The sequence below is a fragment of the Miniopterus natalensis genome, chromosome 6 (assembly GCF_054644295.1).
Source record: "Miniopterus natalensis isolate mMinNat1 chromosome 6, mMinNat1.hap1, whole genome shotgun sequence".
In the NCBI taxonomy this organism is placed as follows: Eukaryota; Metazoa; Chordata; class Mammalia; order Chiroptera; family Miniopteridae; genus Miniopterus; species Miniopterus natalensis.
This window is the reverse complement of record NC_142086.1, coordinates 26,623,341-26,684,288: the sequence shown is the minus strand read 5'-3', so window position 1 is coordinate 26,684,288 and position 60,948 is coordinate 26,623,341. Positions and strand designations below refer to the sequence as shown.

The 60,948-nt window shown below is 41.7% G+C and overlaps 2 protein-coding genes across 2 annotated transcripts; both read right to left on the bottom strand.

The window, feature by feature from the left end:
• Nucleotides 1-1,528: 1,528 nt before the first annotated feature.
• ZBTB11 (zinc finger and BTB domain containing 11) lies at nucleotides 1,529-30,082 on the bottom strand. Its single transcript, XM_016199684.2, has 11 exons — nucleotides 29,557-30,082; nucleotides 23,926-24,161; nucleotides 23,053-23,284; nucleotides 17,180-18,021; nucleotides 16,769-16,948; nucleotides 10,266-10,511; nucleotides 8,928-9,072; nucleotides 7,765-7,882; nucleotides 4,623-4,781; nucleotides 4,317-4,492; nucleotides 1,529-3,765 (listed from the first exon to the last, which is right to left on the bottom strand). The coding sequence occupies exons 1-11, from the start codon at nucleotides 29,864-29,866 to the stop codon at nucleotides 3,248-3,250; spliced, it is 3,162 nt and encodes a 1,053-aa protein (XP_016055170.1). The 5' UTR covers nucleotides 29,867-30,082; the 3' UTR covers nucleotides 1,529-3,247.
• Nucleotides 30,083-38,093: 8,011 nt separating this feature from the next.
• RPL24 (ribosomal protein L24) lies at nucleotides 38,094-42,051 on the bottom strand. Its single transcript, XM_016199683.2, has 6 exons — nucleotides 41,960-42,051; nucleotides 41,762-41,837; nucleotides 41,082-41,192; nucleotides 38,991-39,127; nucleotides 38,629-38,692; nucleotides 38,094-38,216 (listed from the first exon to the last, which is right to left on the bottom strand). Exons 1-6 carry the CDS (start codon nucleotides 41,962-41,964, stop codon nucleotides 38,136-38,138), a joined length of 474 nt encoding a protein of 157 aa, XP_016055169.1. The 5' UTR covers nucleotides 41,965-42,051; the 3' UTR covers nucleotides 38,094-38,135.
• Between the last annotated feature and the right edge of the window lie 18,897 nt (nucleotides 42,052-60,948).

Here is a 60,948-nt window from a genome sequence, read left to right as displayed (position 1 = left end):
GAAGCCAGCATTGCCAGGGTCACTTTGGAAATCATTCTACTGAGTTTGTAAGACAGGGAATGTCCTAGGGTCCCCAAGTAAAAGGAAACTGAGTTGGAACCATAGCAGCCGTGTGGCAGATCTGTCCCAGGCAAAACTTCCCTTGAAGACAGAACGATGGGCTTGCCCTCGCACTGGTCTAAAGTTCAAAGTTACAGTTGTTGGTCTGGGAAACCAGAGTCTGAGAAATTAATATAAAAATAGTACCTACACCTGTAATACCCTCAACAACAACAGCAAAAAAAAATAGTACCAAGCTGTGGCCATGCTTGTAGTAATGGGAAACAAAACCAATTTGAAAGGACCCACCCACCCATCCTCAACCTTAAGTGGGTGGCACAGCAGTCCCAAAGATAAGACCCTGTTAGAGATAAGTTCATATTCTAAAATATATAAAACACCTAAAGAAAAATCTAATAAACAGCAGTAGTACACGTCAAACCTTTAGATAACAGACTATAAAATAAGCATGGTATATTTAAAGTGATTAAAGAAACAAAGAAGTTATCTGTACATCTCTGCTCCACAAGCCTCTACAAACTGTAACTGATAAATTTATAGGATCGGGGAGACAGAAGCTTTTTTGGTGTATGTTCCAAACAGTAGATGTGAAACTCCTATTTAGGAACCTCCAAAGAGATTACAGGTTTGAAAAGAATCATGAGCAGGAAGCACCATGCACAGATAGTTTACATCAATGCAGTTTTTTAAAAAGACACAAAATTTGGATTAGCTTTAAGTCCAGCAGTTCAGGTAATCTTGTGAAATTCTGTAAACAACCATTGGCTTTTAAAAAAAATCATCCCTGGAGGATATATTTATTGATTTGAGAGAGAGAGGAAGGGGGGAGAAACATTCATGTGATTGACCAGTTGTGCCCCGTATGTGCCCCCACTGGGAATCCAACCCACCACCTTTTGGTGTATGGAATGATGCTCCGGCCAACTGAGCCATAGGGCAGGGAGCCCCTGGCTTTTAATAAGACAAATTAAAGCCCATGTTAGAGGATTAGTTAATTCATTTCTATCAACAATACATAGTCAGTGACTAACAGCAATGACGAACTGCTTAGTAGCAAGGGTAGTAACAAGTAAATTTAACCAGGGGATATCCACAGTTTGGGGAAAGTCATCTGACAACAAAACCATGTTTCTAAAAAGAAATTGTTTTAAATTAAAAATAGAGGTCCCCCCCCCATGGTAATATAAAACTGAATTTTTGGAACCTTAATACTTGTTTCTACATATAATTTACATAATTCTACACATTTAAATTATCCAAAGTTGGTAGTTAATCACACTACTTTAAATGTTGTGGTCAGATTATGTTTAAGAGTAAGGAGTTTTAATATTATTATGTGTTCCCCAAATGGTTATTTTTTTAATGTGTTCAATTCCCCTTCCCTTTAAAATTAGGTTAACTTAATAACATATCAAATAACAGCAACTGATTTATGAATTAAAAATAGTGACCAGCTCAACTCCATAGCTTATGCTTTTAAACAAGATTTAACATATTTTATTTACATATTTATGACATACATTAATGGCCTTATACAATTAATTAAACCTATTAACAATGGTGGGGATGGAACATAAAAAACACAATTCCAAATTTTCATCAGGTTGGAATACATTTTACTAACTGAAAGATACAATAAGCAAACAGCCATTATAGAGTTACAGACTGTATGTCAATTCACTTAAAATTGAAGTCAGCCACACAGCTATTGAAACATTGGGAAATTTGCAAATGCAAATATTACATGTGCAAGTATAACGCATGCATGGCATCACATTAATTCTTTATCTATTAAGCCATTTTTAAAGTAAACTGGAATAAGTATCTTAATAATATATATACATCAAGGCACATTATTTTCTTGTGCTTTAGGAATGATTTACATGTGATTTGCCTATATCTTAATTTTATACCTTATATTAGTTATAATACTTAAATGTTTCATTTTAACAATTATAGCTCAAATGGTAGTTTCCAAGAGGAGAGAAATGTGGCATCTCCCTATGGTTATTTTGAAAATCAGAAGATTATCCGGATAGCTTAAGGAAGTGGGAATTTAAAAATCAAAAACAAAAATTAATATATAATTTAATTCTCAGATAACTTTTTAAAATAATTTACTTTAAACAATTTGGTGGACTATAATTAATTTCCTTAAGCAGTATAATATAATGAGGGCAGAACTGAAGACTTTTCAATATTCTGGAATTACTTGTACAATTATATGATACCCACAGGGCCACTCTAGATGTCAACATTGTTGTCCTATTTCTAAACTGCAGTTTTTCAACAAAATTGAACAATTAAACATGATACAAAAAAGCAAAACAAGAAAACAAACAACAAAAAAACATGATACAAAAGCTGCAAACACACTAAACCTAGTTTTAACTTGTTAATTTTTCAGCAAAAGAACGAGATTCTTTCCACCCCCACCCCCAGGTATTGCCCTATGTCATCAAGGAGAAATTTTTCATCAACAGTGCTTAATAACTGTTCTTTTCTTATGGTCTATTTACTTGCCTTGAAGAGATAGTATAGTAAGGCTTGAATAGGCATTTCATGCATTTTAATGGCATATTTAAAATCAGCTATTCATTTAAGGGTTCCCCATATAGATAAGTATACTGTGCAAACTTGATTACAACATGTAACTCATTAAGTGCTTTAAAACAAAATAAAGAATCCCTGACTTATGAGGGCTTAAAATAAATAGTAAGTCAAGAATCACAGATTTGGAGCATTTAAAAAATGTAATATACCTATGCACCCTACTAAAATGCTTTATATTAACAATTTTTTTAAATCTATAAAAAGGGCAAATGAAATCACAAAACTTCTATATTTTGAGAATAAAAGAGAAGAAAAGCTGACTGCTGCAGCCTTTAAACTCAAAGTATATGTCAAAATGCAAATGAAACTGTACAGTTTTTCATTTAGTGCAGTCCTTTACAAATATTAATTCATAAAAAGTATACCATGATAAACCATTAAACAGATGTTTCCAACTTCTTTACAGTAAATGGACTTTAGCCAAACAAACCATTCAGAAATGCTAAAACATCATCAAACAGCCTAGAGTCTTCACATACAAAGTCTAGGCGGAGAGTCACAAAGTATTGTAAACAAACGTTCTGTGAGTTCAGTATACGTGAGATGTCACTTTAAAAAATCTCCATTACTATATTCATTCTGCTTCTGAAATATGTGCCACCTCTACTTCAACAGTTTGAATAGCTTCTGCAACTTCAGATAACTTCTGTCCTTGCTGTTGTGCCAACACATAATTAACCACTTGCATAATACTTTGGTCAGAAAGTGTAGATACAGATGGATACTCTTCAGTAGCTGCAACGGCTTCAAGAGCTTCCATAGTTTCTCCTGTCACTACCACAGTCTCAAGTTCTTGAGGACCACTGCTTTCCTGTTCATGCATGTCTGCTGTTAAGATGCTAACAGCATGCTCCACTTGAGTTCCTTGGTTATGAAACTGAAGAGTATCTTTTTCCAGCATAATTTTGCAAGGCACATAATCTCTGTGGAATTTAGTCATATGTTTTCGGAGTGTTCGAGCATCTATGTAGGCTTCACTGCACACAGGACAAACATAGGGCCGTTCACCAGTATGTGTTCTGACGTGGCGTTTTAGAGATCGGGCATCAGCCCAGGCTACTCCACATGTTAAGCACTCAAATGGCTTAACTCCTATTAAAAAAAGAAGGAGGAGAGGTGTATGTGGTGAGGTGCAAGTACAAAAATATATTAAAGATGCCTGATAAATAATGCTTTTATTAAAATACAGTAGCCCATAAGCCTTTCTGTCTTGACTATGGCAATACTTTATCTAGGACCTAATGGTTTACCTTAAAATAAACCAGATTCTGCACAATAATCTCTCTAAAGATGTGCCCTCGGAGAGAAGTTACTAAGAGGCAATTCTGAGTTTCCCTGCATGGTCTCACTTAACCTTCACAGCAACCCTTATAATCCTAGGATGAGAAGAGAGGCTCCAAGGAGTCCATAAAAAGTGAGAATTGATAGAGAATATTAAGCTCACTAAATTAGGTACTCAGGTTCAGAATCACCGCTATCACTTGAAAAAACTTCTATGATATGGAGTACATCTCTTATTAAGGAAGGTGAGGTAATGAGCAAGTGGGCTGATAAGGGGAGAATCAGTACTGGATTGGCTTTTACTCTCTATGTATTTATCTATAACATATAGCTACATTATATATGATACTAGGTACAGTTACCTTCATGATTGTTCATGTGTCTCCTGTACTCTCTCAGTTGAGTGAATTTCCTTCCACATCGTTCACAAACCCGTTCCAGGTTTTGCTTTGCTCTTCCTTTTTTCCCATGGGTGGCTTTTTTTACATGCCTTCTGAACAATGCTTTTTCATAAAATTCTTTGCCACATATATTACATCTTAAATAGGGAGAAAAAAACTAAAAGCATCAGTATCCATAAGAATTAATCCAAGTACATATATATATATACACACACATATATACAAATATATATGTGTAAAGTTCAGGTTCTCCTCAAATTTACCCACCTGTAAGGCTCAGTGACAGAATGAGACTTCACATGGGAATACCAATCTTTCTTCCAACTATAGCACTTATCACAATATTGGCACTGGAATGGCTTCACACCAAGATGTTTGTTCATGTGCTGACGAAGATCTCTAGCTTCAAAGAAACTTTTTTCACATCTGTAATAATAAGATTCAATCACCCAACTGAAGCATCTTATTATTCTTTTAAAACAAGTTTCCAAGAATTCAGTATATTCTTGGGTTTCTAGAACTCCACAAGATGATCCCAATTTAAGACAAAAGAGTTCACTAGTATTCCAATCTTGTAATAAGGCTGCAAGATGTTAGGTTCTTTTGGCCCTAGACACTAGAAACATTTTAGAAAGAATCATGTGGATGTCCTAAAGGTTACTACAGAGGACATAAACTTTCTGTCTCCCCCTCAGTCTCATCTGATCTCCCTTTTTTACCATCTCCCATTCTCTGTGCATGTGTTGGGAGTAGGCCTCACCCTTGACCATATGGATGGAGTAACTGACTCATGCCTAAGTCAATCAGAGCACAGCATTCCCTTGGCCATAGTGATTGATTCAGGGGTGACCACATGACAATCATATCCAGTAGGAGTAAACCTCAGGACTTTTATAGGAAACACTAGAAAAGCAGCTCGACAATTTGGAAGTTGAGAGAATACAAGGCTAAAACCATTGCCCCTGCCCTCTCCATATGGTGCCCAGAGACATCAAATGCTAATGAATCTGAACCCAGTTTAAACCATTCAGAATCCTATACTCTACCTTTCATTCAAGCTAGTTTAGGGTTGGGTTTTCTTTCACTTACAACTAAAAATGTATTGATAATAAACAATATTTTAAAATAAGACTGATTAGGGCTACATCAGCCAATATATGAGTAAGGGACTCCTAAAGCCCATCCCTCCACAAAGGCAGTGGATAAATTGGCAAAAACTGTCAGAATCAATTTTATTGGAAGTATGGAAACAAATTAAAAGTTTACAGCAACCAGGCAAACATGTAATCAAGAAAAAAAATAGCTGAATATCAGTAATAGAACTTTGTGGCACTTAAACTTACCCTGGCCCCATCCCCTGTTCCTCAGCAGCCATGAAGACAAGACTGCATTCCTGCTATGGGTTCCTAGTGGCAGAGGTACTTAATATGTTTTGACCTGTTTCTTGACTTCCTGAAAGATCCCTTCAAAGGGTGTGCCTTTATTCTGCCTAACTCCCCTAGGGATGAGGACCAGGGGGAAAGAAGAGGAGTTTGGTGAAAACATTTAAAGGCAAATATATTAGCCACTGCCACCTGGGGCAAGGAATAATAGATTAGTACAGACAACATGTAAACTGAAAGCTTGGGAAGAAAGCATGAGGAATAAAATGCTTGGGGAATGGGGGCTTTGAAAACTCACATATTCCTGGGAATCTAGAAGCCCACACACTTACTCAGGGCTGGGCACACGCTCAGGAAAGACTTGAAAAGGCCCTGAGCTCTCACCTCTGGCTGACTGCACAAACAGGAAGACAAGGCAAGCACAGCCGTGAACTGCCTGGATGGGTGTTGAAGGCATTCTGTCATTAGGAAGTGGTGATGCTTGCACAACACTGTAAATGTACTAAAAGCCACTGAATTATACACGCTTTGGAAAATCAAAAGAGGTAGAAAGAAAAAGAGTCTGAAGAAAGGATAAAGCAGCAAAAGGCCCAGCACTTCAGAGAAACTGCCTAAAACGAAACTCTGGCTGGTACCAGGGATCACTGTTTCCTACAGTCCCCATCCCCAGGTACCATATTTGAAGAATCTCTTTGAATCTTATATATTTATTTTTCGGGGGAAGGGTCAGGTTTTAATGTCCTGGTCCTAGCATCCAGCACCAGGCCATTCCCTGTGGCCCTGCTGCTCATTCCGGCCACCTGCTTCACTGGGCACCAGTTCCACGTCCAGCTCTAGCTGGCCCATGTAGAGGCCGACAGCACAGGCCCAGAGCAGGCCAGTGGCCAGCTCGATGCACAAGCCTGTGGTCACCGCCCACCCCCCCCCCGCGAGAGCTGCATGGACCCCTGCAGCGCCGCAAGGCCCACCACGTAGAAGGTGCCACCCCGCACCATGCTCAGGCAGCCTAGTAGAGAGAAGCCACAGGCAGCTTCCCAACCCACGTCACTCTGCATGCAGTAGACGACCCTGTTGCCGGATGCCGGAAGGCCATTGAGAAACCAGTAGAGAAGGCTGTCTCATGTGCCTTCTGGAGGAGCCAAGCATCGAGTGGTCCAGCTCAGACACGGGGAGAGAGGGGCCCTGGCCAGTGGGAAGGGCCCCCAGGCCTCTGGCTCCAGGGATGTGGGGGTGGCAGCAGCGACCCCCATAAGTGCAGTCGGGCCAGGCAGGCAGCCTAAATCATTCTAAATGAGTGATTTGTATGGTCTGTGATTTATATCTAAATAAAATTTTTAAAATCATAAGTAGAAGCATCTAGGCAGCCCAGCCGGGCGTGGCTCAGCAGTTGAGCATCAACCTAGGATCCAGGCGATCAGGGTTCAATTCCCGATCAGGGTTCAATTCCCGGTCAGGGCACATGCCCGGGTTGCAGGCTGGATCCCCAGTCGGGGGCGTGCAGGAGGCAGCCGATCAATGACTCTCTCATCATTGATGTTTCTATCTCTCTCTCTCCCTCTCCCTTCCTCTCTCTGAAATCAATAAAGATATGTGTTTTTTAAAAAAATGTATCTTTAAAAAAAAAAAAAGAATAAACAAATAAGTTTAATATTATTTTCAAATATTTTCTTTTTTCCCCAGCTTTATTGAGGTATAATCAACAATTTAAATAATTGTCAACTGAGATATAACTGAAGTATAATATTGAGGTACAATTTAAATATTTAAAGATATTTAAAGTGTACATAATGATGATTTGGTATATGTATGCTACACTGTAAAAGGATTCCCTCCATTTAGTTAATTAACACATCCAGCCCCTCAGATATGTGTGCATGTGTATACGTAAGTTCTACTCTCTTAGCAAAATACAATACAGTGTTATCAACTATAGCCACCTCAAATATTTTCTTTTGAAAACAACTTTCAAACAAACCTAGTACGAACATAAGGAAATTAATTGAGTGGTTCACCTATTAAATACTTACTGAGTACAATGATAGCCTCGAACCTCAGGCTTTGGCTGGTGTTTCTTTAGGTGCTTGCTGAGTCCAGAGCCCCTGTGAAAAGACTTTCCACAAACTGAGCAATGGTACTTGGACTCTCCTATAAAAATAAAACCATGTCATAAATCCAGCAATCACATGCTCTTCAAATAGAATATCTTATGTCATATTCCAGAAGTTATTTTATCAGAGGGATACGGAAGCTCTATATAACATTTGGCACCCACCTTCTAAGAAGAACAGCAAACCACATCAAAATCCCTATTTCCTCTCAGCTTCAGAGCTGGCAAGGCTACTGCTAGCCAAAGAATGTGATACATTTCATAATCATCTGGATTATAATAGTAAGAGTTGAATACAAGTTCTAGAGTAGACATCTACCCCTTCACCTGCCATTTCCACATAACTGCTTTGAGCATTTGAAAATAAGCATGTGTAAAATAAAAATTCTAATGAAATTGTAAGCCACATATCGTGTTGACAGTTATATCTACCTGCTACTTAACTTTTTTTTTTTTTTAAATGTGTCTTTATTGATTTTAGAGAGAGGGAAGGAGAGGGAGAGAGAGGGAGACAGAAACATCAATGATAAGAGAGTCACTGATTGGCTGACTCCTGCACGTCCCCTACTGGGGGTTGAGCTCACAACCCAGGAATTGAACCACAATCTCCTGGATCATAGGTTGATGCTCAACTGCTGAGCCACACCAGCTGGGCCTAAAGCTTAATTTTTTAAAAGCATGACCATTTTCTTTAGGTGCCTCAATCTAAATTACACATGATTTAATATTCAGTACATCTTTTTCTATACTGAGGGAAACTGAATATTTTTACACAAATAAGGTAGCTCTAAAACTAGATTTAAGAACACCTTTTAAGTTTACTCATTAATAAAAAACTGCACACATATAACCATAAGTATATCAATATAATTTCTAAAATTATCACAGCATAATCAATATGATAGTAAATTAATAGTATATAACATGCACAGGGTGGGGCAAAAGTAAGTTTATGGTTGTTCATATGAAAAATGATACAATAATTAATAAATAATACAAGAATAAACTTTGTTTCCCATGCTCACAATTGTAAACCTACTTTTCCCCCACCCTGTAATTATATCAATATAAATTCCTCATTACCTGTGTGAATACTCATATGTTCTTGAAGACTCCGTTTGGTAACAAATGACTTAACACATAGTTCACATTGGAACTGCTTTTGTGATTGATGGAGACTCTGGTGCAATTTTAGACCATGCTTGTAGATGAAAGTCTTTCCACAGACCTAAGACAGCACAGGTGTTTAAACCAGTAAAACAGAAAAGGAGATAGATCTGTTTCTGAAGAATGAAGACAGAGAAACCTGTATGCCATTTTAAATAAAAAACTTAAATTATAAACAAAATAACAAAGTGAAAGTTGAAACAAATGCCAAGGATATTAGCTGGTTGATCATCTGATTTAGAAATGTTGCTATTTTTCTTATATACATGTGATTGATCACTGGCAGAGCTCAAAGCAGTACAAAAAAACCTTATGCTATTATGAGATTGGCAAACAGTATACATACTTTATATATTAAAGAAACATGGCAGCTTAATTAAGAAAATACACTAATTTCCTGCTGCACCAACTAGAACAGTGCTTCTCACGCTCTCTGTGACGAAGAACCAGTTCCTCTACCCCCATCCCCAATCCAAGAGATTTTTGTTAAACACAATAAAAATGTCACAACAATGTCAAATTGCCATGACTGTTTCTAAATGCTTATTAAATTTCTATAGTTATCTACACATTTTGTGCAGTGTTACAATAGAAGACAAGAGGCCCAATTAATACTTAGTTTTTAAATTTATGAAAATGGTGCTTAGGGCTTGGCTTCAAAATTGCAGAGAGGGGAAAGTAGGGCAGTGAGTGACAATTGACCCTATGTGGATAAACTACTGAATCTGGATGAAGGGTACATGAAGACCTATTCTATTCTCTTATATTCTATTCTCATATAACATAAGCTAAAACAAAACAAAAAAACAACAGAGAATAGCCCAAAGTTGGCTAATCATAGGATTCTTTACCTAGGAGTCATTTTGGCATCTGTACCCTCAGTCCCCAGCACTAGAGAATACATAGCTTACCCAGAATTTTTGCTAAGATTTGTTTAAACCCCGGGTTCCTTTCAAGTCCAGGCTGGTCCCGCTGAAGGTTAAGGGGTGACTGGGATGATGATTCTCACCCAGTACATCCCCTGAATCCTAGTAAGTTTCATGAACATCCTAAACAGATTCATTTCAAATTACAATAAACAGCAAATTAAAGAACACAATTGGGAATCACCCTTTACCCAGGCAACAAACTAAAGAAGTCACAGAATTCCCTGTGACATTTTATAAGAATAAGGGTGATTCCAGAGTCAACCAGGCTCATCACCACTTAAGTTTCAATCTTCTTTATATAACAAAATAAATGTTATAGCTTTACCTGGCATGCATGTGGCTTTACACCAGTGTGCTTTAACATATGTATTCGAAGAGAATATAATTTAGGTAATGTCCTTCCACATATGGAACATATAAATTCACGTTTGGTTCTGCCCTTCTCAGACGATGTTCCTGATGCCTCATTAGATGTGGAATTGGAAGACGATGAGGTGGGTGCAACTTTTCTGGTATGTCGGATAAGGTGTGCTCTCAAGGAGGCACTGTACTGAAACTGTTTTTTACACAGCTAAAAGAAAAAGTAAACAAAATTCTATCTAAATGTAATTTCATTACAAATGTTAAGTAAAACTCGACTCATATTTCAATTTCCCATTTCTGTTACAATTATATAAATCAATAAACACATATACTATGTATAAGACAATATGCTAGGTATCAGATCATAAAGATGAAAAGGATAAGATCCAGACCCCTACTCTGGAGAGGCTTATAATCTAACCACAGAAACAGGATTTATATGTAAATAAAGGTAAAACTTTAAGGAGGAGAAGGAATCTGAAAAATAAGGAAAGGCCTCATTGAGGAGGCTAGGTCTCCCTTGAAGGAATTGTAGGACACAGACGAAGACTGAAGAATGCTATCATTATAGGAGTACTCATAGTTGTTAGGTGGAGCAAGAATAGGGTTGGGAAAAGTAGAAAAATAAAACTATGATGGTCCTTGGATTTTATCCCATAGTTGTTGGGAATTCATGAAATCAAAGTTATATATGCTGACCATGTACAAAACTTACTATTTAAAAATATATATATTTATTGATTTCAGAGACAGAGGGAGAGAGAGAAACCTCAATCGCCTGTCTCCTGCACACCCCCTACTGGGGATTGAGCCTGCAACCTGGGCACGTGCCCCGACCAAGAATTAACAGGAATAATGGACAATAATACTCTCCTTTACCCCCCCAACTCCCTACATATATGCAAATCCTTTGCGTTATCCTACTTTCTTAGTACTATAGTTATATAATACTTTTGATTGATCCACTTCAGTGTTTACATTATTTGGATGATGTAAATGTTATTACATCATACACTTGGACCATAAGATACAGTATGATTCTCTTTCCTTTCTTTCTGTTTTTGTTTCACTTCCCGCTCTGTATTTACTGCTAATTCATCACCAAACCCTTCCTCAAATGTCTGAGAGGAGACTTAAAACATGTCATCTTATGGGAGGTCTCTATCAAAGCATTATGTCCTGTTCCAACCTAGGCTAGTTGTTTTCTGCACTTGGACTACATAGTCTCTGACCCCAAGTTTCCCATGTCTTGCTCCTTTTAGGGGAACACCTCTGCTAACAGGTTCCTGAAAAAGGGAGTTTGGGAGGTAAAACTTTCCAGACCTTGCATGTCTGGAAATGTCCTTATTCTACCATCACAAATAACTGATAGCTTGATTGGCTATAGATTCCAAGTTAGAAATAATTTCTTTTTTCTCCACATTCTTACATCTGATAAATTGCTTGCCTCCATTTAATCTAATTCTTTTCTGGAGATTTCTCTTGTTCTTTCATTTGGGACATGTTTCTTTGTCTCCCCATTTTGGCTGCCCCTTTGTGTTTGTTTCTAAGTATTAGGTAGATGGACTATGACTCCCAGTATTGGTAGGGGGGCCTTAAGTAGTCAGTGTCCTGTGGAAGCCAGTGGCGCAATCTCCTTGATCACCTGACCTGGGTGCTCTAATAACGTCCCTTGTGTACACTGTATGGGCCCTCCTGTTATAATTGAGTCTTCACTGCTATTGGCCCCTTCACATAATTTTAAAGACACTGTGTCTTTATCTTCTAGCTTCTGTTGTTGCTGCTGAAAAGCCTGAAGCCATTCTGACCCTTAAATCCTTTCTGTGAGACGGAGTGTCATTTTTCTGCCTTGCAATTTATAAGTTTTTCTTTCTCTTGATTCTGAAATTTTATAATAAATCTTGATATAGATTTATTTTCATCCATGGTTCTGGGCATTCAACCTGCTCTTTTAACAAGAAAACATCTATTCTTAAGCTCAAAAAATTTTCTTTATGGCATTAATGATTTCTTTTTCTCCATGTTCCCTGTTTGGAATTTTGTGGATATTAGAGATCTTAGACCAATCCTCTAAATTTCTCTCACTCCCATTTTCTAACTTGTCTTTTTGCTTTATTTTCTGATTTAGTCAATTCTATTTACCAACTTTTCTGAGATTTTTATATTTATTATATATTTTATTCCTAAAAAGCTCTTCTGTTCTCTTAATGTGCCCTTTAAAAAATATAGTATCTGGTTATTGTTTCATTGATGTAACTTTTTCATTTATTTCAGATATCATACTTTGTGATTTTTTTTTTTGGAGGGGAGGATGGGGTTTCATTTCTTTAAATTTATCTTTTATTGTTGACACTATTACCGATGTCCCCCCTCCTTTGCCTCCCACTCTGTAGTCCTCCTACTGTTGCCACCGGTGGCCTTCACCACATCATTGTCTATGTCCATGGTCTATGCATATATTCGTTGGTTAATCTCTTCCATGCTTTATTTACATCCCCATGACTATTCTGTAACTACCAATTTGTACTTCTAAATCCCTTCACCTTTCATCCTTCCCGCAACACCCCTACAATCTTACTTATTGTCATTTTATTGTTCATATCTCCCCCCCCCCTTCTTTTTAAAGAAGACCCTTTAACATTTCATGTAATACTGGTTTGGTGCTGATGAACTCCTTTAGCTTTTTTTTGTCTTGGAAGCTCTGTATATATCCCTCTTCAATTCTAAATGATAGCTTTGCTGGGTAGAGTAATCTTGGTTGTAGGTCCTTGTTTTTCATCACTTAATATTTACCAGTCCTTTCTGGCCTACAAAGTTTGTTGAGAAATCAGCTGACAGTCATATGCTCCCTTGTAGGTAACTGCTTTTCTCTTGCTGCTTTTAACATTTTCTCTTTGTCTTTAACCTTTTGCATTTTAATTATGATGTATCTTTGGGTTCATCCTGTTTGCGACTCTGTGCTTCCTGGACTTGTCTATTGCCTTCACCAGATTAGGGAAGTTTTCTGTCATTAGTTTTTCAAATAGATTTTCACTTTCTTGCTTTCTTCTCCTTCTGGCACCACCATGATGGAAATGTTGGCATGCTTGAAGTTGTCCCAGAGGCTCCTTACACTGTCTTTATATTTTTGGATTCTTTTTTCTTTTTGCTGTTCAGATTGGGTGTTTTTTGCTTATTCTCCAAATCACTGACTTGATTCTTGAAGTCATCTAGTGTTGATTCACCGTAAATTATTCTTCATTTTAATGTACCCTTCATTTCTGACTAGTTCTTTTTTATGGTTTTTATGCCCTTTTTCATGCTGCCGAAGTTCTCACTAAGCTCCTTGAGCATCCTTTAGCCACTGTTTTGAACTCTGTGGCTGCTACTTTGCTTTGCCTCCATTTCATTTAGTTCTTTTCCTGAAGATTTTTTTCTGTTGTTTCATTTGGGACCTGTTTCTTTGTCTCCTCATTTTCACTGTTTCTCTATGTTTGTTTCTATGTACTAGGTAGAGCTGCTATGTCTCACAGGCTTGGTAGAGTGGCCTTATGTAGTAGGCATCCTGTAGGGCCCAGGGGTGCAGCCCCTCCAGTCACCTGAGCTGGGTGCTCCAAGTGCACCTGTGTAGGCTGTGTGCATTGTCCCATACTAGTTGAGCCCTGATTGCTGTTGACATCACTGGGATGGAACGACCCCCAGGCTGCGAAGACTAGCTGCGAGTACAGCGAGGGAGCTGCTGTGCACAAGTTGACCCTATGGAGAAGGACTAGCTTCAGGAGGGCTTTGTTGCTCACTGATTCCGCCCCTTGAGTGTGTTGCTCGTGGAGGTGGTAAGGTTGCAAACCAGTGTGGTCTGAAGCTGTACACCAGGTACACTGGGTCTGGGGCCTTCCAGAAGGTGCAGTCAGCTACTGCCTATGCCCTGCCTGGGTCACAGCTAGAGTGATGTGCAGATGGCTACTTGTGTTGGGCCTGGGGATGCCTTGGAGACCAAGCTGTAAACCAAGCCCAGCTGCCGCTAGTGCCAGGCCTATGGCCACTTAGCAAGAGGTACAGAGTATACAGAGGTCAGATGCTCCTTGTTTGAGATTTTAGGGAAGCCTGAAGCATGAGGCAAGAGAGGCCAGTTGTATGGCGCCTGCCTGTCAGCTCTGTGGGTGTGGGGGTCTCAGAAAAGGAACAATGGACGTTGGCAGCATTTTTGTCTTGCAGAAAGCTGCCCCAACTCTTGCCCTGATGTCAGAAAATTCAGTTCCTCCCTGTATGGTTCCTTTTAAGCTGCTGCCCAGCACTGGAGTTCAGAGAAAGTGAGTCTGAGTCCATGCTAGGGCCCTTTAAGAGGAACTGCTTGGGATTGTGGCGGCCCTCTCTTCCACTTGGCCACACTGCCTGGTGATTTTTACAGCCAGTTCTCTTCCTGGCACTGGAAACCTGGGCTGGGGGGTCTGGTGTGAGGCTGGGGCTCCTTGTTTCCCAAGGGGATCTCTGCAGCCGACATATCCCTCCTGATTTTATTTAGTTTTTGTTAATCCTCACCTGAGGATATTTTTTCCATTGCTTTTCAGAGGGAATGGAAGGGAGGAAATGAGGGGGAGACAGAGGGAGGGAGAGGGAGAGAAACATCGATGTGAGAGACACACATTGACCAGTTGTCTCCCACATGTGCTCCAACTGGGGGCGAGGAGAGAAGCCACAACTTAAGTTCGTGCCCTTGACCAGGAACCGAACATATAGCCCTTAGATGCACAGGCTGACGCTCTAACCACTGAACCATGCCAGCCAGGGATATTTATTTTTTAAAAAAAATTAGTTTTATTAATTTTTTAGAGAGAGAGGAAGGGAGAAGAGAGAAACATTGATGTGAGAGCAACATCCATCTGCGGTCTGCTGCATACCCTCTGCAAGGGGTGAAGCCTGCAACCCGGGCATGTGCCCTGACTGGGACTCGAACCAAAAGCCTCTCTGTGCATGAGACAATGCCCAACCAACTGAGCCACACTGGTCAGGCCATCCCTCCCAATTTTAAACTGCCACATGTGAGTGTGAGACCAGCCTGTTCCGCATCTCCGCACCTCCTACCAGTCTCAATGTGGTTTCTTCTTTAAATCTCTTGTACTTCCATTCAGCTAGATTTCAGGCAGTTCTGAATGATGGTTGTTCTGCAGTTTAGTTGTATTTTCTGACGTGGTTGTGGAAGGATTCAAGCACTGTATTTACCTACGCTGCCATCTTGCCTGGAAGTCTGGGGGTTTTTTTGTTTTGTTTTTAAGTTTTCTTCTCTGCATAGTCTTGGATTCCTCAGCTCCCTTTTTTCTTGAGATATTTATCATGAGTCTCATTATCCCTGATGTCTAGTCATATTTCAGAATACGATGAATTAAAGGCTTGATTGGAATTTCTGTGTAAGTGGGGGGGGGGGTTGTCAACCACAGGTTTTAGTCAGCAATACCTTTAGGATTTTGTTTATGGGCTTTGAATTTCTCATCTCTGAAAAATCTTTCTGCTTTCAGGTTAAAGACCTGTTAACATGCTGGGACTTGATCAGGGAAAGACAACTTGAAAAGTCTTAATATTTAAGCTTTTACTTTTCCTTGTTTTGGATATAATACCTTCACCCTCTCTGTACACAGTATTCCCCAGAGCAATTATAATTTTATCTTTTCTTGAAAGTAGAAGATGGATCTTTGTCTGAGGGAGTGACGACTTAATTACCTCTCAAAAGGACCTTCTCACAACCAGACTCACTTCTACTTTTAAGGTAGCTAGTAATACTTATTCCTAAGCTGTTTGGTAGTTCTGCAATACAATTTTGTCTGATTCTTAGCTTTCCCCACTAAAAGCCTGGCAATGAGCCCTTTTAAATAATTTGCTGAATCAGTTATTCCATCTATTAGAGTCTAGAATTTAGTTGCTAAGTAAGGTCTCCTCTCCTGTTCTCTTTGAGCTTATTATTTTTTAATATATTTTTACTGATTTCAGAGAGAGAGGAAGGGAGAGGGAGAGAGAGGAAGGGAGAGGGAGAGAGAGAAACATCAATGATGACGGTCACTGATTAGCTGCCTCCTTCATGGCTACTGCTGGGGATTGAGCCCACAACCTGGGCATGTGCCTTGACAGAGAGCTGAACCTCAATCTCCTGGATCATAGGGTGATGCTCAACCACTGAGCCACGCTGGCCGGGCTGAGCTTATATTTATATTTTTTTCCTTTCCATGGACACTGTGTGTGCCCTGCTGGAGAGCTTACATTTTTAAAATGATAATTTTACTGTTGTCTTACTGGTATCAGGAAGAAGTAGAGGCACATCACTAAATATATTTTTTTGTCAAGGAAACACATGTACAAATCAGAAGATGGCCCTTATAGTAACATAAGGGAGACTGACACACAGAAATAACACAAATGGCAGAACAAAAATGAAGCAGTAAGATTCTACTTATCATGAAATTAGAGCCATCTTCAATTAGTTTTCCAGACACTTACCGGGCATTTGTAATCTCTAGATCTTTCATGTTTCAGTGTGTGCATTATAAGTGTGTATCTTCTCTGAAAAACCATTCCACATTCCCCACATTTATGAGATGCCTCTTCTTCAGTATTCTCTTTAGCATCCCTTTTTGGCTGTTTCATCTTTTTTCCTCTTTGAACTAATTTCTGGGCTACCTAAGTACGGGATAAAAAAGCAATCTAAATATAACCATTTTTATTTTTACATCATGAATCATAAATATTGCAAATTCACATTATCATATTAATATTGGTATTTAAAACATTAAGTTGCTTGTCTGCACTTATCCCCTTTCACCCCAAAACAGTTTCACCATAGGCTTAAGTTTATCAATAGAACACTTTAAAATTAAAGCTAAAACTACGAAGGTGAACTCTTCATCATACCTGTTGAACTGCTGACTTGGGAATGGCTTTCCGTTTCTGCAGCTTTTTCTCCATTCCTTTGTGTAGTCGAATATATCCCCCTTCATTAATAGAACGCTGTCGAAGCCTGCTTCTATAAGTATCATCATCAGGGCTGAGGTCTTTCTTTGCAACTAGATTTTCCTGATCTTTTAAAGATTGGCCAAGGTTCTGCCTATGCTCTGGAATGTCTTCATCACAGATATCCTCATTTGATGTATCATTTCCCACATCACTGTTTTCTGGCGAGCCACTGATTACATTCTCTTTGGAAAGTTTAGGACAAATATTAGAAACTGTGCTATCTTCTCCGCTGTTTAAAGTTTCTAGTTCTGTCTGGTTGTTTTTTGTTACTAAACCAACAGATTCCATTTCAGGATGAGAATCAGTTACACAGCCTATAGGTGAAGGTGACAGAGTAGCTTCAGCCTCTGAAGAAACCTGGGGCTCAGGCTGTTGTTTGGCCTCTCCATTCTGCTCAGCTTCTGGCAATTCTCCATTCACCAGTAGTACAATTTCACAATCCCCAAGTTCAGTAGATAAAGTTGTGGTAGTTCCCTCATTGTTAACCACAGGAGGCACTGTCCGTCCATTTTGCTCTGGTAAGTCCTGGGTAGATGCAACTGTTTGTACTTCACCCTTCTTATATACTGTTAGCTGCTTCTCTTCCATTAGTTTATGTACACTTTCACAGATTTCTAAAACTTCTGACATGAAAAGATGCCGAGCCAAGATGGCTACATCAGCCATGCTACAGAAATCAAAACTTAGCACAGAAGTATAGGCAAATTCCAGTAAAGGAAGGAAGCTTGCTTTACAGAAACCTATATGAAACAAGACAGACGGGGGACAAAAAGTCAAATCACCACTAAAATACCTTGTAAGAACAATTAATGTAAGATTATGACAATATAAAATAGAATATAAAGGCAAACATGACCATTTATTCTGCAATTAAACACCCTGGATTTGTTTTTGTGTTCTGATTGCTTATTAAGCCTTTACTAACTCACTTCTATAAGCTGAGTCTCTCAATACCTAAAATAGAAAATAATATCAGACTTACTACCTCAAAGAGTTGTTGTAAGGCAGTCATTTTCAAACTGTATTCCTTAGAACCCCGGGGGTTCCTCAAATTCCCCTCAAGAAACAGCTGCTGGAGAATGGAGGGTAAAAAAAGAGAGGGACGCAGGTGAGTAGGCAGGGTTCAACCAACTTGTCTCCTAACCTCACTTCATATGTATAGCTGTATATTTTAATATAAGTCAATATAAAAATTTGATTGTGAACAATGGGTTCTACTAAAAATTTAAAAACAAAGTCTAAGGCAGGAGGCCAGCAAAATTTTTCTGTAAAGAATCAGATAATTAATAGTGCAGGCCATAAGGTGTTTGTTGCAACTACTCAACTCTGTCATTGTAGCTAGAAAGAGTAGCCATAGACAATTCATACACAAATGGGTGTGGCTATGTTCCAATACAACTTTACAAAAAACCAGGGAAAGGAAGACTGGGCTATAATTTGCCTATCCCTGGTCTAAGGAATGAAATAATTACTCTACACATGAGTTATTACATTCTTATTTTATGTGAGAAAATAAGATCAGTTTTTTTTTTCCTAAGTTCTCAGACACTATACTGTACCTTACTTTTCACATATAATAATTTATCTTAGAGATCTTTTATTAAAATATAAAGAGCCAAAGCAAACTTTTAAAAACTCACATTTGCTGTATTTTTCAGTTTTGACTCAAGGTACCTAAAATGTGATCCTTTTACATAGGCAGACAGGATGGACAAGTATACAGAGAAGCCTTATATTGTGAGATACAACAGATTTGGCCTGCAAACTAGTTTGCAAATGTGTGCTTTAGCAGGATTTTAAAAAAGTAAACCTTAATAAAAAATTTTTTTTAAAAAATGTTTTTATTGATTTTTGAAGAGAGGGAGAGGGAGAGAGAGAGATGCAAACATCAGTGATGAAAGAGTCATCACTGACTGGCTGCCTACTGCACACTTCCTACTGGGGACTGAGCCTGAAACCCAGGCATGTGCCCCGACTGGGAATTGAACAGCGATCTCCTGGATCATACGTCGATGCTCAACTACTGAGCCACACCAGCAGGAACTATAAAAACTGCTTTTAAATGAGAGAAAAGGCACAAATAACTGATCTCAAAAAATAAAACAGACATATTTAAAAAGTCACTGGAGACATTTAGAAGAGAATATTATGAAAAATTTTATGCCAACAAACTTGAAAATTTTGACAAATTCTGGCAAAAAATATAACTTTTTATAAATTACTCAAGATGAAATAGAAAACCTGAATAATTCTCTAACCATTAAACTTGTCAAGTTCATAGTTAAAAGTCTTCTCAAAAAAAAGTCTTCACCCAAAGTTCACTACAGGTGCAGGCAATTTTAGCCAACATGCAAGAAACGAATAATTCTAATCTCATAGTAACTATTTCAGTGTACATAAAAATTTCAGGGAACACACATTTTATAAGAACCACTTTTGATATCAAAATGTGATAGAAACAATGTGAAAAAATAAAATCACCCATGAAGATAGATGCAAATGTTTTAAATAATATTAGCAAACTATACAAAAATTTATATAAAAGGTATATATCATGACTAAACTAAACTAAATTAAAACCTTAACATTAGAAAATCCAATATAATTTCCCACACTAACAGAATGAGAAAAATAAGTATGGTCTCAATGGATACAGAAAAGTATGTGAGCCTGGCCAGTGTGGCTTAGTGGTTGAGCACTGACGCATGAACCAAGAGGTCACTGTTTCGATTCCCAGTCAGGGCACATGCCTAGGTTTCAGGCTCAGTCCCTAGTAGGGGGCCTGCAGGAGGCAGCCGATTGATGTTTTTCTCTCATCGATATTTCTCTCTCTCCCTCTCACTTCCTCTCTCTCTAAAATCAATAAAAACATATATATATGTATTAAAAAAAAGTATGTGATAAGTCAACACCTATTTAAGAGGAAATTTCCTTAATGTTAAAGGGAGTGAAGGATTATCTATTTAAAATATATACTGTCCTGGCTGGTGTGGCTCAGTTGCTTGAGCCTCCTCTAGTGAATCTAAAGGTACCCGTTCGATTCCGATCAGGGCACATGCCCAGGTTGTGGGTTTGATCCCCAGGCAGGTGTGTATAGGAGGCAACCAATCAATGTTTCTATCTCACGTTGATGTTTCTCTCTCCCCCTCTACCTTCCCCTCTCTCTAAAATCAATAAAAATATATTAAAAACAAAACATGTACCAAATAATATACTTCATGGTTAAAAAAAGAAAACAGAAAAAAAAAGGCGCCTCCTTTAGAAATGGGAATCAAGTAAGTGAACCCTCTATCACCATTTCTATTCAACTGCTGTTTTTTGAGGTCCTGGTAAGAAAAAAAAAGTTCAAAATATAAGGACTGGAAAGGTAGAAACAAAGACATTACTATCAGCAGATAATATCTTTGTTTTATTTGAAAAATCTCAAAGAATCTACAGGTAAACATCTGGACAACTAAATAACTTATAAGTATTATTGTATAGAAAATCAATATACACCAGAAATAAATCAGAAATTATATAATTTTAAGAAGAAAAAAATTACATAATAGTATCAGAAGGTATAAAGTACCTTGGAATAATAAAGCAAAAGATGTGGAAGGCCTTTATCTCTATCAAAATACATTATTTTCTTTTGTGGAAGTTGAGGAGCTGCTTTGACAGTTTATATGGAACAGCAAATGGTTATGAATAAATGAGACCCACCTGAATAATAAAGGTGGGAAACTTTCCTTATTATTTTAAAGCTAAGATAATTATGACCAAATTCTAAGAATGCAGAAAAAGCCCTGGCCAGGTAGCTCAGTTGGTTGGAGTGCTGTCCCATTCACGAAAAGTTTCAGGTTCAATCCCTGGTGCCTACAGAAGGTAAGTGGTCAATTGATCTATTTTTCCCTTCCTTCTTCTTCCTTCCCTCCCTCCCTTTCTCTTTCTAAAAATCAACAGAGGATAAAATTTTTTTAAAAAGCGTGTAGAAACAACCAATAGATTAGAGCAAAGCCTAGAATCAGTACTAAACTCATGTGGAAATTTGTTTTCTAAGAATTTTCATGGTCTTTGTGTGGGAAGAGGATAGATTTTTCACTAAATGGCTCTGAGACAAGTGGTGATCAAAATGGGGGGGGAAATGATATCAAACACCTATCTCACACCAACAAGAATATTCCAAATAGATTAAAGATTCAACAAAAAAAACCTAGAAAAATTAAAGAAGACAATATATGAAAATATCTTTTGAGTAGGAATTTTTTAAAGTATAAACAACATAAATAAAAACACTGATGAATTCAACTACATTAAACTAGGTAATTAAAAAAACATGTACATTTTTAAAATACTGCACATATATTTTATAAACACTCTAATTTTATTTAAATCAAACAAAAATTTTTAATATCTACTTCACCTACTATTGGCTTACATCATATGCTTAATATACATAAAAATAAACATATGGAATGAAGAATAAATGCGACATATATATATATATATATATATATTTTATTGATTTCAGAGAGAGAGGAAGGGAGGAGAGAGAAAGAGACAAAAACACCAGTGACGACAGAGTTATTGATCGGCTGCCTCTTGCACACCCCCTACAGGGGATCAAGCCAGCAACCCAAGCATGTGTCCTGAGCAGGAATCAAACAGCGATCTCTTGGATCACAGGTCGATGTTCAACTGCTAAGCCACGTCGGCTGGGAGATGTGGTATTTTTTTTAATATTAGGAGGCTATATTGCAGTTATTTGGGGGCAAACATTTAACTTGCTATCAGCTACTGAGAAACTGGAAAGAAAACACCCATATGTTTTTTTCTGCTTCAGATGCATGAAAGACAGGGAAAAAATTCCAAAGCTAACATATCAAAAGACTATACCTGAGATGAGTTTTATTATTCCTTTGGCCTAGTATAAGACATATTTTCTCCTCTGAGTCACCAAACCCAGAGAAAAGCAAACACCACTAATCAACTCTATGTAATGCAACTCTACGCTCCATAGAAGTTTTTGCTCACTATTGTGTCCCCAGAGCCTAGGCTAGTTCCTCACACACAGTGGATGGCTTAATCAATATTTTTTAGTAATTAAACATATAGATACTACTAAGGAAATATATATGTATTTGTCTTCCCGAAAGAAATGAGTTTTAAAACTATAAGGTTAGCTATTTTAATTCTTCCTAAATTTTCATTTATTGACTCCTAAGCCCTTATATAACTTCTAGTAAGGCCAAAAACAAAATTCAAATTATTCATTCACAGTAACACTAAACAAAAGAAACAAACAAAAAAAAACCCACACCTGGAATTCTCATTATCCTACATTGATAGTTTGATTACTGAACCTATTGAGTTCTAATGATTAATCTTAAAAAACAAAAACCAGACCTACAAAAGTGCTCTATAATTACATGTTCCACAACGTAATATATAGACAGTCATTTTTTAAATAACATAATCACTTAGTGTAATAACACTGATGCAGTCATGGACTTATCTCAAACTGTTTTTAACAGTGTAAATCCCAGATATTCTTCTACTGCTACAATTGTCTCACATAAGAGACAGTGATAGGAAATGACAGCCTTTCCTATAAATCTACCTTGGAAACCTTGCTAACAGGAAGGACCTTTGCAGTACAGTTTAGTCTGCTGCTTTAAGTGGGATTCTCCCACTTTAGCATAAACCCTTAATTTGTAGAAACACACACATGCACCCCTCTTTCAGTATGTATTTATAAACAAAGAGCAAGAGTATTAGAAAATTCTTACCAGAAAGATCCACTACTGCCTCATGACTGGAAATAGCTCCTTTCTCAATAAAAAGATCTCGAAAATATTCACTATTAGCTGACAAAACAGATTTATGAGCTTTGTACTCTTCTCCTTCAATTAACAAAGTAACATCACAGAACTGGTTGGAGAGTCTCTGTTCATTCAGCTGTTTTAAGACAGCCTGACAATGTTTTGGAGAAGAACGTTTCACCACTCCTTTGGTGTCAACCTATTAAAATAAGTTTGAGACCAAGAGTTGTATTATATATCATCTGTATTTCTACCCTTAACAGAATTTAAGACAACACACATCCTCCCCTTTTAAAAGATACCACAAATTAATATGAATAGCTGGATTTTTTTTATTAACTATGTATTTAAATGAAAAGATATGCTGTTCTCACTCTTTTCTGCTATGTTCGTTCTACTTGACCCAATGAAAGCCTGCATCTCACTTGTTGCTGCCTCTTCTTCTAGCCTAAAATATGATGACACATGAAACTAATGCAGGCAAAAAACAAAGACCTGGCTGGTGTAATTTTACCTTGCTACATGACCCAGAGACTGCTTCCAGAAATGTATTCTATCTGTACCAATATACCATTAAAAAAGAAGAGAGGAGTGATTAACAAGGTACATTCTGAAGAGAATGAACAATAGGAATATTTATTTTTAAAGAAGAAGCAATATTAGCATACTTTTAGTGTATATAACTACATAGTGTATTACTTCAGACACAGACCTGCTTAAATCTTCAATGTCAATGCCAATACTCAAGGAGTTTTAGTAGTTTAAGAAAAAATTCACAAAGCCTACAAATATTAATACACCAGTTACACATGTTAAAGCTGAATGAAAAGTTCCACTTACAAAGACAAGTTCATGTTTAGATATTGGCTTCTTTTTTGCAGGTTTGGAGGCTGTAGCTGGAGTTGAAGTAAAGTTGCTCAGGTCATCCTCTGATTCATTACTTTCTTCTCCAGATTCAAGGTCTAGTCCCAATTCTTCCAACATTTCTGAAGTATCTGATATTGGACGGGAGCGATCTAGTTTCTCCTGGCATTTGCTACACTGTTTAATATAATCTTTGACTTGCTTTAATATACCTACAATAAAAATAAAACAAGTCAAATTTAATACTGATCTCATTCAAAAATTGAAAAGTATATTATATTGCTGATTATTTACTCTGTGTATACTTATGTATGTTCCAGTGCATATGCGTAGAAACAAACGTGTCTCATAAAGTACACAGAGTGAGTTCTTTAGAATTTAAGATACATTTTTTAAAAGATATAAGGTTATATTGCCTGGCAGGGTGTGGCTCAGCGGTTGAGCATCGACCTAGGATCCAGGCGGTGGGGGTTCGATTCCTGATCAGGGCACATGCCCAGGTGGCAGGCTCGATCCCCAGTCGGGGGCGTGCAGGAGGCAGCCAATCAACGACTCTATCATTGATGTTTCTCTCTCTCTCTCTCTCCCTCTCCTTTCCTCTCTCTGAAATCAATAAAGATATATTAAAAAAAAAAAAGATACAAGGTTATAAATGATGGTTTCTTTCTATTATGAAGTAGACTGGCTGTTTATTTCTAGTTATTCATTTCCCCTCCACTATGTAGCACTGCCCATTTTCATGTGAGTTGCCACTCATTCACGCAATAGGAACTGTATGCAACTGCCAATATGCAACTGTTTTTGACCTTCATAAACAGTAACATAATGTGTCTTAAGCTAATTATCTCTCGACCCTACTAAAATCAGGTTTGACCGTGCAATTTGCTTTGGTCAATGGATATGACATGTGCCATGTCTCATTAGAAGCTTAAGGGGCACTATTTCCCATCAGTTCTCTGAATTTTGTTTGCTGTCAACGAACATGTTCCAGATGGATGCTGTCCTTTAGCCTGAACTGCAGATGTAAAAAGACAGGTGGAGCCAATCTGCAACCTGAACAAGACTACAATCAAAACTTGTAATCATATGATAAAATAAATCTCATGATTTTGAAAGTTATCACATTTTAGGTTTTCTTTTTTTTTAATTGTTGATACTATTAAAGATCCCTCCCGAGATTTTAGGTTTATATGAAAAAATAGCACACAACTAACAAAAGTTGAATGTACAAAAGCCACTCTCAAAACCCTATTTTTAATTTTAATTTTTTTTAAATATCTTTATTGATTTCAGAGAGAGGAAGGAAGAGGGACAGAGAGAGAGAGAAACATCAATGATGAGACAGTCACTGATCTGCTGCCTCTTGCACACCCCATACTGAACCCACATCCGGGGCATGTTCCCTGACTGGGAATTGAACCAAGATCTCCTGGATCATAGGTGAATGCTCTATCACTGAGCCATGCCTGGCTGGGCTCAAAACTCTATTTCTTTTTTTAATCCTCACCTGAGGATATTTTTTCCATTGCTTTTCAGAGAGAACGGAAGGGAGAGAGAGAGAAACGTCGATGAGAGAGACACATCCATTGGTTGCCTCCTGCATGAGCCCCAGCCAGGGCGAGGGATCAAGCCTGCAACTGAGGTATGTGCCCTTGGCCAGAACGGAACCAGTCCGCAGGTCTAACCACTAAGCCAAACCGGCTAGGGCTCAAAACCCTATTTTGAATTTCAACTTCCAGCCCAGCATGTTGGGGTGGGGGTAGGGAGCAGGGTGGAACACTTTATATATATAGCATGTTTTTGGATAATGTGCTTTTGTTCAGTGTTGGTTGGTTATGATATTGATGAGATGAAGAGTTAAGTAGGAGCTTAACTCTTGTTTATACAATTAGCCTATGGTAAAATTGGTTTTGCTATACATCATTTTGCTTAAAGTCACAACCTATCTAGGACATTAAATGAGGATTTACTGTACACACACACAATCATCCTTACAAATTAGGAACAATTAATTCTCATTCTACAGATTGGGAGAATGAAGCCCTAAGAGCAAGTAACTTGTCCAAAGTCACATCTAGTAAACTGCATATCTGGGTCTCCAGGAGCCATGTAATTTTCAGTATATTATACTACTTACCCAGGAACACATTTGTCCATCCCTGTAGCAGAAACTTCTTCCCTCAAAATGCCCAAATAAAATGCAAATGAAGTCTCGTTAATTAGCTAAAATGATACAGAAGTATGTAATAAATTCCTGAAAAGTTTCAAGATATCAAAACATACCAAGTTCCTTGCTTTCAGCTTTCAGAGAGTATTCAAGCAGTATTCCTCAAATTATATTATGTTGCATACTTACTAAAAAGTACAGAGTGGAGTAATATACTCAGAAATTATATTCTCATTTTAGTTACACAAAGTGGATATTATATTAAACAGCTCTGAGTTCCACAGTAAAGAAATCTGTTTAATCCAGGAATTTGCCAAATTTGTATGTTTACAGAATACCATTTTTTAACAGAACATAACTTTGAAAATAATGGATTAAGATTAAACATAACTTTCATTAAAAAGGTAATTACATGTGCATAGATTTAGAGAGCAATAGAGGTTTTATTCTAGCACCTGAAAATATTAAAGTCAGTAACAAGTCTACACCTGTATGAGATATAGTGAGTAGGTTTTAAAAAACCACTAACAAGACTGGATGGATATATATTTTATATACTTTTACATAATTAAGAGTAAATGAAAAAGGTGTTCATTTTCTCTGTAAAAAAAATGAAAAGAAACAATAAAAAGATATTCATTCTCTGTGTAACAAAAAATAAGAGTAAATGGGTTGGGATGATGAAAAATTTCTGAAAATGAATAGTTGTGATTAAGCAACAATCTGAATGTACTTAATGTCACTGAACTGTATACTTAAAAATGGCTAAAATGGCCCAGCTGGCATGGCTCAGTGGTTGAGCATCGACCTATGAACCAGGAGATCATGGTTTGATTTCTGGTTAGGGCACATGCCAGAGTTCCCGGTTTGATCCCCAGTAGGGGGCATGCAAGAGGGAACCAGTCGATGATTCTCATAATTGATGTTTCTCTCTCTCTCCTCTCTCTGAAATCAATAAAAACAAAAAAATGGATAAAATGATAAATTTTATATATATTTTACAACAAAAAAAGTAAGTGGGTATGTGAATGGGAGAAGAAAGATGTAAGAGAAGATACACTTGGGGTCCCAAAATAATGTATACACACTTTAACAGCTGATAGCTCAATTTTGAAAATGAAATGTATTTTAATAAACACTGCCTTTATAATTATTCAAAATGTGTGTACACTTTTTTTGGGATACCCTATATAAGTATATTCCTAAGTAAAAAACATACTTAGAGAATAAGAAGTGCTGCTATGGAAATTTCCATATTCAAAATAAACAAAGACAAGAAGAGGCAGTTTTTCTAATTAACTTTGGTTGTATTTCTAAACATCTTATGATTCTACACAATTTAGTATATTCTGCATACAGCAGAGGTTTAATTAAACTATTCACTAGTTGAGTTCAAATGGTATTGGAGAAACTACACAGAAGCATTTGAACAAGGAAGAGAAATAATAAATACTGCAGGAAAAAAATGGTATTAATGTGTGATAGTTAATCAACTGTCTGAAAAATCACCCTATTATATTTTATAAGTCCTTTAACTTGGGTGTTAGTGTTTTGATGGGGTGATTTTCTTTTTTATTATTATTTTTTAATCCTCACCTGAGGATATTTTTTCCATTGCTTTTCCAAGAGAGCAGAAGGGAGAGAGAGGGAGGAGGGGAGAGAGAGGGAGGGGGGAGAGAGGGGGAGAGAGGGAGAGAGGTGTGAGAGAGGCAGATCAATTGGTTGCCTCCTACACCAACCCCGACTGGGGCCGGAATCCAGCCTGCAACCGAATTAGGTGCCAGAATCAAACCCGGGACCCTTCAGTAGGAGGGCCGATGCTCTAACCACTGACCAACTCGCTAGGGCTTGATGGGATCATTTTAAATCTAACTTTACTGGTCCAGAGTTGATAAGCTGAAAGTATCCGACTCAACTACTCAAAAGACATCAATGTGTAAACACAGTTAATTTACTATTTAAGAGTAAATTACTGCAAAGGGCTGAAATTACTCCCGCAGAAAAATCTGAATCCTCTAAATAGCTTTGTGACCATGGCTAAGTCTCCAAACCTCCCTGTGCCTGTGTGTCACCAACTGGTTTAAATGTTACTATTTATAAGCACTTTGAACAGTGTCTGACACACGGTTACTACTAGCTAAGAGTTTGCTTACTGGTCAACCTCTCTGGTACAACAAAAAAGGTCCACATAAAGCACCAAGTCACCATTAAAAGGTTCTTTATTCAGTAAGAACAAAGTAAAGTGAATGACCTTAGTGGGTAGTCCTCTAATAAAACAACTTGAGGAACAGTTTCTCAACCTCCGCAGTGTTGACACTTGGGGCCTGATGATTCTTGGGGGACGGGGGCTGTCCCGTTCTGCGCACTGCACAATGTTTAGCAGCCCTGACCTCTACTCAACTAGATGCCAATACAACCCCAGTTATGACAACCGAAACTGTCCCCGGACGTGGCCAGGTGTGCCCCGGGAGGCCCCGGGTTGAGAACCGCTACTCTAGAGATCTGTCTACAAAGTCGAACCATTTGCTCCTAAAGAACCTCCCTTCCCGTCAGTGTTGGATACAATGACCGTCCCCTGTTGAGTGATCCCTTAGGCCAAGCTCTCCTCCCCTAAACTGGTTCCCAAGGAGTCAAAAAACTTTAGAGCTATGCTTCCTGACTGCAACCATCACGGTAACGGTATTTTTTCCACGAATATATATAGTGCCTCACACTTTCCAACGCGCTCTTCACAGTATTAAAGGGAAGAACATTAACACATTCAAAACTAGGAGAATCTGCTATTCTTTACGTTGAACTCTTGTCTTAAAGACCAAGTTCAAGAGGATTCTTTTTCAGTTACTCCAAACCACTAATGCACTTAAGTACATCATTCTTTCTTTACGCCACGTACCGCAATTTGAGGAATACGGGTAAGCGGGTCCACAAAACCTCACACCCGCTGGCCAAAGCCCGAGCGGAACACACCGGAAAAAGGAGTCGGGCTTCGGGCCGGCCCTCACTCCCCCAAAGCACCGGCTCGAACAAGGATTTAAAAGGCTCGACCCGCTGCCTCCCTAACCGCCGGCGACGGCCGCCCAGACCTTCCCCTGAGGGAAGGCGGGCCCCGCATGGCCAGCGAGCCCCGCCCACACCCCGCGTCGGGCCCGCCCCCGAGGAAGCCCCCTTCGCCCCACCCCGGGTCAGGGCCCGCCCCCAGCTTCCCAGGCCTCCTTCCTGTGGGAAGTGCGGCTCCTTTCCAGTCCCTCACCCTCTCGGCTCCGCCTGGCAGCCGCTCCACCGCCGAGCGTAGGCTGGGCCGGCGGGGGGCGTCCGAAATGCCGGGTGAGGGACCCTCAAAACTTGCAGTTCTGCAAACAGGCCCAGGCCCGCCTCAGTCGTCGGGCCTTGCCTGGACAACAAGCAGCCAGCCCGCCCCCTCGCCGCGGGCGAGATCTTACCTCGCCACCAGTACGTCTTGGACAAGTCGTGCCAGGTCTGATGCTGGGTGTGGTGAGTGCCGCCCGGGCCCAGGTGCGCGGCCTCGATGAGCCCCCAGCGTCGCTCCGGCTGCAGCACCACCTCCAGCTCCGCGAAGGTCTTGCGGTGCCGCTGCCGCCGCTGGTAGTACAAGGTCCCGTCGCGCACCACGTAGCACGCGGCGGCCTTGCGGATTTTACGCTTGACATTGCCCTCTGTGCCCGGCGCGTACGGTTCGCACTCGTTCGTCAGGTAGCGCAGTATGGCCCGGTAGCTCTCCTCGCTTGACATCGCTGACCCGGGCTCCCTGAGGGCGCCTGTCAGTGGCGAGGGAGGAAGACAGCGGCACTGGCTCCGGGCGGGTGTTACAGCTGCGGCGACACTGCAGGGAGGATCGGCTGTGCCTGTGGTGAGTGCTCCTCGACCGCGCCCGCAGCGCGAAGGGAGAACTAACGAGTTGGTAACTAGGGGGAACTGCACTTCTCCAGCGCGCGGGATCCGCTTGCGACTGACAAAATGGCTGCTGCACCACCGGAAGTGACGAAAGTGAAGGGCAGTGGGTGAGGGACCTGAGCTCTGATTGGAGCACAGGGGCTTACTGGCGTGGTGAAGCCCGTCGCGTGACGTCAGGACTGCGGGAGGACATTTTGGAAGCGGGTAGGCCCTTCCTGGGAGATCGAGCTGGCTTTGACCAGACATCTTAAGTCCTGGCAGTTTCCCTTTTAATTTTACCCTTCTTTCCGATACTCTGAGCATGTGTAGGATCTGGTGAGCAATTGGCTATTCCGACCGAGATACCCCAAGGTGTAAAGGTGTCCCGCCCCGCCCCCACCTTCTGAGACACCTGAGAACATAAAAGCATCAGATTTTAAGGCTCCAAGTAAAATATTAGCCTACGGGCACAAAAGCAAAGAAAGCCCTTTCACATGAAAAAGTAGCTTCCAGTTAAGTGTTATAAAAATTAAAGTCCATTTATTGGTGAGTTATAATTTCTAAACTTCAACCACTAACTTCAAACTTGTCATGGAATAGTCAGGATTTTTCAGGAATGGCCAGATTATATAGAGACTGTTTTCTACATATGAAGAAATCATGTTGACAAGGAAATAGCTAGCATTATTTTAACCTCATTTGCATGTTTTTTTTTTTACATATGCTTAGGAGGGAAATTCTCCATTTTACACCCAACCGGTACTGAATACACAAAAGTCAAGGACACTTGACTGCGTTTTCCAACGTGCAGGGTAGGTCCGATTTCACATTTTTGAGCTGGTAGTCCACAGCCCTGCGCCTGGGCGGGATGTGCAGTGCCGACCAGAGCCACAGGCCAATACATTGCTAGGCTGCTGGGGTCGGGTACTGGCAGTGCTTCTCCGGGTCCCAGCCAGGAGTCTGCGTTGGTGGGTGAAACCCTTTGACCTTTACAGAGACTGGTTGGGGGCAGACAGGTGAATGCAGTGGGCTCCCCAAAACAGGATGCATCCAGTCTCCTTGGTACTTGGGATGGGGGCTGAGGAAGTTTCCAGGTGACCCAGAAACCTGAGGCAGCATTCTTGAAAAATTGTGGCTGTAGATAGTGAGCTCCCAGGCCCAGAGGAAAGACAGAACTACCAAGCCTGGGATTTACTTAGGGTCATTCAATTCACAGACTGAGACTAGAGCTGGGGAAGGGAGGAGGAATTAGAAGGTGGAGATACACCCTTCCCACTGTGGGTAAATGTCCAAATCCATCCTCCAAAGCCTGTGTATATGCTCCCCACCCAGAGTCCCTCCTGGGCTCCAGCCAGACATCCGCTATCAGGAGTGTTTGCTACACTACAGTGGCAATCATACCCTCCTATAAATGTATCAAATCAATACCTGTACACCTTAAACTCATACAGTCTTTTAAAAGTAGCTGGTTCTCTGAACCTAGAGAGAAGACTTGATGTCTGTCTGAATGCTCAAATTGCAGGTTCCTATTTGGAGAGTATGTTCAAATAACTTCAGGATCCATTTTATTGGCCTTTTAAAATTCAAAGCATTTTATTTGTAAACTCCTGAAATCTGAAAACAAGACAACCTAGGTTATATAGTTTCCCAAAGAGAGTGTCTGAGGCACCTGCCCACCTCCATCTAAGCTGTTTTCAATCAGGCACCCATCCGTCAAGGCTAGTCTGGGACCACCAATCAGAAGCCATAGACCCCTGTCCACCTGCCTGGTCTCTGTCATGGATCCCCTTGTCAGAAATAGCAACAGTTAACCCACATGCAGAGCCCTTGCTCTGGCACTCCTACTCTCACCCTCCATGCAGCAAAGGACACCTGCCAAACCCTGCTCCCCCACTGGAAGGACCCTACCCACATGCACATAGGGTGTCCAACCCCAAGGTTTTGTTCCTGTTCTTCAACGTTCCCAAGTCTTCAACTGCCTGTAACTGGAAGAAGTGTTTGCTACCTGGTAGAAAAGAAATACCTCATACCAGCCTTCATTCATCCCATTATCAAAGTGTCTTGGAGAATCTAAGCCCAGATCCTGCAGGGAGTGTAGAGAGAGCAGCCTCACTCCTCCCCCAACCCCTCCCCATCTCCTGGCTGCCTTGGTCCTGGCCATGTCCCTAGTTCCCAGGTGGTACCCCAACCACCAGAGAGGGAAGAACCAGTCCCATAGGCTCCTCTGGCCCTAAAACACAGAATGATCAAAGACCAGGAAACAGGAAGAACCACCTGAACTCAAAAGAGCTAACATAAAAAACCAGATATCCTGGCAGGAATTTATTTTCCAGGTCAGGGGCCAGGTCAAAGGCTGTGTTCAAGATTGTGCCTCTATCAGAGGCAGGCTCCTGAACATCAGTGGTTGGTGGCCAAGGGCTGAGACCCCGCCTGTCCTTGGAGCCATTCACAGCAAGGTCTCTTGGGTGACTCACTGTCCCAAGGTGCCGGTGGGCCCAGCCTGGGACCCACCTCAGCCTGGTATCCTGGTGGCATGTCATTTGGGCTATTTTCATCTGGGAAGTTCTCTGATTGACTGGTACCCTAGGAATGGACCTGGCTTCCCTAAACATCATGACTAATTGAGGCAGGGGACTGGAAGCAAGAACTGGAGGGGGCCCAGGCCCTGAGCACAGAGGCGTCCCTGGCTGAGCTCCAGGCTAAGGACAGGCACTGTGCCCTGGAGGTGAGGGCATTACAAGCGGCCCAGCAGTGGTGTGGATGGCAAGCAAAGTCCCTGCTCTGGAGAACTGCTAGGGTGAGGTGCAGGGGCTTCTGGAAGTTTTTGCCTTTCAGGCAACTTGCCTAAATGGGCAGGGGTGATGTCTCCATGCACTCCCACCCCAGGACAGACTAGAAGGGAGTTGGGGTGGAATGTGAGTCACCTCCTGGGGTGAAGGTGATGTGAGATTCATGATGTATAGGACTTTTAAATAAATAATGGTATTGAAATGCCAAAGAAGTGTGCCTGTGTGGGTGTGTTCGACAGCAGGGGATGGCAGTCACTGCACCCTGGCACAGAAGTTGTTGCACTCTCCAGCTGGTTGGGTCTCCACAGGGCCACGGTTTAATCTGACTCTCAAACAGTGCTGTGAGGTGGGCAGGGGTCTCCACAGCTGTGAGAAAGTGCTTAGAGCTGACACTAAGCACCACCTGCACGCCCCATAGACACTTTACAGGATGCCCTGGCTTCGCCACACTGACACTTTCCATCAGGAGGGAAAGGAGCATTTCCCCCTGATCCCTAAGAACACGCTGTGCTCTGAATCCCACTCCTACAGCCAGAGCACAGCAACCTCTTTGTGCCTCAGTTTCTTAAACTAACAATGGGAATTTAAAGTGAGAACACGTTAAGAAGAAACACACAAAAAAAGTAATAAAATGAGACCACACACTTGTTTTCCGCTCTCAGCTTGGCACATAATGCGTTTTCAGATTTTGGTGACTTTTTATAGACTCATATTGGGCACCGTAGCGGGAAGCAGTGACTACGATCTAGTGTCTTCCTTAAAAGCTCCGTTAACTTTAGTCAAGGAGCTGGGAAGAAGACCCAAAAGGCAGTTAGCAAAAGCAAGATGGGGAGCAAGGAAGAGGGGGGCTGGCCTGCAAGCCACGGGCAGGGCCTGGTGCTGAGGGACCAGAGCCTCGCCCCGCCTTTCGGATCCCACCTCTCCTTCCGGTACCTGTGGGCGGAGCCCGCCGGCCTGGAGCATCTGCCTTCTCCCCTGCACCCCCACAGGCAGGGCTGGCAGGCCCAGCGGGCGGGAGGGGACTCGGGAATCTCCGAGGGTCCCCCACTTCGCTCCTGCCCCGCCGGGACTACGCAACCGCTGGGAGGGGGCAGCAGCGGGTTTGCCCTTAGGGCGCTGGGCTGCGGGCCCGCGCCGGAGCGGCTGGCGGTGCATCTGCAGGCCGCGCACCTGCGCCCTTTACCAAGCCTGCAGCCGCCCGCCGCCGGGCTGCGCACACCGCACCTGCCTCTCGAAAGCGCACACACCTGCCCCACAGTCTTGCACCGGCCGAGCCCCACCTTCGCACTCCGCGCAGGCGGGGAAGCTCGCCCCACCGCCGGGCTGCCTGTGCCCGGGTGGAGTGGCCTGGACAAGAGGCCCTAGGAGGAGCTTCCAGAGCAGGCTCGTGAGCACAGCACCAGAAACCAGCACCGAGACGGAGAGTCCAGAGAAGACGCGGGCTTTCCAGGCCTGGGCTGGGGGTTCCTGGGAGGTGGCCAGGTGTGGCTGAAGCAGGCCCCACTTCCCAGGCTGTCTGGCCACCGTCCCCCATCGAGAGGGGGAGAAGAAGGAGAGAGAGAAACCAGTGTTTAGTTTCAAAAGTTCAGAGGGGGCTGCTGGTCCTTGAAGGAGCTAGCCAGGACCCAAGGTGAGGTGGTTCCTGGCATTTCAGGGGTGTCCTGTACTCATGCAGCAGTGGACAGCCTCTTGCATAAGGGCCACGCCTCTCTGTATAGATGTGGAGCACTGGACAAGCTCCTTCCTACAATTAGATATCCATGTTCTTCCACACAACTGCAGGTCTTCCACCAAAATTCTCCACCTAGGACACCCCACTGAGCAAAGAACTAGCCCCCAAAAGCACCAAGAGTACCATGAATGCCCCTTCACTTAGGAACCCAAACTCCAAGATCTATGCTTTGGTCTCCCCACAGGGAAAAGGGCAACCTCCAACAGAGTGCCTGGGACACCCTCCCACTTTCATCTAAGCTGTCCAAAGTCAAGCCTCCACTACACCAAGGACCAATCAGAAGTCCATAGACCCCATCCACCTGTAGACCCTAAAGCCAGGGTTTCTGTTATGGACCCCCTTGTCAAGAAACAGCAACAGCTGACCCACATTCAGAGTCCCCAACAGCCCTACCTGCCTGCTCACCCTCCATCCCAGCTTCCTGCACCTGACTGCACACTGGGCAAAAGGCAGTCCAGTCCTGCCCTCAGAAAGCCATTTATGCTGGTCCACCTTCAATATCCAATTCCTGGGTTTTCAAACTGGACACCTCACTTGACCAAGGCAAACCTCAGGCCCACAAGGAGAGCCACTTGCATCTTCGTGCCCAGGCAGACTTCCCGTTCTTGCATTCGGCCTCTGACCCTCCACAAAGCAAAGGACAGCTGCCAAACCCTGCTCACCTACCAGCAGAACTTCACCCACATGCACACTGGGTGTCCAACCCCAAGGTGTCCTTCTGTGTTCCCCAATTAACTGCCTATGGCCACCAGGTGAGGTGGCTGGAAGAGACTGCTATCTGGTAGAAGAAAAACACCTCACGCCAGTCCTCTGGCCCCATCACCTCGGTTTTCCAAGGCTCTAAGCCCAGAAGGTGCAGGGAGTGAGAACAGCCCCCCCACACAGCCTTAGTCCCAGTCATGTCCCTAGCTCCCAAGTGGTACCCCAACTGCCAAAGAGGGAAGCAGCAGGCCCAGTGTAACAGATAAAAAGCCAGAAAACAGGGCAAGGACAGCCTGCATCCAAAAAAGGGGGGGGGCCATCTTGAAACAGAGGAAATCTGAGGCCACTGGCCCAGGTGAAAATGCAACTTCCAGATCATGGGCCAGGTCAGGGACTCTGAAGGCAGAGGTTGCTGCCTGTCAGAGGCAGGTTCTGAAACATCAGTGGTTAGTAGCCAGATGCTGAGGCCTGGCCAGTGCTTGGAGACATTCACAGCATTGCCCACTGGATGTCTTCCCGTGCCCAGGTGCTGGTGGGCCCATGGCCATCAGACCTTTGGCCTGAAACCAACTTTAGCTTGATATCCTGGTGTACTGTCACTTGGGGAGACTATTCTAGGCAATTCTCTTTCCCAGAGGGAGCAAAAGATGGCATGCCTCAGAATAGAACCAGGCTGCCCTGATCTGGCACAGATGGGGCAGGTTTGGTAGCTGCAAACAAGTTCTGGAGGAGACCCAGTCCCTGGCTGAGCTCCTCCAGGCTAAGGAAGGACAGGCACTGCACCCTGGGGCAGGAGGTAGAGGCATTACAATAGGACCAGTAGCGGTGCTGGCAGGCTGCAGGCGCAGGCTGTTTGTGCTCTGGAGTTTTCATGGCAAGGTACAGGGGCTCCTGGAAGATTGTGACTTATAGACATGCCAAAACGGGCAGGGTTGACATCCCCAAGCATACCCCACCCCAGGACTGCACAGGAGGGGTAGCTGGAGTGGACAGTGGGTCATATTCTAGGGTGAAGATGGCATGAGCTTCAATGTATACCTGTTTTAAGTAATTGTTGGAATGCAAAGTGTCCTGTGATGGCCAGATGGCAGTCACTGCACCCTGCCACACAAGTCACCCTCTCCAGAGGGTGAGGGATCCACAGGAGTAGAACCCTCAGGGCACATAACCACAGGTGAAAGGTCCATCTGGCACCCACTTGAAAATGGTTACCATGACTCAGACGGCGGGACATTCTATGGCTTCAGAGCCACATGTATTATCTCTGGTAAGTTGTGATAAGTTCCAGTTTCCCTGGGTCAAAGTAAAATCACTTTGGATTTTAGTATAACTCTGAAATTGAATTACCTTAAGCCAACAGGCACTTGGAACTCGAAGGTCCCTAGGCTGGGCAAGGATCCTGAGGCAGAGATGGTTTGTTGCATAAACTGGCATGTAGGCCCATGCGCTGCTGACCATAGAACCTGAGTGGAGTGTCGAGGGGGCACTGGGCTGGGAGCCAGCTCTGGACCTGCCATTAGGCCACCTAGCTCAGCCTCTAACCACCTAAGGTCCCCAACCCCTTTCATCCTGCACAGAGGCACTGAGGTCTAGTGCAGTGTTTAGGAGCTGGACCAACTGCCCCACAAAGGCACTGATTACCCTGCCCGCAACGGTCACACCTCTTGAAAGCAAACAGCCTGTAGAAGTCCAGGCAGAGATGTTTCATATTTAATTCTCCTCAGGACAGTCCAGACTGCAGCCATAACGCTGGCTCTGCCCAGTCCTCAGGGTTGGGGGGTCAAGAACTCAGCCAATGATAAAGGCTTGTCATTTCACCCAGGCAGGCAGGCTGGCTTCTGGGTCACCCTGTCAAACAGGCTGTGCCTCCCTCAGGGGCTGCAGGCTCTGGACATCAGTAGCATGGCCCAAGGTCTGTCCCCTGGAGTCTGGCCTTCAGTGGCCTGGAGTCTGTTTCCGCATCTGTAAGGTGGACCCTGGTCCACCCCACTGGCAGGCAGCTGAGTGGATGGAGGTAAGGGCTGTAAAAGCCCCCTCCCCCCAAGCATGTTTCTCAAGAGGATGTAACTTGTTCATTGTATCCTTGAAACTTGGCACAATGTGGTACAGATAAGATGATCTACTTTCTATAGAAAACTATTTTTGTCATAATTATGGTTACTATATTCCACATCACATTATATATATATATATATATATATATATATATATATATATGTATATATATCTTGAACACAGCAGGCTACTCAGGCATTTCTGCGATTTTAACTATGGCTCTATCAAACTCCCAGCTCAACCAACTGCTTTGGGAGTTTTAAGTATATTCTACTGAAGACGTGCTCGTCACTTAAACTTCTTTTTGGAAAATAACAGATTAATACAGCTGGTAGTTTTAAGCACTTAGAACTCAACTATCGGGTAATGGTAAGAAGGAAGACTAGTGAACAAAAGGCAAACCCAATATAACATAAACGTGTCTACTTATCATGGAAAAAGATCACTTAAGAAAAAGGTCTACTTTCTACAAACACAATAGAAAAAAAGTATATGCTTTAGTAACCAACCTGAACTAACTCTATTAGTATCCTAGTACTTACGGTTACATGACCAAAAGGTTAAGACAGTGCAGTCTATGTAATGTACTTATACCTCAGCTGAGAAAGCCAGTATTTAACCATACAGATCTTATTTGCATCATTTGGCTTAACATCTCTCCAACTAAGAGACCTTTCATTAGGAGGCATTATTTCAGAGAAATGAACTTTTAAAATGCGTAGCTCTTAAATTCTTAACTGTGTAGTTCAGCTATTATTATGTAGGCACAACATGTCTCTATTTTCAGAGTAAAAAATCCACCACAATCTAGTTATAGTCAGGTCTTTATTTAAAAATCTCATCTGCCAACTTAGCGTTTTCCACCAACACGGGGAGCAGAAACCTTCACAGGCTTCACAATCTTTTGCTTAGGTGCTGCCTTTGTGGGAGCCTGTAAAAAGATATTGTGTGGTATTATTCCATGCAACTTTCTTTTTAATCACCCCTCTCTTATGTTCAATGTGGGATACTTAATTGTATCCTAACAAAAAGAGGACATTATTTTTGTTAGTCATATAGGACCAATATTAATGACCCCGTTTTTTTGTTTTTACTATAGTTATTTAAATTGGTAACATTGAGAAAAGCTGTGTAAACTCTATTATTGAAAACTTTTCTGTTAATTTAAAATTTCAAAATAAACTTTAAGAAACAAAATACCCAGGAACCAGTTATGAACATCATTTCCATTAGAGCCTTGCACTGAATTCTTTAAAAACTTGAAACTCTTTTATTCACCACAATTTGGATTAAAAGTTTTCCCATTGTTTTAAATAAGGAATCCAAGACAATCCCACAATTACCTTAGCAGCAGCCATTGCTGTCTTTTTAGATGCTTGCTTAGCCTTTTTTGCTTCCTTGGCAGCCCTGTAGGGTTAAAAATAACTTAAGACAAAGTGCTTTACTCCTTAAGGATACAGTTTTTTAACAAGGAGCTAGACTGTTTTGGAAAAGTAGAATTATCATACTCCTTCCCCATCCCCAATTATTGTTAGGATAAATCCAAAGGGGTTGTCAATATTATTAACCACCAAGTCAGTTTTACATTTTTAGAAATTGTACAGCAGCATTCACTGCATGTAGAAATTTCAACAAATCACTTAGACTGTATTATAAACTTCTGATTATTAAACTTAAATAATGCTCAAAGCTAAGGCTTCCTCACCTGATAGCTTGCTCTCTTTGAGCTTTCCTAACTTCAGGTTTCTGGTTCCTCTTCGCCATTATATCAGCAAGAGAGGCACCAGTGATGGCCCTTTGGAATTTGACTGCGCGGCGAGTTCTTTTCTTTTGAATTTCTTCCTACAAAACAAAAAGATGGGGAGGACACTTATGAACCTTGCTTCATGAATCTGGGTGAGAAATAAATTGTCTGAGGCAGGGGAAATGAAGTTTTTTAAGATTAGTATTTGTCCTAGTCTGTTTGGACTGCTGTAACAAAATACTAGACTGAGAGGCTTATAAACAACAGAAATTTATTCCTTACGGTTCTGGAGGCTGGAAGTCAGGGTACCCGCATTATTAGGTGAGGACTCTCTTCCTGCTACAGCTATATACCACGTGTTGGAAGGGGGGGAGAGGAGCTCTTTCCTGGACCTTTTTATTAAGGATAGGTTAAATCTTGGCCATTTTTTTACTACAAAAAGTGAAATTCTAAGGAAGTTAACTGGATAGTACTTTAAAAGTAATTAACAGGCCCATCCATTTACATTAGAGAATTTACTTTAATGTAAATTAAACAACTCACCTACTTTGTTTTTCAAAGTACTGTCACTGGGTGAAATAGTCAAATTAGAAAATCATATGAGAAAGCCACCATGTGTTAGGGGATGTCTGGGAATCAAGACAGAGTACAATTCAAACATTTGCTGCAGATTCTATTTTAAAGACCTATACTATAGTGCTTAGGAGGAAAAAGATCTTGCAGTGTGCCTCTAAATCCAAGAAAAATTAAAATAGACTTGAAGAACTGTTTATCAAGGCAGGGAGACATAAATATCTTTAAATTTTTTAACAGAACACATGGAAAAAACAGGGAACATCTGTGGTTAACTAACTTTTTACCGAGATGAAATTATAGAAAATTCTACTTTGCTTGTTTACATTTTAAAAATATTTTTCTTATTGTGGTAAAATACACATAACATCAAGCTGATCATCTTAAAACATTTTTTAGTGTAAAATTCAGTGGCATTAAGTACACCCACAATTATGTGCAACAACCACTATTAATCTCCAGAACTTTTTCATTATCCCAAACAAATTGCACCCATTAAATAATAGCTCCCCCCGCACTCAACCTCTATTTTTTGTCTTTATGAATTTGCCTACTTTAGGTACCTCATAAAAGTGGAATCACATAAGCTGGCAGCTTTTTAAGGCTGAATATTCCACTGTATGTATATACCACATTTTGTTATTCACAAATCCACTGATGGGACATTTGGGTTGCTTCCACCTTTTGGCTATTGTGGATAACAGTGTTATAAACATCAGTGTACAAGGTGCCTGGGTAAGTTCCTGCTTAAAATTCTCTTGGGTATATACTTAGAAATGGACTTGCTGGATGTTGCCAAACTGTTTTCCACAGTGCCTGTGCCATCTTACACCAACAATGCACAAGGTTTCCAATTTCTCCACAACCCTCACCAACATGCAATTTTCCACCTTTAAACAAATTTCTCCTTCCTCTGAACTCCCATAATACCGAGTAATGTCTTTCACCCAAGAGATGCTTACTAAATATTCACAAGCCTAAATATTCCTAGTTTCCTGCATCCTAATGCTACTGCCATGGCACTCAAACCTTTTTTCAAAAATCTCCATCAAGTAAAAGAGCACTTCAAAAAACACACCCAGTTTTGAGAAGTCAGTGGAGTCCTGAAAACTCCACTGAAACTCCACTGATACCTATGTTAGGAATAATCCTATAAATATAATAAAAACCAAGTCACCATAATAATTACTTAGTTTTCATTTACTGTAACACCTTCAAGTTTTCCAAGGTGCCCCTATAACCCAAGCATGCTTAATGTAATTTACCTGACTTTGGCAAAGGGATGCTTTCAAATTTCAACCTGGCATTTACTGTGAGAATAAGATGATTAATCGTTTTCGCTTCACTGTTTGATGACTTGCAGTTTAAGAGCACTTTCACATACTGTCCCATCAGGTGTTTTTACAGAGCAGCATCTGATGATCAGAGTTTAACAAACTTGAGAGCGAGCCCCAAGACATCAAAGCTCATTTCACTTACCGACTGTCCCTTTTTGTGCTTTCTTCTGTAGAGGACAGTCCAGTTTATCTGTCGAGGATTCCTCTTGGAAAGGAATGCCGACTCGCATTTTGCATTAAGAAACTGGAAAACCTGTCGCGACAAATTCAAAGCATGAAAGTTATCTACTCAACTATACAAAGTAGAAAAAGGCTGAGCTTGAAATCCTCAACCAACTAATTCATAGTTCTGTACTCTCATTTTACTAAACTGAGGCCCACAGAAACCAAACGGCTCGTGTTACACGGCTGGCCGGTAACTAACCGGGTGGCACCACGAGTATCTTTGCATTTGGTCCCGTCTTTTAAGAGCCAGACCAAATGCAACTCCCGCCGCAGGGGAGGGCGGGGCGTCACATTCTGGGAGGCATCTACTTCCGGTCCCTCCCGGCATTCCCAGCGGTCCTGTGTTAATAAACTAGCTAACATTTATGGCCAATTTCCCTCACACCGGGACATTCAAGTTACACAAACTCCTGATTTCCGACCTAATTCACACTAGATCAAAGCTCAAAAACGGTTCACTTAGAGGCTTCTGATCCCGACAGCCACCGCACACAGGGTCCCTGACAGGGACCAAGAAGGATGCGGTAAACGAACCCGAATTAGACCCGTCATTCCTCTTAGGAACACACATCGCGTTTAGCCGACGCGGCCTCTCACCTTCCCGTCGGTCCTGGCGTAGCGCCTCCCGTGTCCGGGATAGATCTTGTAGCCACTGAAACTGCACAGCTCGACCCTGTAACGAAAGCGAAAGCCCATTAGAGAGGCTGTCTAGGGCAAGGCCAAGCCATGTGCGGGACGCCGGAGAGGCCATCTGCCCGCGATGGAAAAGGATTGGGATTCAAAGCTCTTGCTTACTTCATGGCTGCAGCTGCCGGAAAGGATGAAAGATGGTGAAGAGGAGCAGAGGATCATGGGAAGAGACCTTCTAACCTCGGGAGTGCAATCTCCTCCCCATTTCCCTTCGGTAACCCGGGCGCTCCGCGATGACGTCACTCTCGCCCGCGACAGATTTGCGTTTTCGGAGCAGCCGCCCTCCTTCTGAGGAATTCTGCCGGAGGCGCGGAAGCTCTGGGGTTTGCGGGGTAGCGACGGCCACACGGGCGGGCTGGCGGTGGGTCTCGGAGTCATTTTCTTCCACAGTCAAGTGTCCTAGAGCCGTCATCTTGCTTCAGGAACGTGAACCCTCCCTCTTTTATTTTAGTGACCCACAAACGAATACCCCGCAGGTAAACCTTTTTTGCTCTCCGCGTTGGCCCGTTTCCGCAGTCAACCACATTACATTTTAATAGTTTTGCAATATGCAAAAAAGTAATGGCATCCGTACTGCCCCCCAGCCGCGCGAGTCCAGTTGTGCGTGACGGCGCTTTGCGTTGATGGTGATGTACAGTCGTTGAGCGCTCTGCCAGGACGTCTGCTAAAGCGTTTACATGCGTTAGTTCGTTCCGTTTACTAAGCCCTTGGTAAGTAGGCGCCAGAGCCCCGCAAAATGACGGCTGCCGTCGGGGAAGAGCTAGGGTGGGAGGCCCAGGGGCCCATGGCTGCGCAGAGAGGCGAGCCCTTCCTGGAGGCCGGCCCCGGGAGGTCGGTGCCGCAGCCTCTCGAGCCCTCCTGCGATGCTGGACTCTGCGGCATCTGTGATGGATGGGGCGTGGCAAGCGGCAGTGCTAGGAAACATGCAATGATTGGTTTATGCCGTCTGCATAAGCAGCTTACCCCTACAAACATTCTGTAAGTAGGTACGTGAAGACGTTTGGAAAGTCCAGTGAGGTGGCTGATTAATGCTAAGAAAGCGGCACAGTTATGGTGGAATAGTCTCAAGAATGACTTACCAGGAATTTGAATGGAATTGAAAAGCAAAGAGGAAGAATTTGACAGCCTGACTAACTCTGACCAGCTGTTGAAAATACCTGGTATACTTTGGGAAGAAATTGTGTAAATAGACTATAGGCAGTTGAATGCCTCAAGCATCCATGAACTTCATCAACTCTGCGTTCATCCCACTCTTTGTTTTAAGTCACTGCTGATTAAAGATTTGATCATTAAAAAAAAATTTAAAAATCCCACCCAGGAATAGTCAGTCCTGGCTTCTACAAACTCCCAAACAGGGCTGGATGTGTGTAGAGGGTGGAGCCAAGATTTACCTGCAGGAATTTGGTTCTGTTTGCTCCACAGAACCCCAGCATTTACAGTTTCTTTCTGGGCACTTTACAAATATTTTGTTGTATTAGCCTCCAAAATTATGTTTGGCTGAAGTAGCTCTGTGGAGGAAAACTAGGTATTAAGGACTTTAGCCCTTTTACTCTTGAGCTGGCATTTCATGGCTCTTTGTAACACATTATGTGTGTCACACCTCAAACCAAACACTCCTAGAATAAGAAGAAATGATAAACTCCTAAAAGCATTTTACATAGTGGCATAAAGCACAAGCTTACAACACTATCCATAAATTTTCGCTAACTCTATCCTTACACTGTCTTTTATAGGCAAAAGGCCCAGTTGTATTCCATTCCCTTTATTTATGGAGCATTTCTGAACCAAAGTTGGTGCTCTGCTCAGCTCTATATACCTCCTGAGAGCAGAGCATTCTTCCCTTCACTGCTTCATCTTTAAACATACTTCATTTGCTGTATTTAATTCCTGTGGTTGCTATTACTAATTACTACAAAATTAGTAGCTTAAAAAATTGGAAATGTATTCTCTTTCAGTATGGAGGCCAGAGGTTTAAAATCAGTATCGCTGGACTGAAATCCAGGTCTCTGCTCCCTCCAGAGGCTCTGGGGCAGAACGTTCCTTGTTGTTCCAGTTTCCACCCAGACAAACCCTCTTGAATTCTGAACCCATAGAACCTGTGAGATCATAAGTGTTTATTGCTTTAAACCACTATGTTTGGGAAATAATTTGTTAACATAGCAATAGATAATACAGGAGGTTAAGGCAGTTGTGAAAATGGGAACTTAGTGAATAGTAGTATCATTTGTCTTAAGACAGATACAAGGAAGGAGCATGTTTGTTGGGGAAAGGGTCAGTTTTGTAAAGACCATTTTGAGATGCCATATGACCATTAAGGTAGAACTGTGTAGTGGAAGTTAAACAAGATCAGAGGAGTTTAGAATTGGATATATTTTTTGAGTCATGCACCTATAGTGGTAAATAGTGGAATATGTGGGATAACATCACCAGTCACAGCCTGGCTTATCTGAAAGCATTTACTGACACAGAATTTAGGGTGCAAGATATTTATTAGGGATCAAGTCCTGTGAAAGAAAGGGGGAGAAAGCAGTATTAGGCAGAAGAAGGTAAATACATTGCTGGCCCAACTAAACCTCAGCCCTGCTAGGAGCTCTGGAACGATTACTGCCTGTCAGACTATAATATGTTGGGCTAAATGATCAATCCTCTATGTACCCCCCATGTTGCTTAGTCACCAGATGTGAGTTGCCCCAGTCATGATCTAAGGGAGGTGGTTCTCAGCAGCTGAGCCAGATCCTAGTGACAGCTGGAGGATGCTGCTGCCACGATGCCCATTTTTAGACAGCAAGCCCTCACTTGAAGAGGGATCTAGATAGTCCATCTCTGTGTTTACCACCCCTAGAAACCAAGTAAGTACATTCAGAGTGTTTTCTTACAATAACTTTCTTTTCTCAGGCGTAGGAGGGATCTTGCCTTTTTAATAGTCTCACCAGACTTCTCAGCAGGCTGGTCAATCCCAAGATTCTCCGGCATTGACTTCAAGGAGGGCTTTGAAAGCAATGCCCAGTAACTAGGTTAGAAAAATTACTAGGTTTAAAAATTATACAGCATTAAAAATTATGAAACTTTCTTTAAAATTATGAAGCATTATTAAAATTAAAAATCGTGAAGTATTCTTAAAAATTATGAAGCATTCTTTTAAAAAATATACATTTAATCAAGTCTTCATGATACCATTATAATTAACCTAGTTATTAATAACAGGAAAGAAGCAAAGGGAAGATAGATGGATGCCCAGTAAAGCTGGGTAGACTAGCTAAGGTACTTGCCTGTCAATCACACCAGGGAAACAGGTCATTGGTCAGAATGGGCGTGTCCACTGCAAGGGTGTGAAATTTGGGATCTATAATCCCCTGAACAAGGGAGTTCTCTGTCTTGGTCTCTCTTGGTTCCTCTTGGCATGTTGCCCTTAACTCCTGACTTTCAGGGCTTTCTCGCTTTTGCTTCCTGGCGTTTGCTCACGTGGCCATGTTGACCTCCACACAAAACAGACTAATGGACTGTAACTAGCCTGATGCTGAACTGGATCTGGCTGCAACATGGAACAGAAACTCTGGACACTACCTTTGTTTTTAGCTCTACTGAACCCCCAACTACACTTCTATGACTGGAATGGGACTCTGGGAACCCAGGGATGTAATTCCATGCAAATAAAAATCATCCTCCCTTGTGAGTCTCAGAAAACTCTTTTTTCTCAAGATATCATAAGGACTCCACCCCCAGCACTCAGTGGGGAAAGGGACACCCCAATTTCCCCAATAACATATCTAACTACCAATTACGTGAAATATAGGGGACAGAGGGACATGTGAAATGTCTTCTCAGGGTTGCAATCTGCAAGACTTAATTTGTTCAATAGCCTGTAAGTGGAGAGAGGGACAGAGAGACAGAGTACCTATGGATAGGACTAGCTGCATAACTAATTTTCAGGCCCCAGTGTAATTTTCAGGATCCCTAGTGTGGGGTCCTTTTTATCCAGAGCAGGAAAAGTATGCTGTTAAAGGTACTAAAATATTAATCTATTTCCTTTTTTCTGCAATCTGTATCTTGACCTTTAGCAGTATTTTTTTCATTTGCTAGTAGGAGTGGGGAAGAGAGGTTAGCAATCTCCTTTCACCATCATCCTGGCCCAACCTGCAGCAAACTGGCAATACCTTGGGATGTGGGTGAGCATCAAGCTGCTGGCGGAATGCACGGTGGTGCTGCCAGCTTTGGAGAGAGAGAGGGAGAGGCGGACGCTGGCTTCAGTGGACTGTAGAACCCAAGGCTCTCTAGGACCTGTCCCTAGAAAGCGAGGAGGCCCCAGGAAGTAGGCCCACAGGGGAGCTGAGGCTCCAAGCCCCAAGCGTGTGCTATCCTGTCCCACTGTACTTCACTTTCAAATCACAGATTCAAAGGGACAATAATTAAGACTTTGAAGATAGCGACTATAGAGCATTAAACCTCAAGTATGGGGTGCTCCTGAGCGCAGGGCCCTGTGTGAATACACTGGTTGCACAGCTTGAAGCTGACAATAGATGAAAAGAATTTAAGAGCCCCCTCAACCAATTGCAATGTATGGGTCTTATTTGAGGCCTGATTTGAACAAGCTGGACAGGCAATGGGGTAATTTGAATAAAGACTGAATTTTTTACTATGTTCACATGTAATGTTAATCCTTTAGGTGTTATCATTGAACCGTGGTTATGTTAAATTTTTAAAAGTTTACCTTTTCATCCCTGGTTGGTGTGGCTCGGTTGGAGCATCATGCATGCACCGAGGAGTTGCAGGTTGGATTCCCAGTCAGGGCGCATACCCAGGTTGGGGCAGTCAGGTGCATACAGGAGGCAACTGATTGATGTTTGTCTCTCACATCAGTGTTTCTCTCTCCTTCTCCCTTCTCTCAAATCAATGAAAGCATGTTTTGAAGGGCGAAAAAAAGTTTACCTTTCCAGATACATACTAAATTTAAAAAAATATATATCTTTATTGATTAGAGAGAGAGGAAGGGAGCAGGAGAGAGAAACAGAGTTGAAACATCAATGATGAGAGAGTCATTGATTGGCTGCCTCTCACACACCCTCCGACGGGATCGAGCCTGCAACCCTGGCAGGTGCTCTGATCAGGAATCAAACCATGAGCTCCTGGATCCTAGGTTGATGCTCAACTGCTGAGCCACGCCCAGCTGGGCCATACTAAATATTTACAGATGAAACAGCAGGATGGCTGGCATTTGCCTTAAAATAATGTGAGGACCCGGCCAGCGTGGCTCGGTGGTTACACATCAACATATGAACCGGGAGGTCATGGTTCGATTCCCAGTCAGGGCACATGCTGCATTGCAGCTCGATCCCCAGTAAGGGGTGTGCAGGAGGCAGTCAATCAGTGACTCTCTCATCATTGACGTTTCTATCTCTCCCTCTCCCTTCCTCTCTCTGAAATCAATAAAAACATATTTAAAAAAAATAATAATGTGAGGGAACGTCCAGTAGGTAAGTGCATGGATGAAAAAGTGATTGACCAGCAGTGGATAATAGTTGAAGCTGGGCCTTGGGTAGAGGAGTAGTCTCCATATTGTGATGTACTCTTTTAATTACTTTTCTGTGGTAAAAAGTTTCAAACAATGATAATCTGCTTTGGATGAAAGATTTAAGTCCCTCAATTCATTCCTGAAAAATAGGAAAAGTAAGCACCACCTGTATTATAATGTAATTTTAAAAATTTAAAGAAAAAACCCACAAAAAAAACTTCATACTGGAATGTTTATAGCATCTTTATTCATAATAGCTACAGGAAACAGTCTAGGTGCCCCATCAATAGGTGAATATATAAGCAATCTATAACATATATACTTATACAGTGGACTACTACTCGGGAATAAAATGGAATGAATTATTGGTTTTACACATCAACATGAGTTCCAAAACCATTACGTGAAGTGAAAGAAGCCTTACCAAAAAAGTCTACACTGTATGACTCCATATATATCAAGTTCTACACTGTGCACAACTACTCTGTGGTGGAAAAAGGAAAATCAGAACAGTGGCTGCTTCTGGGTGGGAGAGGAAGGATTGAATGGGGAGGGGTATAAGGGAACTTTCTGTGTTAATGGCAATGTTCTATATTTTTATGGATTTAGGATTAATTACATAGTTTGTCAGAATTCATGAAATGTTCATGTAAGATTTGAGCATTTCACTGTATATAAATTTTACTTTAAAAGAAAGGAAATTGTGAGTAAATATTGAGCAGTAGTTAACAAAACGCTTGCTTAAATATATGGGGGGAGGTGAACTGATACCTCAAAAAACAAGATGGGTGAAGGGATGGATAAGTAGAAGATAAAACAAGCATAACAAATGTTGATAAAAGAATCAAAGTGAGGAGTTTATGGGTGATCACTATAATAGTCTTTCAAATTTTCTGTAGGGAATTTTTTCATAACAAAATTTTGGGACGATAAAGGGAGCCATCTTCTGGAAGAAACTGGTATTACTGATGGGCTGAAAAAGGTAAGAAGAAGGAAGCGTGCAAGTAGTAAATATTTTAGGCTTTGTGGGCTAAGAGGCAAAATTATATAAGATATTATATAGGTATTTATATAGCAAGAGATAGAACCAATTTCCAAGTTCTCATTGATGAAATTTAAAATATAATAATAACATTGAGTACAACTGTTTGTAAAGCAGGTCTACTAAAGAGAAGAATGAAATTCTTTTTGGAAAGGTGGGTAACATTTCTCTTAATTAGGGTGCACAGTTTATCCCCTAGCACCAAAATCAATTGCAGATGTTCACCTGTTAATCCTGATCTGTAATGAGAATTCACACATTTAATCTTTTACCCAAATTTAGTCTTTTCAAAAAACATGTCTTTATTGATTGCAGAGAGATGAAGGGAGAGGGGGAGAGAGATAGAGATAGAAACATCAATGATGAGAAAGTCATTGATCAGCTGCCTCCTGCACGCCCCACACTGGGGATTGAGCCCACAACCCCGGTATGTGCCTTGACTGGGAATCAAACTACGATCTGAATCACAGGTCGATGCTCAACCGCTAAGCCACACCGGCTGGGCCCAAATTTAGTCTTTTCACCCAGATAAATGCTGCCCAGTACTGAGATCAATCCAAGGGCAGGTGATTTAAATTGAGCATTTTAATCTCTTGGAAGGAAATTATAGAATTATATTAGATTATTCTCTGGACATTTTCCTTTTAGCATGTGAGATCCAATAATTTTTTATTTGAAGTTAAGTGAAAGCTGCTCAATGGCACAACTAAATGGGTCTTGAAATATGAAAATTTCCTTTGTATTTGCATTGAGATCTCTCTGAAATACTGCTAAAATTGGAGTTTCAGCTCGAAAAATATAACCACTGCAAATTTGTGTGAGAATGTTTTTATTGTTAAAATGACTTTACCACAGAGTAAATTTTGCATGTAAGCTCTGTGTTGTCTTGTAAGTTTAGGTTGAGTTCATTAAGAAGAATCATTGAATGATCACAATTAGCAGATTAGCAAAAATAAATTCTAAAGCCACCCAGTCAGTGTTCCATAATAGTGGTTAAGGGAGGTTCTTCTCAGGAAAAAACTTCAGTCTTGCCCAGGCCGATTTTGCTCAGTGGTTAGAATGTTGTCCTACAGACTGAAGGGTCCCGGGTTCAATTTCAGCTAAGGACACGTACCCTGGTTGCAGGCTCCATCCCCGGCCCGGTTGGGGAGTGTGGGTGAGACAGACAATCAGTGTGTCTCTCTCACATCGATGTTTTCTCTCCCTTGCACTCTCTCTGAAAAGCAATAGAAAAATTATCCTCAGGTGAGGATTAAAAAAAGCAAAACAAAAAACAAAACTTCAGTCTTGGCCCTGAGCTAGAAAACAAAACGTTACCATTGGTAAGTCATCAATCGCTGTGTATGCAGTAGGACAAGTCAGGATATTTAGCTGCTAATTCTGGCTCAGATATGTGGAGTGACAATAGTTACGTCCATGAGAGCAAATGAAGTTTATTGTTGACACTACTGGTTCAGTGACACAGGGTAGATTCAGATGTTCTCCACAAACTACCTGTTGATTGATAATACAGTACAATCATGTGATAACCATAGGATTTAAACTCCTTACATTTTCACAAGTGGAAATCCGTCAAAATAAGCCTGTTTTTGCTTACCTAAGCTGTAACATATCATAGCTGATTTCACCTTAGTTGTGTTGATAAGAGTTTTCTCAACTTCTTTTTAAATATTTTCACCTGTTGCGTGCAGCCGTTTCGAAGAGGCTAATTCTTCAGTCACTCCAAACATTGACTCCTTGAATAAATAGCCACAGATGAGCAGTATCAATAACACCTGTCAGCTTATTAAGCGCCAAGGAAAACCACTCAAAATAATTTGCCTTCACTAAATCATTTAAATTGACTATTGATGTTGTTCCCAGTGGCCTCAACACTTTAAGCAGCTGTTCACACCCAAATGATATCGTTATAATTAGCTACTTATTAATAATAGGAAAGGACCAAAGGGAAGGCCACACATTATAGGCATGTTATTTGGCAGCTTCACCAGGAAGCTGCAGCTTCACACTCCCCAGGGAACCATCAGCCTACTCCCTGCAAAACATTGGGGGAAGGGGACTGCACAAAAGGAAGATAGATGCACGCCCAGTAACAGTAAGGTTGGAGTGACATAGGGAAGGTAATTGTCAATCACACGTGGGGAACCATTGATTGGCCAGAAAGGGCGTGGCAACTGCAAAACACGAAAATCTGGGAATACACAATCCCCTAAACAAAGGAGTGATCTTTCTCTTGGCTCCTTGCATTCGCTCGTGTTTCCTCCATAGCCATGTGGACCCCACACGCAGTGGACTGATGCACTGCAGTGGGAAACACAAGCTAAGCTAGCCTGATGCTGGACTGGACCCAGCTCCAATGTGGAAAGGAAACGATGCTGGCTCTGATTTGAGCACCAGTTAACATTTCTATGACTGGACTAAGGGAAATGAGGCTTTAGAAACCCAGGGGTGTAATTCCACGAAAATAAAGTGTTAGATGGGCCAGGTACAGAAACCAAGGTACAGAAATCTGGGTACAGAGACTTACCAGGGCAGGAACCTATGGATGCCTAGCAAGGAGCAAAACTGGAAATACAAGAACCTTGTCCTAGGGTAACCTCTCCTTCATAGCATATTGTTGGTCATGCAGTTTAGACCCCCTGAGCTTTCCTCCTTAGAGATGACATCTAGGCCTCAGTTGTATTTCAGCTCCAGGCCCAGAAAAGCAGTGAAACCAGACAAGCGGCCCTGTGGCTGCCTCAGGACCAGCTGCATTGACTAATGATTTCCTGCCTCGGCACCAGCCTGAAAGAGCACACCTGGAAAGCTGATGAATATTCTATTGAGACCCTCCCCTGAGACCTCCTCTAAGATTCCTGCCTGCAAGAGAGATAAATACGCTCAGGACAAAGGACCCTGGGAGCGCTTCACCCCCCAGGGGAGCACGCCAGTGCCATCTCCTTCCCCCTTCTTCCCTCCAAGGGGACCCCACGAGACTTGCAACCAGGGGAGCAATGGGCAGCAGCTGCTCATCCCAGGCTGACCCCCTGAACCTGTCTCCAAGGCCCCCTTTCTCTGTCCGACTTCTCAGTGAGCCAGAGCAGCCCGGCCTAGGTTCTCCTGTTGCTTCCTCTAAGCTCTTTCTCGTTTCACTGTCCCAGGTATATTTTTGCTGCCATCATGGACCCAATACCCTTTGGCTCAGTGCTGTGTAGCCCTTCCTTTTGGATCTCCCCACCCCCTTTTAATAAATTTAATTTTTCTTTATTCACCCGTCTGAGATGTCTGTTTAGCCTGCCCGCACACCGCCACCACCGACCCTAGCCTTTCATAAAGCTTTCTATTACATCTCCTCCTCCCGTGGAAATGCTCGTCCCAGCGGTAACCCAAGAACCCCACTTCCACGAGCAACTGGAGGAGACGAGACCCCCTCCTATCCTGGCTGAGGGTCTTAAACAGGTTTGTTTTTTTCCGATTACATTTCTTCAGCTCCTGCAATGAATCACCATTTAACCCACATGGCTAACAAATAAGCCACTTGGAAGCTTACTATGGCTGCAGCCTCAGTTCCTTCCTTTTTTCCAGTTCTTATTTTGCAAGGAAGTGTTACTGTGGTGAGATATTCCATTTAATTTGTATAACTTTTCTGACTGTTCTCTGTGACTTGGGGATACTGTGAAAACCTCCTGGTCGGGTAAAACATCTACTGTGTTCTTGTAGCGCAGACACGGGCTCAGAGCCTGACGAACACGCTGCTTTGCCGTCGGGTTTGATAAAGAAACAACCCACCTTTCATTGTATATTAAGGATGGAATATCTGAAGTCCACTTTCTTCTTTTTGTTTTGACATGACAGGTATATGCTGGGAATAAAGACAATGAGTGTGAGGGGAGGGTGCTGTGCGCGGCCCGAGTGCTGCCGGTGACACTGACTGAGCTGTGGGGAGAGTGCCACACGCGGGCTCGGTCCCGAGTGCCCTGGGGCTGCCGAGTAAAGCGCCACAGACCATAGTAAATAAGTACGGCTGTATTCCAGTAGTTTTATGTAGGCACACTCAAATTTGAATTGCATATCATTTATTTGATTTTCCCCCCAGTCACTTAAAACGTAAAAACCATGGTTAGCCGCAGGCTGTAGGAAAGCGGGGGACGGGCTGGTTTGGGCCCACGGGCCACAGTCTGCCAGCCCTGCTGGAGAACGTCTATGTAAAGCAGCCTTTTATTATTTCATTTGAGGGCACGGAAGGGAATTTGTATTTTAGTTTAAAGAGATTGTTATTCATATTCCTTTTGTCTTGCAGACTTGGTGTTGTATTTAAATATGAAAACCTTAGGGCTTTCAAAGTTTAAAAAATACAGTTTCAGAAAAGAAAAGTTAACACGTATATTTGCATTCCTCAGCATATCAATGTACCTTGTATACATTTCTGCTGGATGTTAGCCTCTCTTAGCTGGAAAGGGTGAAAAGGTAAAAGGTTTTTAGAAGGTATGAGGCAGCCTGATGGGCTATAGAATTGTGCAGCTGAAACTGGTATAATTTTGTTAACCAGTGTCACCCCAATAAATTTAATAAAAAGGAAAAAATAAAAGGTATGAGACAACCAAAAATAGGTCACAGGGAAGTGTTCAAAAATATTACTTGAAAATACCAGTACCAAATCTGTGTACACTATATATCCATTTCTGTTTTTTAAAAATATAGGGAGGCAGGGGCTCTGGGTACATTCCCATCAATAAAAGGTTGAAAGGAAACACACCAACACTTTAGAAGTGACTATCTTGGGGTAGAGGGGTTATGTAAAACATATATATTTTTTTCTTTTTGCTTGCCTGTATTTTCTAAGATTTTTTACAATGACATTAAAAACAAACAAACTGATACATGCTACATTATTTGAAAATAGAAAATATATCTTGAAGGACAAAGAATACATCTAAAGATATATTTAGACTCTTTTGGAGATTATTCTTTGCAAATTAAGTTTGAAAACTTGTCTAACATTCTGTGCATAAGCGATTGTGTAGCAATGCTATTCCAATAATTCCTGTAGTTAGACCACTTGTATCAGCTACACTAGCATACCTGCCACATGAGTGGCACATAGTTCACCCATACTGTGAATTTTCTTTCTCTTCAGAGAAATTCTCTTCAGTATTGACAAATTTTTCATATCTCTAAACTGATGTTAATGGAGTCCCAAATGAGGTGGACGATCGCATACAATTACAGAATGAAGACTTCAGTATTTAAAAGCTACTTGAAAGTTGGTTACCCCTCCCCCCCGACCTGAATTCCAGGATTCTCCAGAGAAACAGAATGAATGGGAGTGGGGGGTGTGTGTGTGTGTGTGTGTGTGTGTGTGTGTGTGTGTGTGTGTGTGTGTGATGCATATGAGGAGACTTACATTAAAGAATTGGCTCATATGGTTATGGAGGCTGGCAAGTCCAGAATCTGCAGGATACTGGAAGAGTTGATTGTAGATGTAGAAAAACTAACTCTAAAGTGAAGACAGAAGGGCAAAAGAACTAGAGTAACTGAAACAACTTTGAATAAGAACAAAGCTGGAGGATTTTAAGATTTATTTACTATAAAGCTACAGCAATCAAGACAGTATAGTATTTGCAAAGGAACTGTAACATAGACCAATATAACAGAATAGACTTTTCCTATAGGCAAGAGGAAAAAATTTAGCCATAGAAAAGAAATTTTAAAAAAGGAGTATCATTAATATAAATTTGGCAGCTGTATATAGAACAGAGTAAATTAGACTAGGGGCAAGGGGGCTGACTGAAATGTATATATTAGAGGCAAAAAGTTGTAGTGTCAATGGGCATACAAAGGAACTAAACAGAAATTTTGAAGCAAAACACCCACAATAAACAACAAAAAACCCCACCCAAGTCTTGAAAAAGAAGGTGAAAAATGACCAAAATTCCAAAACTGTGAGACTGGTGCTCATCCTGATCAGAATCGTGATGTTGGAAATGCAGAGCGCATTAATAGAGATGAAAGGGATTCTCTGTTAGCATTGTATTAATTATTGAATTTTTAATGCACCAGACATTGCCCTAAACACTTGATATTATCTCATCAATTCTGACTATAAGCCTAAGAGATAGGTCCTAGCAATGTCATCTCTATTTGACATATAAAGCAACTGACTCAGAGAAAATATTAAGCCATTGTCGATATTCACACATCTAGTAAGTGGAAGAATTAGGCTTTGCACCTGGGAAACTTGATGCCAAAGATCACATTTTAAACCACTATATTGTTTCCTAGGGGATTTCAAAGTCACCGAAATTCACCTGCCTAATGAATACGGAAGAGAAAATGGAAATCCAGGGAGGTTAAGAAGCTTTATAAAAATCACACAGTAAGTGGCACATCCCTTCCTACAGCCAAATCTCTCAGGGCCTTATGTCATGTCCCTTTTATTATGATTTTTTTGTTAATCCTCACTTCAGGATATTTTTTTCCATTGATTTTTAGAGAGAGTGGAAGGGAGGGAGGGAGGGATGGGATAGAGAGAGAGAGAGAGAGAGAGAGAGAGAGAGAGAGAGAGAGTGAGAGGGAGAAAGAGAAGCACTGATGTAACATAGGCTGGTTGCCCAAGAGGGGCTGGGGATGGAACCTGCAACCCAGGTACATGCCCTTGATGAGAAACACTGGCCAGGGCTCATGTCTCTTCATTCATTCATTCATTCATTCATTCATTCATTCATTCATTCATTCATTCATTCATTCACTGATTCACTTATATTTTTTTGTTAATTCTCACCTGAGGATATTTTTTCCATTGAGAGACAGTGGAAGGGAGGGAGGGGGAGAGAGAAACTTTGATGTGAGAGAGACACAGGGATTGGTTGCCTCCTGGGGAACATACCTTACTCATGAAAGGCACTTTATTTTGATACAAAGTTTCTTTTTCCAGTGTTTACCTCTCTCAGCTAGCATTCCCAGAGAATGCTGCTCTTACATCTAGGGAAGAAGTGAAATCTTACAAACATGCTCAGTGTTCAGAAAATCAGCATCGTTAGTGAATCTTCATTCAAGATAAAATCATTGCATTTTCCTCAATAACAGGGACTTTCTTTCTGCCTGAATCATAAAGCATTACATCATTAATCTTTTTATTTAATATGCCTGTGTTGGTTGGCGCAAAGCATTGTGGTTTTCTTTTTTTTAATCTAAATCATTTATTGCCATTAAGTTACAGCATTTCAGAATACACACTGCGTGGAAATAGATACTTTTTCAGACCCTGGTGATGAGATTTTACGCACGTGGCCAGCTGTTAGTTGTCTCCTGGTCATCCAGCGGTTTTCCTTTTATAAGGTGAACGGTGCAGTGTGGTCTGGTTGGGAATGTGTGGCCTATGCTGCCATCTAGCGGTGCTTTGGTGCTATTACACTATGAGGAAGATTGGCTTTAATGTCACCCACTTTCCTCTGAAGCTGAGCAAGATTTTTCAAATTCCCTGCTCCTGTCACAACTGATTCAGTATTTTAGGCATGAAGTGGGAGGGGAATGAAAGAGGGTGGTAGAAAGGAAAGGCATTCTGCTGGGGCTCTCTAATTCTGGGAAACCAAAGAGGAAACACCATCTCTGGGTGAGAGCCAGGTGTTTTGGAGGGATAGGAAATGCCCCCTACTGGCTGGTCTGGGCACAGACAGGTTATGTTATATTTCCAGTGTACCAAAGCCCACCCCCAAAAAAGAAGGAACAGAAAGGTAAATAAATTGTGCAGTTAATCTGTCCAGTCTTGGTTTCCTCATACATGAAAAAGAGAATGATGTGAAGTCTAAATGTTCTCCAAAGGTCTTTCCATATCAACATTCTGAGACTCTACAGTTTCCTACTCAAACTATTTTGCCTGTGTGACATCCCCCAGACACGCTGGGAAATATCTGGAGGCTTAGGATTTGTTGTTGTAGGTAGATGTTCTTGATCTAGTCTAAGACCTTCACTTTCCCTTTGTTTTCTCTCTATAAGCAAAATAATAGCTACACATCTCAAGATGGGTGCTGGGGACACAGCCATGCTATACAGTTTTCTCTTCGGCTCCCTGCCAAAGGAATGAAACTGGCTGACGTCATGAGTGGAAGAAGCTGAACAGGAGGCAGTTTATGCGAGGGAGAGCTTCAACCATTCCACAATTCAACAGTGACCCTGTGGTTCATTCTGTTTCCTGGTAGTCGCCACTTTCTAATTTTGACAGATGTGGTTTTCTGATTTTTTTTTCCTTTTTTCTTAAGAAGCTTACTGGGCTTTCAAAGAAAGCACTAAACGGATAAGACTAAGGAGTTGATTTAGCATCAACAGAAGCAGATGCCTTATTGTAATTAAATTAAAAGTCTACGACTTTCTATGGGCCAATTTTGTAGCCTACATCATTGCCTTATTTTTACTTTAATGCAAGCATTTCCCACTTAAAATTCATAACTGACAAAATACAACTGCTTTTATTCCTCCCTTAATGTTGATATTGATATGAATAGTTGGTCTGGCACAGGTTACTCAGTAAAAAGGTCAGATGGACTTGCGTTATTGATTCATCTCTCCACCGTGGAAGTGGGCACCCAGGACACCCTGACCTGATAAGTGGTGGTGAGGAGGCACATGACCCGCCAGGTATTTCTGAAAAATGTGTGCCCTCGAATTGCTCCACTGCTGGCCCAAAAGGCGGACAGCTTTGTTAGTACTTTATTCCCTTCAGGTCAAATTTTCTTCGAGAAATCCCCTCTTAATGTCAGCATTGCTTGCTCTCTCTCGACTACCAATATTTCATTGTGAACTTAAAAGTTTAGCAGTTGTCAAAATTAGCCTCGAGATGATGGGGGCATAGGATGTAAGTGAGGACGATGTGTAAAGCTCATATTTATGTATATCAGAATTTCCCAAACTGGCTGCTCTGGAGGAGCACTTTTTTTTTTTTTTTTAAAGAATACTAGTAGGCATTGTGGATTTTTTGAAAAAGAGAGAGATCTGAGGTCAACTAAGTTTAGGAAACACATACCATAAATAAAGAACAAAGACGATAAAAAGAAAAATGTAAGTTTAGGAAACACAGAACTCGGGAGAACTAAAAAGACTTTTTTATTTACTGAAGCCTTTAATGTGTTAATAATAATTATTCAGCAAATATTTATTAAACACTGACCATATGCCAAAAATGGTTATAAGACCTGGCTAGTGTGGCCCAGCGGTTGAGCATCGACCTAGGACCCAGGCTATCAGGGTTCGATTCCCGGTCAGGGCACAGGCCCGGGTTGCGGGCTCGATCTCCAGCAGGGGGCGTGCAGGAGGCAGCCAATCAATGACTCTCATCATGGATGTTTCTATCTCTCTCTCCCTCTCCCTCCCTCTCTCTGAAATCAATTTTTCAAAAAAGGTGTTTGGTTATAAGCGTTTGGAATACCCCAGGAAACAAGACAAGGATCGCTTCCCTGTAGAGCTTATATTCGAGCAGGATTAGACAGAGAGAGAACAATAAACTTAATAAAAAAAACAAACATAAAACGTGCTTAGTGGTGTATAAGTTAGAATGGTAACGTGGGTTCTTGGAGAAAAGGGAGCATTCTGCGTTTTTTTTAGAAGGGTGGTTAGTGTATGTCCCATTGGATAAATATTTGAATTTGTTAAAGGAGTTAGTTATGTAGATTCCAGGATTAAGAATGTATCAGGCCAGGGTGACAACCGGTGCGAAGACCCTGATGGTGTTTGGTATGTCCAAGGAGCAGCAAAGAGGCCCGTGTTTGTGGAACAGCTGGCTGGGGGAACAGTAGGAGAAGTCAGAGAGGCAAGGGGCAGGAGGGAGTTACAGGTTAGGCAGGGCTTCCGTAGCCATTGGAAAGACGCTTTCCATTGGCGGAAAGAGGAGCCACTGCAGAGTGCTGAGGAGTGGCTGATGCGACGTTTTAAAGGATCACTGGTTGCTGTGCTGAGAACTGACTGAAACAGTGCAAGGGGAGAGGCAAGGAGACCAGCAAGGGCAATTCTGCAATAATTTGAGCAAGAGAGGATGGTGACGAAAAGACCAGGGTAGTAGCTGAGGTAGTGGTGGGAAGCACTTGGATGCTGGATGTAATTTCAAGGTGGGCTGGACACGGAGCGTGGGGGAGAGGAGTCAAGGAGGCAGCATTGTCATTCGTTGAGATGGAGAAGGTTGTAGGTGGACCGGAGGGAAACATTAACAAGCTTATTTTTGGACACATTAAATTTGATACACTTACCAGACATCCAAGTACAAATATTAAGCAGCCAGTTGGATATGTGTTTAATCCATTCGGGCTGCTGTAACAATACCACAGACTGGGTGGCTTATAAACAACAGAAATTTATTTCTCACAGTCCTGGAACCTGAAAGTCCAAGATCAAGGTGCCAACATGGTGAGATGAGGGCTCTCTTGCAAGCTGCCAGTTTCTTATTATATCCTCAGGTGGTGGACAGGATAAGGCAGCTCTCCGGGCTCTCTCTTGGAAGGGCACTAATCCCATTTCTGAGGACTCCATCCTCATGGCCTAATCACCGCCCAGAGGCCCCACTTACTAAAACCATCACCTTTTTTGGGTTAGAATTTTAACATATAAATTGGCAGGGACACACACACACACACACACAAACATTTGAATCATAGCAACATGAGATGGAATTTTGGGAGAAAAGTCTGAATTGATAACATAAATTTGGGAGTGTTTAGCGTATGTATGGTTTTTAAGGCCCTGAGACTGGATGAGATCCCTAAAGGAGGCAGCTGACAGAAAAAAACGAGTACTGAAGCACTGAGCAGAGGGCCACTCCAATATTATGAGACCTGATAAAGGGAGGGAATCAGATAATAGTCCTGAGGGATAATAGCAAGAGAGGTGAGAGGAAAACGGGAGAGTACAGTGTCCCAGAAGGCAGGTGAAGAAAATGCTTCAGGTGGGAGGGAGAGATGGGGCAGAGCGATGGAGTAAGATAAGAACTGAACCGGGACCGTTGAAGGAACATGCTCCACATCGCTGAAGGACGGGAGCACTTTCCCTGTCAACTGTGAATCCCCGAGAGGGTAATAAACCGTATCGAGTTTCCCAAACTCAGCCCAGAACACTTTTTCACACAATATCTCCAGTGCAGCCAAAACTATTTTGGGAAATGTTGGGTAGTGACTCTAAACGAAGAGCGTGGGCCTAGGTAGGAGAGAGGCTAGGTCAAGGGGTCGGGCCCTGCATCTCCTGACAGCACCGAGGTGGAAAGCAAACTTGACCACAGTGGAGTCCTGCAGCAGCCTCAGTAACAGTCGATTAAAACGGCAACTTTTCTTACGTTTCTTCTGTTGGCTGGCTCTTCGCAGAAGAGGAAAAGCTTACTGGCCCAGAAATACATGAAAAAATGCTCAAACTTCTTTAGCCAGTAGGGAAATTAAAATTAAAACCACGACATCCATTGGATTAGGTAACATTTAAAAGCCTGAGAGCTGGCCCGGCATGGTTCAGTGGCTGAGTGTAGGCCCAGGAACCAGGAGGTCATCGTTGGATTCCCGGTCGGGGCACATGCCCAGGTCTGCGGCTCGATCCCCAGCAGGGGGCCTGCAGGAGGCAGCCGATCAATGACTCTCTCATAGTTGATGTTTCTATCTCTCTCTCTCTCCCCCTTCCTCTCTCTGAAATCAATAGACATATTTTTAAAAAAAATAAAAGACTGATAACACTGATGTTAAAAAATATTTCAATAAACAAGAAGTCTCATTCACTCCTAGTGGGGTTGTAAATTGGTACAATCACTTTGTGTGTTTTAACAACCAACCCTAACTTTTTAAAAAATTGATTTGAGAGAGGAGAGAGGGAGATTTGTTATTCCACTTGTTTATTTATGCATTCATTAGTTGTTTCTTGTATGTGCCCTGACCAGGGATTGACCCCACAACCTTGGCGTATGGGGACAATGCTCTAATACAATCACTTTGACATACTCAGTAAATTTGAAGTTATGAAAATTGTTCAGCTTAGCAGTTTCACTTCTAGGTATTCATCCTAAAGAAGCTCTTACATCAATGCGGGGGGGGGGGGGGGAAGGGGACATCTGTAATACTTTCAACAATAAAGATAAGTTAAAACATAAAAAATAAAAAAAGAGTTCAGATAGCAACTGGGCACACAGCTATACTAAGAATTTAAAACGAGCTGAGGGCCTTCGTGCAAATAAGGCTCCTGATAACAAACAGGATTTCTTTATTCATAAGTGTTTTGATATAACTAGTTGATCTGCAGATTAATCTCCAGTGGGATATTGACTGTTGTAGTGTCTGTAAGCCCTTTCTAAATTAGGAAGCATTACTAAGTGTGTCTCCTGTAGGATTGTCCTATTCCCACTGGCTAGTACAGTGGTCATCATTCATTCAGCAAATATTTACCAAGTGCATACTATGTGCCAACTACTCTTCAAAGCATAGGAAAAATAGTAATGAATGAAACTTAACATTTTATTCATGAATTAAGTGTGTGTGTGTGTGTGCATAGAGAGAGAGAGAGAGAGAGAGAGAAGCTCCTATACATGTGTACAAGGAAATATTTACAAAA

Excerpts from the sequence above, each read along its gene's own strand:
- ZBTB11 (XM_016199684.2), bottom strand. The coding sequence starts at position 29,866 with ATGTCAAGCGAGGAGAGCTACCGGGCCATACTGCGCTACCTGACGAAC. Across the intron at positions 24,162-29,556 it reads CAAGACGTACTGGTGGCGAG|GTATATTAAAGCAAGTCAAA; the intron begins GTAAGATCTCGC and ends TTTTTATTGTAG. Across the intron at positions 10,512-16,768 it reads CTAGAGATTACAAATGCCCG|CTGTGTAAAAAACAGTTTCA; the intron begins GTAAGTGTCTGG and ends TTTTTCTTTTAG.
- RPL24 (XM_016199683.2), bottom strand. Across the intron at positions 41,193-41,761 it reads ACGCCAGGACCGACGGGAAG|GTTTTCCAGTTTCTTAATGC; the intron begins GTGAGAGGCCGC and ends TTGTCGCGACAG. Across the intron at positions 39,128-41,081 it reads AGCACAAAAAGGGACAGTCG|GAAGAAATTCAAAAGAAAAG; the intron begins GTAAGTGAAATG and ends TTTGTTTTGTAG.